The sequence below is a fragment of the Orcinus orca genome, chromosome 14 (assembly GCF_937001465.1).
Source record: "Orcinus orca chromosome 14, mOrcOrc1.1, whole genome shotgun sequence".
In the NCBI taxonomy this organism is placed as follows: Eukaryota; Metazoa; Chordata; class Mammalia; order Artiodactyla; family Delphinidae; genus Orcinus; species Orcinus orca.
The window spans coordinates 37211664-37272611 of NC_064572.1; the positions used below are offsets into that span (position 1 = coordinate 37211664).

The window sequence follows — 60948 nt, forward strand, 5'->3', positions numbered from 1 at the left end:
GATAAGCACACCACTTCCCTTTAAAGCTACTTCTCCAAAGTTGCACGTGGACACCTCCACTTCCTTCCTGTTGGCTGGAACTGAGTCACGTGACCACACGCAGCCATGAGGGAGTCCTAGAAACTTGCTTTTATTCAGGCAAGCCATGTGGCCAGCTAGAACTGGAAAGTCTATAATAAAGGAAATGGGGGAGAATGGCTATTAGGGTCATCTAGCATTCTCTGGCAAAGCCTCCTATGATTCCACATCCCTTTCTAGACCTCTCCCTGTTCTGTGTTCCCTGTTGGACAAGCTGTCCAAACACTATAGCTCTACCATGGTCTGGCTGCCACCCCACTACTCCTGGAACACTGTCCTTATCATGTGCACCAATGACATTCATGTGGCCAGAGTCAAAGGATCTTTCCCCTTCTTCATCTTATCTGAGCTGGAAGTAGCATCTAGCACAGCTGACCACTCTTTTCTGGAAACACTGCTTTGTCAGTCTCCGGGACATAGCACTCTCCCGGTTCTCCTTTCGCCTCCCCAGCCTCTTTTTCAGTCTTCTTTCCTGCTCTGGCTCCTCTGTCTGACTCCTCTGGGTCCCTCTTGAACCCTCTCCTCTTCTGCATCTACCTCCTCAACCTAGGTGACTCCCTCAGATCCCAAGGTGTTTACCATCATTAAAATGATGCCTCCCAAAGCCCCACTCCCAGCTCAGGCCTCTCTTCCGAGCACCTAGTGACTGGACAATTGAACTGGATCTCTGACGGGCATCTCAACTCAACATGACTAAAACAGAATTCTTTTTTTAAAATTAATTAATTAATTTTTGGCTGTGTTGGGTCTTCATTGCTGTGCATGGGCTTCTTATTGCAGTGGCTTCTATTGTTGTGGAGCATGGGCTCTAGGTGCGTGGGCTTCAGTAGTTGTGGCACGTGGGCTCAGTAGTTGTGGCTCACGGGCTCTAGAGTGCAGGCTCAGGAGTTGCGGCACACGGGCTTAGTTGCTCCGAGGCATGTGGGATCTTCCCGGACCAGGGATTGAAACCCTGTCCCCTGCACTGCTGGCGGATTCTTAACCACTGCACCATCAGGCAAGCCCCTCAAACAGAATTCTTGATGTGTCTCCCTGAACTGTAGTCCCTTTCCTCCAGGCTACTCCACCCAATAAATGAGGCACTCAATAAATGACCCACTTACTCCAGCCAGAAACTTCAAAGTTATCTTTGGTTTCTCTATTCCCTGCCCCTACATCCATCCTATCAGTGTCCATGTGCAAAACAGCATCTTTCAACTACTCACCTTAGTGTGGCCACCAATTTGGTCCAAACCACCATTATTTTTGGCCGGGGCTGCCATAACAGTCTAATTATCTCCTTGCTTTTATTTGTGCCTGCCACCCACCCAATTTATTTTCACACAGCAGAAAATCAGAACACAGTCTTCTGCATAAAACCCCTCAATGTTTTTTTTTACTTTTTTTTTTTTTTTTTGCAGTACGCGGGCTTCTCACTGCCGTGGCCCCTCCCGTTGCGGAGCACAGGCTCCGGACGCACAGGCCCAGCAGCCATGGCTCACGGGCCCATCCGCTCCGCGGCATGTGGGACCCTCCCAGACTGGGGCACGAACCCGCGTCCCCTGCATCGGCAGGCGGACCCTCAACCACTGTGCCACCAGGGAAGCCCACCCTCGATGGTTTAATAAAAAGTCTCCATTCCTAAACACAGTCTTGCATGGCCTGGTCCCTGCCCACTTCCCCACTTCATCCTTGTTCTTTTTCCCAGGCTTGCTGAACTCCAGCCACAAGGTTTTGTTTTCAGCTCCTTCACACATTCACAGCTTACCTTTCTCAGGGCCTCAGCACAAACTGTTCTTGACTTGGAATGTCTCTGCTTGGCTTTTCCCAAAGCTATCTCCTCATTTTCTTGACTTCAATTTCACCATCACCTCCTCAAAGACATTTTCCCTGCTGGCTCCACCTAAAGTACAAACAGCTCTTGTTCTCTATCCCAGTCCTTTGTTTTTGTCCCAGCATTTATTTCAACCTGCAATAATGTGTCCTCCACCGAAAATCGGCCTTATGTAGCAAGAGGCTTCAGCTGTCTTGTTTACTGCTGAATCCTCAGCATCAAAACAGGGCCTGGCCACAGATCAGGCGCTCAGTCAAGCACCCACTATCTGCTAGAGGATGAATGGATAGACAGGTTCTGCAAGGAGGTGTCTGAGCTGCCTGGGGTGTCACAAGCAGACTGCATCCCCCTTAATAAGAAAAAACTGGGAATGGACTGAACAGTTCAAGATCTCCTCCTTACGTTGGACTTAACCTGTTGGTTGCTTTTACTAGAATGTGGTGCAACTAGTCTCTTGACCCAATTTTAACAGATCCGAGTTTCCTGCTGTCCCCAGAACAAATCGCTTAGCCCTCCTCCATCTGAATGAGTTTAAGGCTCATTAAAAAATGAGGCGTGCCTGGGCCTCATTTTTCAGATAGGTGGATTGAGACCCCAGAGGTCAGCCTTTTTAACATCAGAGCCCAGCCAGCGGTGTGAATACCTCTCTAACACAGGCTGTACCTTCAGTACCCCCTCCCCCCGCAAGAATCCTCTCAGCCATCTTGTCAGGATGAAGGTGAGGGACAAATCTCGGCAGGCAGTCGAAAGAGAGCGTGGTATTTTTAGCACGAAGGCTACAAGCAGCCAGTCTTTACCGGCCGGTTTACAAAGAATAAATGTTAATTTACTACCCCCGTCTTGAAGCCCACCCCCAACCCCAGTCTCCGAGGCCCGGCAGGAATGCCTTCCAGCACTTTCAATTCAGCCATTTTTCTAACCCTGCGCTCACCTCTCTACCCGGTCACCCCCGTAGCCCCGAGTTGTGGCACCCACAACTCGCGCTTCTCTCAGGCTGGGTTCCGGTGGGGTCAGTGACAAGGCCGACGTGGCGTCCACGTATTGCTCCGGCCCCCAAACGCCGGGTGCAGGTCCGGCCTCAGCCTGCCCCGCTCACCCAAGGGGCGAGCGCCGACCAGGGCCGCCCCCCGCCTGCGGCCCCGCCCAAAGCGGGACAAAGGGGCGGGCCGGGGACCGGGCGCCGCGGGTTCTGCCCAGGCGCGGGCTGGAAGGCCGGGCGGGGCGAGCGGTGGGGGCGGGGCGTGGAGGGCGGGGCCGCGCCGGGCGGCGCAGGGAAGTGGCGCCCCTTTCTCAGCCGCCGCCGGGCGCCGCGCCCCCGGCCCCGCCCCTCCGCGCCCCGCCCCCGCGCTCGGATGGCCTGAGTCGCGCCCTCCCGCCCAGCGCCGCCGAACTTGCTCTAACTTCCTTGGCCCAGCCCGGCCGCACCGCTGCAGTCGTCGTAGCCGCCACCGCCGCCGCCGCCGCCGCCGCGCCCGGGTGAGTAGAGCGCGGAGTCCCCGCTGGAGCGTCGGGCCCTGCCGCCCTCATTGTCTGAGGCCGATTCCCCTGAGCGCCCTCTGGGGACTAGGACTGCTCCCCATGTCCAGGATAGGTCCCTCCGGTTCCCTCGCCCCTGCCCCGGGGGCGGCCCGGCGGGCGGCGCTGGCTTTGTCTGCCCAGATCGCCCGTGAGGGGCCGGAGGCCTTGGCCCGGACCCCGCTGAGCCGAACTCGGGCGCCGGGCGGAGTGAGAGCCACAGCGGGCGACCCGGCTGGCGCTCGGGGTTCTGCCGCCCTCGCCCTGTCCGTGTCCCCGGACGTGTGCCTGCTGCGACCGGGCGCGAGTGGGAGCACTCGGGGAGGGAGGGGTCGGACCGCCGCGGTTCTGGGCTCTGCCCCTCTCCCCAGCCTCGAGCCTTGGGTTGGGCACTCCTTTCGTTTCCGTCACGGACCCTCGGCTGCCCGGAGCTCGGGCCAGGGGTGGAGGGCGGCGCGGACTGGGGAGGGCGGTCCCCTTCCCCGCCCCGCCTCGAGTGTGCTCTAAGTCGCCCACCCCGGCGGTGTGTACCACTCTGCCCTGCACGGGTTTGGGGCGGGCGGAGTTTGAGTAGGTGGTGATCCAGCTTCTCCGTGCTGGTCGTTTGGGGTTGTGCTTTGGAGCAAAGCCCGACTCCTGATCTAACTGGAGCTTTGGTCGAGTTGGGTCTGTGGCTGCGGAGTTGGCTTGTCCCGGGGCCACTGCTCCTGCGGGGAGGAGTGGTGGTGCCGCCAGTGGGTATGGGGTGTGTGTGTGTGTGTGTGTGTGTGTGTGGACACTGCCGCCAGTGGGTATGGTGTGTGTGTGTGTGTGTGTGTGTGGACACTGCCGCCAGTGGGTATGGTGTGTGTGTGTGTGTGTGTGTGTGTGTGTGTGTGTGTGTGTGTGTGTGGACACTGCCGCCAGTGGGTATGGTGTGTGTGTGTGTGTGTGTGTGTGTGTAGGGACACTTGGGTACCGGGACTGCTGGGACACGAATCCGGGAGGCACGAAGAAGTTGGTCTCAGGCTAGAAGGGGTCGGTGCTGTGAGGAGTCGGGAAATGGTTGGCCCCGGTACTGCCCTGGCGGCTGGCTGCGGCGCTGTGTAGCAGCGCGCTGGGGTCTGGGGGCATCCGGTCATCCTGGGCCGTGAGTTCAGGGCATTGCATTGGAGCCTTTGCAGGTGTGCTCTCTCCCATGGCCTGCTCCGTAGGAGTCCTTCTCTCTTCTGAGATGGGGGTTGCCTTGGGGCTGATAGGAGTGGGTGGAGCTGCTTGCCAAATCCTCAAAAGTAGCCTTCCCCCTTCCCCTTGACCTCAAAGTAGGGTAAGTTAGTGCCTGCAGAGTGCTCAGGTCACCCCTCCCTGTTGGTGAAGGGAAACCTGGGGCCTAGGCCATCAGAGCACCCCAGCACCCCTACATTCCCTCTACATTCAGTCAGCCCTGTGGAAGGCCAAAGCACCCTTGTTTCCAGGGATCCTCCTGGGCCCTGGCACCCTCAGAATGAAGCGCATATTCCTCCATGATGGCCCCATTTGCCCTTTCACCTCCTCTCTCAGCTGTCTCCAAGCTTTGTCTCGTCCTGAGGATCCATAACGTCTGGGGGTCAGGCCTTGGAAGCCCAGGCTACCAGACTGATTTCCCCTCCCCTCTTATTGCATCCCCACATCTCTGAACTCCACTTTTGGACTACCAAACATGGTCTTCAGTTCATTCAACAAAGCATGGTTGAGAGTCTGTGGGGTGCCAGGAGCTGTTGCAAGCATTGTTCCAGGCTCACAGCTGGCTGTCAGCTCTGTGTGGTCTTAGAACCCAGGCTGGACATGTAGTAGATGCTCTGTAGCGTTTATTAATCTGAGCTTGATCCCTGCTTAGCAGCATTATTCAGGCAAACAGGAGTTCAAGGCCACTGGTGCATTTGGAGGTTTGTGGCAGCCTCTAGGAAGAAAGGGGCTGCAGAAGGGTTGGCTGCCCAGGGAAGTTCCCCCCTTTACCAGCTGGGCAGCTGTGCAAATCTCTGAGGACAGGTGAGGGCGCCTCCCTTCCGGTGACTGGGAGTGGGAGGACAAAGCACTCCCACTGTGGGAGAGGAGGGGGCCCTGCCCTGCAGGTCCTGGTGGTAGTGAATTCCCAAGGAGGGGAGGGAGCAGGGAGTTCTGGAAGCTCTGGCTTGTGGAAACATTTCCTGAGGTCTCACTCTAGGTTGCAGTGCGCTCAGGGATTTGACTTGTTACTTGTTTAACTTCAACTGAGATAGAATTCAGTTTGGCAATGCCTGTAAAGTGCCATTGTGCCGGTCCTGGGAAACCTTTGCTGGTTTTAAAATGTGTAGTAATAGTTAAGTTGATTGAGACTTAATGATTGAGACTTACACCACATACTATCCTAGAAGCTTTACTTGTATTCATTCATTTAATACGTGAAACGACACAGTATGGTAGATAATGTTAACGTCCCATTTTACAGATGATGAAACTGTGGCCTAGAGAGGTCACAGAGTAACTTGCTTAAGGTCTGAATGTGAACCGGGTTTCCTCATACCTAATTAGATAATGCCTTCCTCTCAGAAGTGAATAAAGTTGATTAATACACTGAACAAGCCTGGCTCACAGAGGAACTAGTAAGTTCTTCAGTGCAGGTGCCCTTATGTTCCCTCTTCTGAAAGCATCTCAACTATCTGGGCACATAGCAGGTTGACTGGTGATGTAGCTTTTGTCTCCCTAAGGCCAGGGAATGGGAAGACCGGCACGGCCATGCACAGTAAGAGCGAGTCATTGCCTGTATCTGTCTAGATAGATCAGAGTTTGCTGTGGTAACAATCCTCAAATCTCGGAGAATTAAAGCAACAAAGGATTATTTCTTATACCACATCCATCGCATGTCTGTTTTATGTTGTTCTCACCGTGGGACCCATGCTGATTAAGTGAAATGTTCCTGGTCACTTGGACAGACGGACAGAGAACATGATGAATCTCACCCTGGCTCTTAAAGCTTCCACCCGGAAGTGGCATTTCAATGGTCGAAGCAGTCACATGGCCACGTACTTCCCTACAGGGTGGGGAGCAAAAGAGGACTGGGAACATTTGGTGAACAGCACTGATGCCTGCCACCTGCCCACCACTGTGCCGTCTCTGTGACTTCCCAAGGTCTGGGTCTGAGTGTCGTATGTTTCTGTGTCACCATGAACATCGATCATGAATTAGTCAAAGAAATGTCATTTAGGTTAAAGATGAACTGAGGTGCCACATTTGAAGGGCAGAGGTATGGTGAACAAAAATGCTTATTAGGGTAGTTAGAGGTTGTCTGCAGAAGCAGCTTGCTCCTCTGACCCTGGGCAAGTTATTTGAGCCCCTTGGGTCTTCTTTTGCTCATTCATTTATTCATGCATTAGTTTATGAGCCCAAGGACTAGTGATGAGTCCCAGGCCAGGGATTCTTACTAAGCACTTGTTTAGCTCCTAGCCTGGTGCTAGGGGCTGTAAACTGGGTTCCAGGATTCCTGTTTCCTGCTGCTGGGTCCTGGTGGCCTTTAAGGAGGGATGTTATTGCCTATGGGAAGCGAAGCAGGCTCCTGCTCTTTCTCTCTGCCCTGGCACATGAGCCCTTGGACTTCTTGGACTTCCTCATGCTCTATCTGTATGTGGCGAGTAGGGGCAGCCACCTTTCTTGGAAGCAGGAGCATGTAGAAGCACCTCTATAGGCCTTGCCCTTCCCCTTCCACCTGTGAGACTCTGGGGCTGAGCCTGCAGGCCTAGGGGTATGGAAAGGTAAGGTGGTGAGGTTACTAAAGGATGGAGCCACACGAGGACAGGCTTGAATATGGGGCTGGGGTGGTTCTCTGTCTTGTGAAGTGGTTTAGAACCCCTTTGTTAATTGCATTTTTCCACCCGGGCCACGCTTGCAGGGTGTCAAAGAGCTGGCTACCCTGTGGACCTTGCTTTTGTGGTTTGTCACCGGCTTTGTCCCTGGTGACTTCCAGCAGGGTCAAGAAACACTTGTGGAGGTGGTGGGACTTCAGGTTCTTCTGCTCGTGGTTAACGTACTATCCTTAGGCTTGTCTCCTCCTTTTTCAGGGCTTCTGTTTTCTCTCCTACCTGGAGTAGAGAGAGAGGTAATGGTGGTCTACAGCAGTGGTCCCATTCTTGGCTGGTCATCGGAGTCCTCAGGGGACTGTGTAGACCTGTGCTTTGAAAATCTTTGGTCTAAGTGAATGCCAGCATTCCTGATTTGTCTTATCTTCATTATAGCAGTGGGATATTCATAATGTCTCAACATCTGTTTTCTCCCTTAAGGGCATGTTTTTTTTTTTTTTTGGTTCAGACAGGGCAAGTGGCTGTGTTGGACCAGCAAAGGGCCTGGCTAGTAGGAAATGTTTAGTGCCGATGAAACATAACGATGAGTAATGTTGTCCAGCACCTAGAGTGGAGAGTGGTGAGGCCAGCTTTAGAGTTGTATCTACTTTCTAGCTGAGTGACCTAGACAAGTCTTTGACGTTTTTTCTTTCTTTCTTTCTTGGATTTGGTTTTCTTATCTGTGAAGTGAGATGAATCTGCCCTTCCTGTCCCTCGTGGGGTTACTGTGAAGCATACACCCTTCAGGTTTGAGAAGCAGTGTGTGCAGCCCCTGAGTTAGGGTGATACCCTGGTTTGGGACTGCTGCCGTCACGCTGACGGCTCTCAGCAAAGTGCTCACCAGCCAAGGATTCTGGGAAGCCCATTTCCTCCATTCTTGGGCCTGGTGGGGTTGGCCAGGGCTGGGCCTGGCTGGGCGTTGCTGTGGTTTTTCCTCAGGAGGCCGCAGGCTGGTAATCTGAGAGTAAGTGGGCCTGGGCAGGCTCCTGGAGGTCTGTTACGTCTCGCTCGCCCAGTAGCCAGGGAGAAGTTCCTAGAGCCCTGATGTCTATCAGCTGGATAGCTGGAGGGACCAGCTCCTCCCTTCTTGGGCTCTGTCAGCCTGTGCTGCGTGGCTGCGAGCCGTGGCGGGGCCATCGGGATCCTGGGTCAGAGCTACACTTCTGGTGCTGCCTCAGACTCTGCGTATGTCCTGGAATTTGGGAGAGCTGAGGCTGGGCTTTCCTGCATGGGTAAGGTTTGGGGAGGGGTCGGGACGTGGGGCTAGGCAGAGGTTGACCCTGAGGAGAGGTTCGATGAACCCCCTCTCTGTGTTTTCCCTGTTTACCTGTACTAGCTGCTGGGGCCTGTGCCAGTCTATTCTGCAGGGCCCAGGAAGCATTAAAAAAAAAAAAGCGGCTTTGAGGAATTTGTCGTCCTGATACTCTGGAGAGGGGCCCTCACAGCAGCTGGAATTAAATGAGTGTCCCCTGTATCTCTTTCATCCACACCCTGAAGTCTGAGTGGTGAGCCTGGGAGGGTCGAGGGCAGCAGCATATCCCAGGACACACAGTTCCAAGGCAGGGTCTGTGCTGATGCATCAGAAGCCCATCAGGGCACCATGGGATAACCGGGCTTGTTGGAAAGTGGCAGGTGGAAATAAGGGATATGGCCGCCCCAGCTTCAGATTTGGCCTCCCAGGGATGGGCGACTGGGCCCTACACACCCACTGCAGCAGTTCGGGCCATGTGTGACTCTCAGCTTTTGGAGTGTTTTGATCCCCAGTCTGGGGTGCCCACTCAGCTTGCTCAGGTCCCTGCTCTTTCCAGGCTTCTGGCTGCTGCCACCAGCTGCTCCAAGGAAAGGCCCTGGTTGCCCACTGAGTGACCATTGCCACGAAGAGACCCTGTTTCCTCTCCAGATGACCTCCCTAATGTCCGGCCACCCTGCAGCTTGGCTGTCTGGTTTCAGCCCTTCACCCCTGCGCCAGACAGACAGGGTCTGTCCCCCAGGGCTTGGTCGGGGAGGCCAGCCCCAGCCCCAGCGGTTCTCACACTCTGGGTGAGGGGTCCAGGAAGACTTGGAGCTCCATATTGTTTAAAAAAAAATTATTCTGACACTCGTGAAAACAGTAAGGCACGCTTTATTCAGGAGTGTCGTGAGAGATATAAGGACTACAACAGTGGGGAATGGGGTTTTGCAGTAGGGGAGAGAGATTGGGCTCAACCCCAGATGTTACAAGGGAGCAGAGGTGGGTGGGTGGATGGATGGTAAATTTATAGGAGGGTAGGGTAATTCTTTGCTAACTGACCTGACAGTTCTTGCTGAAGGCAGGCTAGAGTGATCAGGTGTCATGTGGCGGGTGCTACACGGGGAGGAGGAGGAATTTGGTCAGATGTGGAAGGTGATCAGCTATGGAGGGTGGGAGATCCTGGCTAAACTGCCTTAGCGGGATTCCTGCTAAAACTGGACTCTACAGGGACAGAGACAGAAGCCCGGGTTTGGGCCTCATGGGGCAGAGGGCTCAGAGGATCCTGACTAGTTTGGTCAAAAGGACACCGTCGGTGTACGAGGCACTAGCCTGAGCTCATCGGCACTCACGCTTGTCGCTCAGGAGTGGTGCCCCGCTTTGTGGACGTCACTCCCTTGCTTCCAGAAACCTAGTCCTTTTCTTTTCAGCACCTACTGGCTCCTTGGCCTCTGGCTCCTTCACTCTTGGCCGCTGGACCGCCCTCTGCATCCAGGAAACAGTATGGACCCGTGGCCTTGTTCCCTGTGCCCCCGCCCCCCGCCCCCAGGCCAGTGCTGGCTGCCCTTGTTGCCAGATCTGTTGGGAGCCAGATAGCAGCCATTTGACTCTGGACAGCCCTCCCTACTTGACCCTCTTTCCTTGGCCTGTGTACCTTGTGTTTCCTGTTCTCTGCATCCTGGGCAAACCAGTCTGACAACTTTATGGATCTCCCTCTCCCACAGGCCTGGGACCCGACTGTCTAATCTGCCTGAGCTGGGCCAAGGGAGGTGCAGTGGGTGATCCCCTCCCTCCCCCGCAATGCCGCTCCAGGGGCCTTCTGGCCTGATCCCCCGCTGCTTCCTTCCGCTGCCCAAGGCCTTCGATCCTCCTGGTTTTCTTTGCCCCCCTTGTCTGTTTGGTCACACCCTGCGCAGTTGACCCTGTTGGGTGTGTCTGCTACTCCTGGGGGGGCTCCTGTCTCGACAGTCAGCTTGTTAGGAACCAGACCCCCTGCTGTTGTGAGAAAAAAGGGTGTGTGCAGAAAATCTGACGGCTGCGGGTTCGGGTCTTCCCCCCTTCCTGAAGGCTGGCTTCCACCCCTGCAGGGGACAGTGGCTCTGTGCAGCCATCCTACCTCCACTGTCATCGTCTCCTGGTGTCCTAGCTGCTTCCTGTGAAATACAAGTAATGATATAAACATGGACAAGGGGGCCTGTCAACAAAAGAGCTGGTGGTAGCCATGGGGTTTTCATTCATTCCCGAGGGAGCAGGGAGGTGCGAGTGGTGTGTGCCCTGGTGGAGGGGTGGGATGGGCAGGCCTGTCGGGGGCCCCTCTGGGCTAGGGAGTCCTGAAGCTCTCTCTGTGGGAAGACAGATGCGGGGAGGTGGGGCAAGTGCCAGCTGGGGGGCTGCAGGATTCGTTGTGTTGAGGGTCAGTGCCTACAGGGCACTGCCCGCTCATGCAGAAAGGCGGTCAGAGAGGGGCCGGCCTTGGGTTGATGGAGGGTTGTAGGATTCTGCACCGGAGGTGCTGAGGGCCCACTGAGGGCCCAGGAACTTGTCTCCAGCAGCTGAGGTCTGAGGGCTCCAAGTGCCTGCGTGATTCTACTTGTTGTGGAGTCTCATTTGTGCTCCTTAATTTGGGGGCTGCTTGTCGAACATTGAACACTCATCAGAAAGCCTCTAATAGGATAGGGGAGCCAAACTTAACATCTTCCCTCTTTCCAGCCGCCTTTCTCTGTGGTCTGGGTGGTCTGCGAGTCATTAGGAGATCTTTGTGGTGGGCTGCGAGGTGGGGCAGGGAACCTCTGCTAGGTAGAGAGAGCGCCATCCAGGAACCACTCCCCGCCCCGCCAAGTGGTCTCACCCAAACGGTCTGGCCAGTCCTGGTTCTAATAGGCATTGTGTCATACCCCTCAGAAGCAGGAGAGAGACTGGGATGGTTATTATATTGTTCCTTAGGGGGAAAATCACTTGGAGGAAATACATCAGTGCTTCTGAGTGCAGAGTATTTATTGACGCGTCAGTTAAAGTAGGCTTTTAAACAACATGTGCGTATTCCCTTAGTAAGGAACAAGTGTGCAAACCCATCTCACAGCTCCATTTTGCAGCTTGCATTTCCTGAAAGGTACAGGAAGTTTAGTGGTTAAGGGGTTGGAGTTTAGAGCTGGGATTTTGGAGAAACTGTTTTTAGCCTGTTCTTGGAGTTGGGCCAGGCCTAGAAATCTGTTGAAATAGCTTTCTTCAGCTGCTAAAATTGGGATGAGTTTGTAACACTAGGACCTTGAGCCTCACTGATGACTGGGGAGGGCCCTGAGAAGGGTCCATGCTGAGGCCTGGGATGCCTGCGGCTCAGTGCCCCCAGAACCTCGGGGTCTTACAGTCTCATCGCGGACCGAGTGGACCTGGCTGCAGATGGTCCTCTGTATGGAATAACTTAGGTTTCCCTTCTGCCTTGGTCAAAATCGGCTCTTGGTCTTCCTAGGAAGGCTTTCTATTTTGGGACTTGGGGAGGAGTTGTGAACAGGGAACTCTCTGAGTTGGTAAGTCTGTCTTTATTCCAGAGGCTGGCACTCTCTTCCCCTTTTTCCCCCTTCTTCTTGTTCTAGGGAGATGCCAGAAACTGCCTGCAGAGAGCTACAAGCCAAATTTTTTGTGCCACGAACTTTAGGGATTTTAAATGTCAATTTAGTTTTAACTTTTTTCTTTAAAAAAGTACATAATGAAAGATACATAAAAATATATAGTGAAAATTAATATTTCTACCCCTGACCCCTTCAGTTCTGCTCCCCTGAGGCCCTGTCACCATCACCAGGTGTTGGGTGTCTAGTGAAGCGTCTCTGGCCTCCTCTTGTTTATCACCATGCCGTACACTACTTAGGGTGTTCTGATTTCTACCCTAAAGTTTATCTTGGGATTGCTCCATTTCAGCACACGCAGTTCAGGCCATTCTTTTTAACGGCGGCATGTTATTCCTCTGTGTGGTCAACCATGATTCACTTTATCAGCCCCCTGTGGATGGACATTGAGGTTGCTTTCAGTGTTTGGTTCCTCCAAGCCAAGCTGCAGGAATGCCTCACATGTACATTCTCAGAGGTCTGTCGTAGAGATGGCTAGACGGGGAATCCAGGCATGGGGTGCTTGACCAGAAAAGAAACACGCTGTTTTGATTCCAAGAGGGAGCATGAACATTTCAGAGTTTTTCTTTTGGAGGGATCTTGTGTTTCTGCAGTCAGAGCCTGTCTGTTTCAGCTCAGGTCAGCCTGCTTCCAGGGCACCTGGTGTTTGCAGCTCTTGGCTGTGCCCTGTGGGCCTGCTGTGCGTCCAAAAGTGTGATGTAAGAGTGTGAGGAGGCAGTCAGAGCCAGATAGGGTCTAGGGAGGTTCTGGGGAGGTGGGGAGTGGGGAGGCTTTTCGTACCTGGGCTTGAGCGGCCCCGGGAGTTTGCAGGAACTGGGCCAGGTGTGAGGTCCGGCATCCTGGCTGAGAAACAAACAAGGAATTGGGAATCAGTTTTTAGAAGAGCAGATTCTCCCTGGGTTTCAGGGGTTGGTGTGAAGCCTCTTGTCCAGGCCCCACTGGACCTTCCGCGGCTCTGGGATCCCCCTTCTCCCGCCTGCCCAGAGGCTCTGCCTTCTTTGTACCGCTTCAGGGCTCTGGGCCTGACTGCCACCCTGTGATTTTAAAAGCCTGTGTACAAGGCACCTGGTGTAAATAATAGATGGGTTTTTCTGTTTTGAGCAGGCGGCTTCCTTGCAGAGCAGAAGCAGGGGGTGAGGGCAGATGAGGTTTTCTTCCTGGGATGGGTTGGGGCAGGGAGAGGACTTACGTTGGAGCCATCTACTGGGATCCTTCTGGGAGTCCTGGGAGTGCTCTGGCTGTTTCCCCATCCTTGTGGCCACCGTGTACCCCAGAAAGGACCATAATCTTCCCCTATCTGGCTCTGGCCACCCCGTGCCTGCAAAGGGCAGGGCAGGAAGCGGGGAGATTTTAGGGCTGGCTGGCAGATAGCCCCCCTAAAAAGAAAGGTGCCCGATATGACCCTGACCTGGTGAGTTTGAGGCCTGCGTCCCTGCCCTGTCTCTCCCACCATTGCCCTTACATGCCGCCCCTGTGAGAAGTCCACAGCTTCCCATGCCCACCGCTCTGTTGTAAGGGGCTTGGAGCTTGGCAGCACAGAAGTTTCTGTTGTGGCCGGGTGGCAGCTAGGGCTGACCTGTGGGGCTGAGGAGGTGGCGCCTGGGAACTGACAGTGGAGCTATTCATGGGCTCTGCCCCGGTTTCCTGCTGCCTCCCATTGTGAATTATTTTGGGGGGAGGGGAGGAGGAGGGGGGTGGCCAGTGGCTCCATTGTTGCTGGTAGCGGGAGCCCATTATGCTAATAGAAGTCCTTTAGTGAACAGATCTTAGCCACTCCAGGGCCCCACTCATGTTCTCTGATGTTGGGTGAGCTGCCTAGCCCAACCCTGCCCTCTCCCAGTGCTCCCCATCCCTGGAAATCTGGAGGGACCCTGCCCTTTGTGGGTACCTCTGTCAAGATTCCCCTTCCCCCCTCAAGCCCCCTAGCTGTGCCTGGAACCCCCCTGGGTGTGAGAGCTCTGAGCAGCTGGGCAAGGAGCAGGGGTGCCCAGTGCCTGTCTTATCAGCCACCTGCCCGCTGCCTCTGGGAGTGGTGTCTGCCTGAGCTCTCCCGGCCCAGCTGCACCCTTGGGTGGGGGCCAGGCGTGTGCCTGGGTAGCTGTCAGTCTTGAGGCCCCCATTTTCCTTTGTACCTCAGCGCTCAGCCCGGTGTCCCCTGTGCCTCGCTGGAGCACTCAGCTGTAGAAAAGCCTGCTTGCTGGCAGGCCGGCCTGCAGTCTCTCCACCCGCCCCCCCCCCCACCCCGCTGCCTGAGCCACGGCCATTTTCCTTTGTTCTGCCATCTCCGGGCTCTTGAATCTCAGGCAGGCGGCGGCAGGCTGGGCAGGCAGCAGGCAGCGGGTGCACAGCACCAGCGGAAGCCCTCACGACATGAATCTTCCCACTGAGCCGATGGTGTGCAGTCTGCCGGCTGTACCGTCACTTCCCCCAGCTGTACCCCCAGCTCCCCGGTGGTGCTGAGATTTCCGTTTGTTTAAAGAGGGTCTTGCATCTTATTGGATCACAGTGATGCTGACTTGTACAGTGGGGACAGAGAGAGGGCTTGCCTGTTTGTGCCACTGAGGGTGTGTGAGAGGGAGAAGGACGGGGGGGAGGGCGAGTTCATGGATGCCTTTGGGAGCACCAGCCTCCTGGTCTTTGGCAGAAAAAGCCACTCCCAAGTGTAAATTTTGATCCCTTTACCTCCTGGTCCTTCTCCATGAAAGAGTCGTGTAGGAAAAGCTCTTAGCATTTAGTGGCAGGGGTAGTTGAGAAAACAGTAGGTTTTTTTTTTTGGTCTCTGTGGTTGTGGGAATTTTTCTCCAGCTGAGGGGAACCATCCATCTCCTGCCCCTTTGCATCTGCATGTCTCTCATCCCCAGTTTTTGGTGGGCAAAAGGAGCTTCCTCCTGGGGGTCTGATTTCACCCAGTGTGAGGTCACAGGCCAAGCTGAGGGTTACTCTCTGGCATCTCTTTCCGGAAGCGTGCCCGCCCCAACTCATACATCTCCAGCTTTCTAAACCGCAGCTGGAATCTGAAATGTAGTCCCCCTGCCTTTGACATAAGAGTTGTTTGGTATGAGAACTCCGGAGCTCTCACTACTTTTTTTCGTGTTTAGCATTTTTTTTTTTTTTTTATCTTTTCAAAACCCATCCGTCTTGAGATCAGCCTGGCTGTCTTATCTGACTCTTATCAGCCAACCTCGCAAATTAGGAAGCAAGTCCCAGCCCTGGACAGGGTTGCCCCTTGGAGTGCCCTTGTTTCAGCAAATGTTGTACAAGACTCAGCAAAAATAGCTAAGTTCGCAGTCATATGCATTGAAACACAGATGCAGCTTTTAGGGTAGTTGGGCCCAAACAAGTGTGGGAAAGGTCGTGACTGAGGCAGCACGCTGCTCCGGAAAAGCGCAGGGAAGTAAGGAGAAGGCTGAGGTTGGGTCCCAGCTGTGCGACTGGCCCTCTGGGTGACCTTGGCGATTCATTTCCATGGGGGTAGGTCTCTGGAAAATGGAAGGGTTGCTCAGATGAACTTTGGACGTTTTTGAGCTGTGACTCTTTGAGTTCTATGAATCTAAGTCCAAAATGCTTGGTCGCTACACTGAGCCCCTCGCACCAACTCAGGGTACCTTTTTGGAGGAAATGTCATCAGATGGGGTTAACGGAGGGCATCTCTTCCCCGGGGCATTTCTTCCTCAGGTTCTTGAGGGGCTGGTGATGGTGAAACCCACCCATCCTGAGCCCAAAAGCACACGGCCAGTCCTCAGGGGCTGAGTGTGGCACCAAGGAGCCCACTGAGAAATAGTCCTGCCTCAGACAATGGCATTGACCCTTTTCTTGGAAATACCACATTCCCTCTTTGGTGAACCTCTGGGGATGGAAAGAAAGCTCTTTATTTCACCTCCCACCAAAGTGAGGCCAGGCTGTTAAAAGTAAAAACAAAACCTATAAGACAGAGATACCATCTGTACTTAAATATCCAACTTGGTCCTGGGGGTGGCGGCTAGATTTACATTTTGTCTTTATTTTGTTAAAAATTCCAGGAGGCAAAAACGGGTTTCTGGCCCTTTATCTGCCTTTCCCCACCCAGCCTCCACCCCCTGGGAGGCCTCCTGTGCCCCATGGCTTTCCTCCCATTGTCTGCTGGGCTGGGATCAGCCTTGTCACTGTTCTGGGCTGTGTGTTTCTGCCCTGCGTCACAGGAGGTCTGTGGTCTTGGAAGATATCCAAGGGGCAGGGAGTCCAGCTTTGATAAACATTTGGTTAGAGTAGCTTCCACAGCTGTGAAATGGGAATAAAAATAACCTGTGAGGATCCAGTGGGATGCACTAAAATACTGAGCAAATTCCACAGTTAAAGCATTCCTCCGAGAGAGCTGATTGCATCCCTGTCAGTGGACTTACGATTAGGTGGGTGGGCTTTCCCCCATGACTTGCCTTAAAGGTCCTTTCCCTCCATCAGTGTTACTGCTTTTCTTTTGGGCCCCTTACACCCCACTGTTCAGAGTACTGCCCACTGGGCAGCACTGGCAACACCTGGGAGCCTGTAGCGCTGCAGACTTGCCTCACAGCAGCTGACGCAGAATCTGCTTTGAACAAGATTCCCAGGTGATTTCATGCGCTTTCAAGTTTGAGAAGCACTGGCTCAGACACCTCGTCCCGCCCTGCACCACCCTGAGACTCTCGCACCTTCCTCTGTCTCTTTTGTGGTTTTGCTGTCTTCACCCTCTTGCCCTCCTTAAAGCTGCCGACTTTAAAGGGCTCTGCCAGCTCCGGCTCCGTGGCTCCCACCCCCTCGGGCGCGCAGTTTGCAGCAGGTAGCCCTGGGCCCTGGCGGTGTCTGGGAGGTGGGTCTGGGGATCGTGGAAGCAGCCTTGGCGGGCAGCTGGCTCCCTGAAGCCTGCTGGCGAGGTCAACTTTGGGGCACTGAGCCGAGGAGGTAATTGGAGCCCTCTTTTGTGAAAGGGGGTGCAGAGCCTCCCTCGGCCATCTGGTGCCACTTGCCCCGCCCCATCCGTCCAGCTGGGCGACAGGAGATCAAAATCAGGTTGTAAATGTTGTTTGCTTTTTGTAGAAACACAAAGCATTCTATATATAAAGATGTTTTGGTAGACGTTGAAGTTCAAATAAAAAGTCCAGAAAAGGGATTGTAAATTAATTTTTTTTAGTGGAAAAATGTTTGAGATGACTCTCCTGATTTCGCTAGGATTGCCTGCCCTCCCCCTGCATTCTGGTTGAGGTGGGTGGAGGGCTCGTGGGTGTGAGCTTGGGCCCCCAGGCCTGGGGATGCCCTGGCTTTCTGGGACTGTTTTAGAGACTAAGCCGGTAATCTTCTATCTCTTTGTGGATTCTTCTCAGCTTTTTTCAGTAGAGTTCCACCATTGATTTGCATTTTTTAAAAAATCTGCTTCTCCCTCCCCCACCCCTCTTATTCCTCTTCTCTTTTACATTTTCAATACACTTTGTTATATTTATTTATTTTTCCCCAGCGGGCTTCACCTTTTGCTTTCGTCCCTCTGTGAGCCTGACCCCAGGCTGTTTGCCTTGCTCGGAGGCCAGGAGCCAGGCTCTGCCCTGGCCTGGTGAGCCCCTGTCTGCCCAGGGCAGGATTAGGGGGTGCTCCCAATGCTGACCTCGGAGTGAAGTGGGTTGGTTGGTTGTCTTACAACACAGTATATTGTAGTGAACTGTGCAATTTTGGATACAAAGATTTTGAATATCTTAGAGCCACAGTATTTTATGCCTTTCAGGCGTGGAGAAATGGAGGAAAAGGAGTAAATGTGTGTAATTCTAAGTTCTCCTATATAGTTTCTTTGTGTTGGGGCAGAGGAGGGTGGGGGTAGGGCAACCCCTGCAAAGAGAACATTTCCCACCTACATTAGACGGGCAGGTCACATCCTCGCACCGGAGCAGCTCCCCTGAGGGCTGCCCAGGACTCAGCTATTGGAGCAGAATTTACTCCTCTCCGAGAGCAGGCCCACTTGTCACTCAGTATGTTTGCTGCTGTTAGGAGTGGCCCCTACCGCAACTGTGTCAGCCCTGCAAGTGCAGCCGCACCGGTGGGGTCTTGGTGCCATCCTCAGGGCCTGGCCCAGAGCTGGGGCCACACTGGGGCTCTGTTGAGACTCTCGGCTGCCACCATGCTGGGTTGTAGCGGTTAAACCCACTGCTGTGGGGAACATTTCCTGACCAGCTTCCCGCCTCCTCCTTCCTTCCTTCCTGGGCCCCATCCTGCCCTCCTGCCCCTGCCTGACTGCATTTAGCAGAGGGAAGCGTGTCCTGAGCCCCCTGCGTCGGGCACGGGTCTCACTCGAGTTCTTGGTGTCCACAGCCCCATTCTAGGTGCCTGGCACGCAGCAGGTGCCGGGACATGTAGAAACAGGTCCTGAGGTGTTCATCTCCCACAACAAAAGCCTTTCCCCCAGGGGCTCGCAGAGTGAGTTAGGGCACTGGTGGATTGCTGTGCCCTTGGCTTCAGTCGCGCCTTGGCCTTGGCTTACGCCCTTCGTAGGGAACCTCAGGGTGGACAGAGGGTCCAGGCCTCTGGGTCCTGAGGTCTGGAGGTCACAGCACATAGGCCTCATGGGTTCTTGTCCATGCTGAGGATGTTGCTGTAAACTGGGTCCAGATTACCACGTCTTGTGTGCACCTGGCTTCTGGGTGTAGACATTTTGTGTGCACTTAGGTTTTCAGAAACAGGCCTGCTGTGATTATCGGGGCACAAGGTGCCGTACAGCATGACGGCAGGGCTCCCCATCCTCACGTGAGCAGGCGGCTTCACCTGCAGCAGCAGAGGGAGGGCAGCTGGGAGGCCAGGACGGTGCCAGGCCTCCTTCCCCACAGCCTTTTGAGAGGCTGGGGGGCAGCAGCTGTGGGTGACCTGGCCCTGCCTCATCTGGGTGGGCAGGCACCACCCTGGTGCTGCCTGAGCAGTTGAGTAAGCTTCCTGATGAATCATCTTCAAGATCTGTGTTTGGGCCCCAGACTTGTTTGTTGCCCAAATGTTTTTTTGTTCGTTTGTTTAATGGAAAATGGCCACAAATTCTACATTTTACTGGAGGTGAGTTATTTGGTAGACTCTGCCTTCATTTGTTTTGTTTGTTTTTTGATCTTTCGTCAAGATAAGACTCAGGTTATACATTTTGTGGTGTGTCCTCAGTGTATCCCTTCAGGAGGGATGGATGTTGGCTTGAGGACCTCATTACTAGTGATGACAGTGGTGGTCACTTGGTTAAGTTGGTATCTGCTGGGTTTCTCCACTGCTGAGCTACTATTATGTTCTTTGTAATTAGTAAGTGTCCTATGGGGAGATACTTTGAGACTAGGTAAACATGCTGCTTTCTCATCAAACTTTGATCAACTGGTTTTAGAACCTGTTTACTGAATGTTTTTGTGTCATCCCCTGCCCCAGTTCACATATTGAAATTCTAGTGCCTGGTTTGATGATGTTAGGATGTGGGGCCTTTGGGAGGTGCTTAGGTCATGGTGGTAGAGCCCTCAAGAATAGGATTAGTGCCCTTACAAGAGACCCCACAGGGCTCCCTTGCTGCTCCATCTTGTGAGGACATGGTGAAAAAGTGCCAGCTTTGAACCAGGATGAGGCCCTTGCCTGACCATGCTGGCACCTTGATCTTGGGCTTCCCAGCCTCCAGAACTGTCAGGAATAAACTTCTGTGCTTTAGAAGCTGCCTGCTCTGTGGTATTTTGTCCAGTCTGGTGTTTTGTTATAACAGCCTGAACAGACTGAAAACCCATTATCAGTTATTTCTGTTGTGGTTGCTGAGTGGCAATGATTTAATTACATTAATTTTACATTTATCATTCTGCTGTAAAGAACTTTCCCTTCTCCTCCACTTGTTTATTTATCCATTTATATATATTAGAATGGACTCATGGATTCTTACTTTATTCAATGAGTTAAAATGTATTAGTATTATTGTTTATTTTGACACTCACATTGTTCCAGACTGGGCCAGCGGGGGTCCCTTCAAACTGACGGCTGTGAAGGACAGCTCTTAAAAATGTGAATTTCCAGGTCTGTCACAGTCCTATTAAACTAGTCTCTATGTGCAGTTTGGAAAAAGCTCCTTGAGGGATTCTCCTGTTCTGTGGACTTTGGGATCAGCTGGACCAGGCCGGTCATTTTCAAGTGTGTAGCTCATGGAGCCTCCCCTTTCCACCAGCCACTTGAAGAGGCCTGCTATGCCCACCTCCATGCTGGGTTTCTGGGTCAGAGTCTCTTTGTACAAAAGCTCTTGTAGCTTGAAAAGTAATAAAAATAGTAAGTTTGAAAATTGCTGCATTAGGTGACCTCCATTCCAGGCCCAGCATTTTTCCCGCTGAGCCCTCACCTCCCCACTTCCCTCCTCTGACCTACATCCCTCACTCCCTCAGCTTCTTCCCTGGTGACAGCACTGAGGTAGACAGATGTCTCCTCACCAGATTAGTGAGGGGCCCCTTGGTGCTCCTCAAACTCAGCAGGTTTGGGGTTGTGGGTTTTTGGTGGTGGAAGCTCATAATGCCGTGTTTGCTAAGAACAGAGTTTCATACAGGAAGCCAATTCATACAGCACTTAGAATCCTAGGCCCGTTGGAGAGCCTGGTGGGGCTCAGAGCTGGTGGCCTACGCTTTCCTGGACCTCCACCTGGAGGCTATCCCAGGTCCGGCAGTCAAGGGCCTGAGGGTCTCTGAACTCTGGGAACCTCCCTTCTCCCACACCTGTGTGGCAGGGCCTGTGCTTGTGACCCTGTGATAAGGGAAGGTGGCCCACCCTAACGCCTGGCTGGCTTTGTAGTGCCTTCCCATAGTGAAGAGTCAAACTTCCAGACCCCTGTGAGTGGCTGCTGCCACCATGTCCAACCTTGCACTGTTTCTGGCAGACTCTGAGTATGGGGAGTTGGGTCCTGAGGGGTATGGGTTAGGGGAGGACTTAGACACTTCTGAGGGTGAGTCAGAGCTGAGTGGGGAGCCCGTGGACCTGACCCCTCCTTCCCCTCTCAGGGTGGCGGTGCCCCAGGGCTGAGGCAGGACGTCCTTCCTGTGTGTGATTCCCATGGGCAGTGAGGCAGCCTACTCTGGCCTGCCTTTGTGACCATCTCTCCTACTGGAACCCATTTCCCTTGAAAGTCACCTGTCTCCTCCTAGACTTCTCCCCTTGGGCCTCCCTATTCCTGCGGCCAGTACTCAGTGGGTACTGAGGACCTGGAAAGTCCAGGGCCTAAGGTGTGCTGTTTGGAGGTGCAGCAGGGTTCCCAGCTCCATTGGGAATATGGCTGCCCTTCCCTGGGATGGGCCTGTGGGCAGGTACAAGTACTGGGAGCCTCGAAGGCCAGGTAGAAAGGTTGAATCTTGGTGAATGGCTGAGTCTGGAGAATGAGGCAGGGGGGAGCCAGCAGGATAACTTGGGTTCTAGCTCGGGATATGGGTGGATGGTGTTGTCCAGGTCAACATAGTTCAGCTGGGTTCTTTGCTTAGGGGTCTTACATGGCCCAAATCAAGGGGTAGGCAGGCTGCATTCAGAAGAGGTTCTGGGGCAGAACCTAGTTCCTTGCTGTTTGTTGTAGAACTGAGGTCCTGTTTCCTTGCTGTCAACCAGGGCTACCCTTAATTCCTGGAGCCTCTCTCTGGTCCTTGCATGTGGCTCCTCTGTCTCAGATCCAGCAACAATGCATTGCACCCTTCTCATGCTTGGAATCTCTCTGACTACTGCCCTCAGCTGGGAGAAAGCTCTGCTTTTAAGGGCTCATGTAATTACACTGGACCCACTCAGTTTCCCTATTTTAAGTAAATTGATTATCTTGATTACATCTGCAAAATCTCATTTGTCCTTTCTTTTATATGGTTATAAATTATACTTCCTGTTTTTTGACTTTGCTCAGTAAAAAGATGGCAATTAAAAAAATGTTGAAGTCATCCTAGAGATCCATGTAAAAATGGTGGATTGAGTGGACACACCTAATTTTATTTTATCCTTAAACCCCATAAAAGTTAAGATAAAGGGAATTTTAAAAAAGCAATCAATCTACGAGGACAGGGAGAATGGGAAAGGAAACAACAGCAAGAAAAAATTTGCAAACCAATAATTAGATGGGTGAGGGGCTCAGTTTGAAATGTAGGAGTTGGTGTCACCATATTATTATTTTAGGGGGGTTTGCGGGGGAGGAGCATCAGAGGTGGCTAAATATAAGAATTGTTTGAAAGCAGTTGATGTGGTTAGAGCCCTTTCCTTTCTCAGTGGTGCTTGGTGACTGCTTCTTCCCTTTAGCTGGACATTGGAGATTCCTTCTGCTGAAGGAGAAACCAAGGGCCTGGGAGACTCCAGGTGTTCTGGGAGGTTCATATGAAGACTACCTCCATTCCCCAGCCTTTTATCCCACTTGGCTTCTAAAACACTGACAGCCAGCCCCTTACCTTTCAGGCAGGAGATTAAAAGACACTTCACTGGGGAACCTGACCGGCCTAAGAGGAAAGAACTAAAGATGCTGATGACATCTTTAGCAGATGGCCCAGCCAGATCTCCCTGCACAGAAACTCACCTGCCCAAGAACTCAGTGCTACTAGTCAGTTCTTAGGCATCTATTCTTAGTCATGAGGATTACCAAAGATTGCTAATATCTGAAGAAAGTACCTAACATGAAAGGAAGCAAAACAAGTAGGGGGGAAAAGGCAACTTGAAATAAATATTCTATTTAGAGAGAATATTTTGAAAAAAATTAGACATTTTCTCAGAGAGATAAGAGAAATATTATATCTATGAAATATGAATAGGATACTATACAAAAGGAACATTTAGAAAACAAAAAAGTATTAAAAGTTTAAAAGAGTAAGAGCAGAGCAAAAATATCAGAATTATTAGAATAATTAGAATTATTATAAAGTTGAAAGAGTCTTCCAGAAAATAGACAAGAAAGATGAAGAGATGGATAATAGAGCAGAAGAGGTAAGAAATTTAAGGAATCAGCCCGGGTTCCCATATCCATTAATATAGGAGCTGCAGAAGGAGAGAACAGAGAAAAATTCAAGTGGGAAAATCATCCAGAAAAAAATTTCCTAGAAAGATATAGGTTTCCATATTGTATGGACTCATCAGATGTTGAGCCAAGTGGATGAAGATAGACCAGTACCCTGAAATGTCAGTGTGCTGGGGAGAAAGGGATGATCCTACAAGTTTACAGAGAGAAAGGAACAGGTTAAATACAAAGATCAGGAATCCGAGTGGTTTCAGCCTTCTCAATACCCTGGATTATAGGTAGGGCGACGCCTTCATTATTCTCAGTAGAATTGACTCCCAACCTAGAATTCTATACACAGCCAAGCTTTTATTCAGAAATGAAGGTAAAATAAAGATGTTTTCAGACATACAGGGTCTGAAAAACTTCCCTTTTGCCCTGAAGATTTCCTCCACAAAGGTGAACAAAGACTGGCTCTCTCGTAGGCTGTATTCCAAATGAGGCAAAAGGGAGTTCTGGGACCCAGTCCAGATTAAAGCCGCTCAGAGGATTCCAGGAGAGGTTTCTTTTGGAAGAAGAACTAGAAGTAGGACATCTTATGTGAGTGAACTTATTGAGAGGAGATTTGGACAACTGGCATTGAATTGGGGGTTGACTATTAATAAATTCATAGAAAATTAAACAAACAGAAAAATAAGAATTATTAACTCCAGAGAACAAAAAGTTGTCTAGGAAAAGTAATCATGGTAAGACAAACATATCATATACAGAAATTTCTAAGAGATATTTGGGAAGTTAACGTCAAGACCAGCTAGAAGTTGAGGGAGTCCCTGGAAAGGGCAAGGCCTGGCCTTGCGACCTGGGATCTGCTGTTTTTCTCAACACAGCTTTTACAGTCGCTGATTCGTAGATTATGTGCAGGGACAATTTTGAAAAAAATTAAAGCAACAGCAAATCTAGAACACATGGCCTGTGATAAGGAGAAGTCCTGTTTCACAAAACTCAGGGGTGCATGTAACTATGTGTGCCCTGGATTGATTGTTAAATGTGCTTCTTACTGTGGGCCATCGTAAAAAATTTGAAAGCCATTGACTTCTCATTGCCAGTTCCCTTTGCACACTTCTGAATTGTCCAAGTATTTTACAGTTGAGCGTGTGCTACTTTTTAAATTAAATAAAGTGGTGAGAGGAAGAGGGAAGAGGATGGAATCTTACAAGTTAATATTATCCCAAAGTAGACGAGCCCTGTTTACTTTGCCTACAGAGGTCATCACACTTGGGGGGCCAGCATCCTCCACCAGCAGTGGCCTCTGTTTATTTTTTTAAATTTTATTTATTTTATTTTTTTATAAATGTATTTATTTATTTATTTTTGGCTGCGTTGGGTCTTTGTTGCTGCATGCCAGCTTTCTCTAGTTGCGGCGAGTGGGGGCTGCTCATCGTTGCGGTGCACAGGCTTCTCATTGCGGTGGCTTCTCTTGTTGCGGAGCACAGGCTCTAGGCACGTGGGCTTCAGTAGTTGTGGCACGCAGGCTCAGTAGTTGTGGCACGCAGGCTCAGTAGTTGTGGTGCACGGGCTTAGTTGCTCCACGGCATGTGGGATCTTCCCGGACCAGGGCTCGAACCTGTGTCCCCTGCATTGGCAGGCGGATTCTTAACCCCTGCACCACCAGGGAAGACCCTCAGTTTATATTTTTAATACAAAGGTGGTAATGGTAAGTGCGATGATGAAAACCTTTTTAGAAAATCACTTGTATGTCTACCAACCCATGAAACCATTTTCACGCTTTTAGTTTCCACTTTGACCTTTGACCGCATGCTTACAAATTGTTTCATAATTGCAAACCAGCATGTTTAGATTTCATACTTAACTCATATTGTTTTTCTTCTTTTGGTTTCTTTCCTTGAGGCAAATTCTGAGTCATGAGTTTACTGGATTAAGGGTCTGACTTTTTTTTTTTTTGAATTTGAATGTCTGTAACTGTATTGCTTACCAAAGAGTTAGTAACAGTTTACTCCCATGCCAGCAAGGTATGCATGCACTAGCCTCACCGTGGCTTGCCAGCAATAGTGGTGGTGATTTTGTTAAACTAAAAAGTGTAAAACACTATCTGCGGGTTGTCTTTAAGTTTCATTTCCAGTGACTATGAATATTTTTCCATTTATGAATTGTATTGTCCTTCCATTTCAGTATAACGCCCGTATCCTTTGTCTATTTGTCTAAAACTAGGATCTTTTGTTAAGTATGAATTTTTTGTTTTCTTTTTTTTGACATAGAAAATAAACTCATGTTCACCAAAGGGGAAAGGGGGTGGGGGACGGATAAATTAGGAGTTCGGGATTAGCAGATACAAACTAGTACATATAAAATAGACAAACAACAAGGTCCTACTGTATAGCACAGGGAACTATATTCAATATCCTGCAATAAACCATAATGGAAAATATCCTGCAATAAACCATAATGGAAAATTACCTTGCTGTACAGCAGAAACTAACACAACTTTGTAAATCGACTAAAGTATGAATTTTTATATGTTGCAGATAGTATTTACCCTTTGTCATAATAGCTGCAGCTGCAGGTAGCTTATCATTTGTGTTTCCTTTTTAATTTTAATGTTACTTTTAATTGTATGGGAATTTAAAAACTTACCTGTTTTATATTGATATTTTTGTACTTTTGATTGTGTTTTCCTGTTGGCTCAGAAGTGAAGGAGATTGGTGCGTGTGTGTGTGTGTGCGTGTGTGTGTGTGTACATGTAGCCTTTAATATTTAGATTGGTTTTAGTGTGTTATTCAGTTCCTCTCTGATCGCAAACGAGCTATCTCAACACTTAAAATAATTCTGACTTTCCCCCTTGTTTTAAGAAGTTGATGTTTTGACAAACACATGCCTCCTATTTGCCACATAAATGCTTTATTCTGTTTTGATAACTTTTGGAGTTGAGACAGTTTGTGGACTTGGAATTAAATTTTTCTGATAATTGTTTTCTATGCAAAAAACACAAAATAGCTTTTGGAGATTCTTCTCAATTGTGGTGGTAATTAGTATTTGTGAGAAGTTTATTCATCTTCTGTTAGGAGGCAAAGTTCTTAGTCTGTGTATGTATTTTAGGGTAAATGGTCTTGGTGTTAATTGGTTAGCTGGTAGAGAGCTGAGTTCTGCCTTCCTCTGACGTGACTAGGGTTACCAAAGAAGGTGAGAAGTCAGGGACCACAGTCACTCTGGAGTCACTTTGGCTAACTCTTGGGTCAGATCTGGTTTTGGTTTCAGTGCCGCTGTCCTCATCGCCTTCTGTTCTTTGGTCCTTGGTAAATTTCGGGTAACACCTCAGGCTGGTGTCTGCGGAGCACTCAACAGTCTTTTCTCCTTCACTGAGGTTCTGAAGCTGCCAAGCCAGACCTCAGATGCTCATTGGCTTCATTCCCCCCCAAACCCAAGGCCCTGCGTTGGAGGATGTGGCTTAGGCTAGGGTCCAAACAGGTCTAACTGTTACCTCCTTCCATTTAAATTCTGGGACTTGCCTGTGTGGAGACCTGGATCTTCTGGCTGAAGTTCAGGACCTGCTTCTCCACCTCCTGGTCCCAGAACAGAGCGAGCAGGTCAGGAGTGAGAGGCAGCCTTTCCTCCCTGCTCCTTAGGTGAAGTATGGGCTGGGGTCACTCTCCTCACCTCCTGGTTCGTTGAGTGCCTTCTCTTCCCATGGGGAGGAGGAATAAACAAGTGGGTGAAGAAAGACTAAACGGTTTCCTGTCAACAGTTTCCTCTTCTGTGGGTTGGAATGGGGAAATAAGTGTCATTGAGACACCCTGCTCCAAGACCTCATAAGGTTATTTTGGTCCAACACAAATGGCACAGTCCTCATGCGAGTGCTCTGGCGGGGGAGGGGGGTGGCAGGCATGTAAGGGGACATATCTGAGTGTGACACACCATCTGATGGATGATTAGGGTGTTTCTTTCTGATCATTCCCTGGCATGGACCTGGCTGGTATAGTTTCAAGTGTTTAAGTTACCAGGGAGTGAGGGCTTGGGGTTTACGTCATGGTTGTTGAGATTCTCCGGGTGTGGGTTCGGACCCTGACATCTGTGAAAGCAGAGTTATTTCCTGGTTGTGAGTCTTTGTTGGGGTGAGACCCTGGGAGCCCAGTGGAGGAGAGGGGAGCAGATGGTGAGAAAAGCAGCCCGCTGCAGAGAATCCACATTCCAGAGCACAGGCTCCCTGCAGCCTGTGTGCCAAGGAGATCCCTGTGGCCTTTCCACGTTCTCCCTGCTTACCTGGCTGGAGCTGAAGGAGACCAGGGATCTCCACATGGAGAGTCCCTGTGTCACCTCAGGGTCATCGTTTTTCAGAGGCCCTGGGCAAGCGGGTAGGGGTGAGGTCTGCAGTGCTGTGGAAAGCATACAGGCCAGTGCTAATTAGCTGGCTTCTTTGTGGAGCCAAGACCGAGGAGAAAGAAGGGAACCTGGCTTTGTTTACTGCTTCAGAGCTCTGGGGAGAGCTCTTTACTATGCTTAGGTTAAATGATGTCCAAGGAGCGCCCTCTTGGATTCCCGAACATTCGGGTACCATGCCTGAGCAGCCCTCCCCAGTCTCTGGGGCCCAGTTCCATGGAGGGCACGGCCATCCACTTTCTGGCTTCTTTAGGATGCACAGATGGGGAGGTGCATTTGGCCTTCCAAGGAGCAGGATTGTCTTGTCCATACAAAGAACGGGGTTTCTACCACTTAAACATTTTTCTGCCTCATAGGTCATTTCCAGCCAAGCTGGCTGTTCTCTGTCTTAAACTTACTTGAGTTTTAGATTAAAAAAAATTTTCCTGTGTGGATTAATTCACTCATCTGCAGCTAGGAAGACAAACCAGTGCTTTGGGGTTTTGTAATCTGCAAAACACAAGTGGGTGAATTTTGGTTACTTTTAGTTAATTCCTTACCAGGAGCCATCACTACTGCATTTCCAGTCTCTGTGCTGCAAATACAGCTGACAAGGTCCTTCCACCTTTGCAAGATCCCCAGAGGGACTACAGCCTTCTGTGCCCAAGCTGATACCTCGTCCATTAGGCATGGCAGGAATCACCTGGGGAATTTGTCAAAACTGGAGATTCTTGGCCCCAACCCAGACCTGCTTATCAGAATCTCCAGAAATCTGTGTTTGGAGTAAGTCATTTTGATGCTGCCGGCTGATCTCCTGTGACATTAGGAATCAGTCGTTAAGGCCCCATTTTAGTTGAGGATGCTGAGGCCCTGAGAGGCAGACGCTTGCCCAGGTCAGGTCATGTCGCTGAAGGAAGGAATCTCTGCCTGAGAGCTCCTTTTCCTCTCCCTGCAGCCACCCTGTGTGGCCCAGGCTGTGTTCAGGCCTCCTGTGTGTCCTTGTGTCCAATATTGTCCCTCATTACCTGGGGCTGTGTTCACACGCATTCTCGGAGGGCAGTTTTGTAGAATTGCTGCTCTGCTGGTGGGATGGGGAAGTGGGCATGGGGCTGCTGGGTCACTGCCCCTCCCTGGCTGGGTTTGAGGCCAGGCAGGCCTGCACTCCCAGCTGGGCCTTGACCACGCTCCCATTGCTCCTGGAGGGAGGGGAGCCAGTGGATGGTGGTGTCCAGGCTCTGCCTGTTGGTTCTGCTCTGTGGGAAGGATGGTGGAGCAGTCAGAGCACCCGTTTCCAGAAGGATGTGGTTTTCATGTCCCTGCTTGGCAACACTTTCTCAGAACGCTACAGACCAGTGGCCAGGCCACCGAGGCCACCTTACAGGAAGGGATTTTGCCGTTGCGGGTGGTTTGTCTCCCCACTGCCAGAGTAGCCTTGTTCGTTTTTGCCTTAGGCTCTGGGTTACATCTTGTTCCTCTCCTCACCCTGGGGAGTGGGGCGAATGGGGGGGGGAGCATTCCCCGTGAGCCTTAGATCCCACCCTGGGGGTCAGCTTGAGGCAGGCACCTGCCTCCTTCCCCACCATTCAGCCACTGTTTGACAGCAGGGGATAATGGAGGAGTTAAGGGTTCACCTAGGTTGCCATTGGGGTTCAAAAAGGAACATAGTAAAGGTGGGCCAGGCCCTCGGAATTCACTCCCATTTGAGGGCACCCTCGTTTGTGCAGGTTTTGGCGGATGGACACAGATAAAAAAGAGTGGCCCCTCCTTCACCCTGTGCAGTTCAGTGTTCTATAATCCAAGCTTTACTGCGGCCCCAAGAGGCCAAAACAGTGGTCCTGGTAGGTGGGAGGTTAGGCAGAGGAAGGGGCAATGGGGTGAGGGCTGGCTGCTGTGGGCTCACAGGATCTCCCTGCCCGGGCCAGGGTGCTCTGCCTTCCTTACCCTTTGAGGGTGAGCTTGGGAGGTTGTCTCAGAAAATGTTAGATGAACAAATATGGCTTTTCCTGACTGGTCACTGTTAGGTCACGTCCAGACCTGCCCTTTCATCTCTTCTTCCTAAACGCGGCTCTCAGTGGTCAAGCCCTCATTTCTTCCTTTGGTTCCCTTGACTCTTGGCTGCTCTGCCCCAGGTAGCCGTGGGTAGAAAGAATGTGGACTGTGGGGAACCCCCAACCCCCCACCCCCCCTGCCTTGGTTTAGATCCTGGGCCCTGTTGTTTTTGTCTTGCTGTTGGGCAAGTCACATGACCTTTCTGAACTCCTGTTTCCCCATCAGGAAGTGGGGAAATCAACCCAATGGAGAGGTGATGAGATAATGTTTGGGAAGGTTCCCAGCAGAAGTCCTAGTATTTAGAACGCACTTTTTAAAAATCACCGTTCTCCATTCTTTCAAAAATTCTCCTCTTATTCTTTTGGCAGTTTATGGAAAGTTGACTTCACCTGATTTTTGTCTAACCTGTAGCTGCCATTGATAGTAAACCCACGTCTGGACTAGTAAAAGAGCACAGGGGACAATTTGGGGATTTCTGGAGCCTGAGTCTGTATCTTGCCTTTGCTCTTTCCTTGGGGAGCAGGTTTTGGGGAGATGTTTCCAAACTGAACCAGCTGTCTCATCACTCCTCCTCTCTCCACAGATCCTGCTTCTCAGAAGATGCACTATTATAGATACTCCAACGCCGAGGTCAGCTGCTGGTACAAGTACCTCCTTTTCAGCTACAACATCGTCTTCTGGGTGAGTGGATGAGAGCAGCCATGTTCCCTGGCGTAGTCCTTAATTAGTAAATCATGCTTCTTCATGTTCTTTTGATTTGTAGAGCCCTGTGAGGCTCTGGGTGAGGTGGCTGACAGTCAGGGTCCTGCCCTCATGAAACCAGTGACAAGTATTGGGTTGACCAAAAAGTTTGTTCAAAAAACTGGAAAATCCAGTTCTGTTCAAAACGGAAAAACCAGAACAAACTTTTTGGCCAACCCAATAAATTATAAAGTAGACCGTCAGGTGCTGTGATGGGGAAGGCCAAGGTGATTGAAGACTAGATTAAGGGGCCCTACCCCAGCCGTGGGGGTTTAGGAAGATGGGGCTCTGACCCAGATGCGTGTCAGTTTCCCTCCATCCACACCCCAGGAATGCCCCAATGAGGCATCAGCTGCCGGGTCCTTTGTGCACATTGGACTGTGGGCCAGGCCTTGTCCTGGGCTCTGGGAGGTAAGGGTGGACAAGGGGAGTAAAACCCTGTCCTTGTGGTGCTGGTGTTCAATCAGAAGGGGTGTTAGCCTACTGAGCCTCAGAGCAGGGAGGGGGAAGCCGCTTGGCCAGGGTGGTTGGGAAGCACATTCTAAGGAGAGGTGGCTTGTAGGCTGAGACCTGAGTACTAGTGAAGACACAGCTATATGGGGTCTTGGGAAGAAAGCTGCAGGTAGGGAGAGCAGCATGTGCAGAGGTCCTGAGGCAGCAATGAACTTGGCACGTGCAAGAAGCAACAAGAAGGGCATGTGGCTGGAGCTGAGCGAGTACAGGGCACAGGGGACACAGGTGAGGACGCGGGCATGAAGAAGCCAGGCCACGCAGGACTGTATGGTTCCCGGTAAGTAGCTGGAATCCTACTTCTGTCAGTAACTCTTGGTAGGTTATAAGTTGGATGGTATCATCTGATTTTGGAGTGATTCTGCAGAGTGAAGGCATGGATGGCGGTCCCATGTTCTGAGATGGGCATTTGGGGCAGAAGGGTTTGAATGGTCTCTTAGCCAGCCACATGGACATGTCAGTGCCCCGTACCAGTGGCCATCCTGGAGATGAAAGTCTTGGCCACCATCAGAGGAAGGGGTGACCAGATCATCGAAGGAGAGTGTATTGACTGAGGAGAGGAGGGGTCTGAATATTGAGGTGGGGATGCTAGAGGTGGGGTTGAGGAGGAAAGTCCTCTCCAAAGTTGGCTGTGAGTGAGTGAGTGGCCTGAGGTAAAAGGAAGACCAGGAGATTTTGTGTCGTGGAAGCCTTGAGAGGAACCCCTTCATGTAGAGAGGAGTAGGATGAGGACAGAAAATTGACATTGGCTTTGACAAGGTGGAGGGTATGACCTTGACCATAACTGCTGGGGATGGAAACCCACCTGGAGTTGGTCCAGGAGCCCATGGGACATGAGAAAGTGGAGACCAGTGACTCATGACAGTTCTTTCAAGGACTCTTGCCTTAAAGAGGAGCAATGGGTACTGGCTGGAACTGGTCAAGGGGTTAAGGGAGATATCAGAGCATGTCAGTGGCATTGGTCCAGGGGGAGGCAGACATTGATTCTGTGCAGGAGAGCACGGTGACATGACCGTGCACAGAGGGTTTTAAAACCTCATTTAATACAAGCGTCGAGTCTGCAGCTAGTGTCTGGATGGGGCCTGATGGAGAAGGAGGGACAGGATAAGTGGTCATGATGCCACATTTGCCTCTACTGAGGATTTTGGCATTTCCTATTTGGACTGGAACTTTTGACATCGAGGCCGACTTACCAGGATCTCTCAGCCTTTCACCCTTGTTTTTCCAGCATCACTCCCTGATGATTTATCTCAAAGTTTGGGGGGTTTTCTGTCCTGGAGAAGTAGGGTGGGATTCAGTGGCTTGGCCATTCACCGCAGGACTTTTCTGGTGCCCAGACAACCTTTCACCAGCAGCCTCATTATTGCCCCTGAGGTAGGGCAGTGCTGGTCATTTGAGGTGGTTCCTGTGGGCCCCTCCTAATGGGAGGACTGTGGTTGCCCCTTCCCTAAGATGTGTGGCTTCTCAGACCTGCATTGCTCCCTGTCTGGAGGAGAGCCTTCTGGCCTCACCTGGAGTCCCCAGCCCCCAGCCAGGTGCACAGTTGAGGGCCACCTGGCTTAGGCAGGTGGTTTGACACTTTAGACACTTTGTCCACCCTCCTGTTGTACCCCTTGCCCGGTGGCCCGTTGTGCTTGCTTGGCCTTACATCCCGACCTCGGACTCTCATCCTGATTTTTGCATCTGGGGTGAAACTCTCCTGCTGCTGCTGTGGCCCAGGGCCCTGGTAATCTCTGTTTCTTCAGAGCGTCTCCGGGATAGATTCTTTGCTCTTGGGAAGCTTTACTAACTTGCCCAATATAATACATTTGCAGCACCAGATTCACATAGCAGAGTTCATGAATCCAGAATTGTAGCAAGTCTGCTTGGTGATTCAAGGGGGCTACAGCGTTATCGGAGTTTTGCAGAATTGGCAGTGTCTGTGGTCGAGAGTTAATCATTTTTCAGTTAGTGTGCACTGGGGCAGAACAGGACAGGACAAACGGGAACAGTCAGGAAAACGAGGCATGAGAGCTCTGTTGGGAAAATGAGAGGGGGAGGCTGCCCGGCCCCTCCCTGCTGGGTTCTAGGCGGAGATTTGCTGTCTTCATCTGCACAGGAGCTGGGAATGTGGAATGAGGCTTGGGAATTGGGGCGCAGAGCCCTTAGGGAAGTGCATGGTGCAGCGGGGGTTCCTGGGTGCCAGTCTGGACTCTCAACCTGAGCTGATTTCTTTGTGAAATACTGCTGTCACCTGCCTGCTGCCTGCCTCACAACGTTGTTGAAAATGAGTAAGATGATGTGCCAAGCCCTTACCTCTTCACAGACGTTTTCTTCTTTAAATGGAGAAAATACAAAAGTAGAGGAATATAATGAACCCCCCACCCCGGCTGCCATGTTCCCATCAGCTAGCTTCAGAAGTTACCAGCTCAGCCTATCATGTTTAATTTATATCTTCCCCCACCTTGGATTATTTTGAAGCAAAGCACAGATGGATCATTTTGCAGGAGTTTTTGTTTGGTTTCGATGAATTAACAGTGAGAAAGCGGAGCAGAAGGATGACAGCCTTGACGGTGGACTTGGGCTCCTTAGGCAGGTTTGAATATGCAGAAGCAACCTGTTGAATTCTTTGACCAATTCTAGGTGCTGGAACAAGCAGAGGTTTTATTTAACAGTTTGCTCCATCCAGAATTATTTTCACAGTAACGTTCTTTATAGCAAACACCTGTAGCACTCTAACCGTTTTTTTGTGTTTTTTCTTTTTAAGCTGTCTCCTTCCAACTTCAAGGCCGAGATTTTTCCAAGGGACCATTAATACTTGCTTGAGGCGAGACATGTGGATGCCCGCAGTGTTTGTGTGTGTTCTGAACTGCATGTTTTACTGGGTGTACATGGAGCTGGGCTTCATGGGGATCTTATCACAGAGATGTCAGGAAAATGCTGCCACCACAGCATTTTGAGGGCACTAGCACTTTTTACCCTTTCTCGGTTTTTTAAAATTATTATTACTAGTTTAAAATTTATTTTATTGTATTTATTTTTGGCTGTGTTGGCTCTTCGTTGCTGTGCGCGGGCTTTCTCTAGTTGCGGCGAGCGGGGGCTACTCTTCGTTGCGGTGTGCAGGCTTCTCATTGCGGTGGCTTCTCTCTTTTCTTTTTATAAATTTATTTCTTTATTTATTTTTGGCTGCGTTGGGTCCTCATTGCTGCGCTGGACTTTCTCTACTTGCCACGAGCAGGGGCTACTCTTTGTTGTGGTGCGCGAGCTTCTGATTGTGGTGGCTTCTCTTATTGTGGAGCACGGGCTCTAGGTGCGCAGGCTTCAGTATTTGTGGCTCGTGGGCTCTAGAGCGCAGGTTCAGTAGTTGTGGCACACGGGCTTTAGTTGCTCTGTGGCATGTGGGATCTTCCCGGACCAAGGCTCAAACCCATGTCCCCTGCATTGGCAGGTGGATTCTTAACCACTGCGCCACCAGGGAAGCCTGGTTTTTTAAAATTACAATCATTCCTTGGATGTGTTAGACCTGTTTCTAGGGCAAAATCTCACTTTGACACAGGAAGATGCAAATCAAAACCACAATGAGATATCACTCTCACCCATTAGAATGGGTATTATTAAAAACCAGAAAAATAACAAATGTTGGTGAGGAAGTAGAGAAACTGGAATCCTTGTGCACTGTTGGTGAGAACGTATAATGGTGCAGATGCTATGAAAAAAAGTATGGCGGTTCCTCAAAAAGTAAAAAATAGAATTACCATATGATGCAGCAGCTCTCCTCTGGGCATATACCTAGAAGAATTGAAAGCAGGATCTTGAATAGATATTTGTGCACCCTTGTTCGTAGCAGCGTTATTCATAATAGCTGAGAGCTAGAAGCAACCCCTGTGTCTACCAAAGGATGAATGGATAAACAAAAAGTGGTCTATACAGGCCATGGAATATTATTCAGCCTTAAAAATGAAGGAAATTCCTACGCATACTACAACATGGGTGAATCTTGAGGACATTATGCTGAATGAAATAAACCAAACACAAAAGGACAAATACTCTATGATTCCACTTATATGAGGTACATAGAGTAGTCTGCTTCAGAGACCCAAAGTAGAATGGTGGGTACTAGGGGCTGGGGGGAGGGGAAAATGGGAAGTTACTGCTTAATGGGGACAGAGTGTCAGTTCTGCAAGATGGAAAGAGTTCTGTGGACGGTGGTGATGGTTTCACAATACTGTGAATGTACTTAATGCCACTGAGCCGTACACTTAAAAATGGTTAAGGTGGTAAGTTTTATATTATGTGTACTCTACTATGATTAAAATTCTTAAAAATATCTCACTTTGACTTGCAGAGGAAAGGAAGCTGGGAGGGGCTTACAGCCTTTGTCTTTGTTCATCCTCACCCCACCTGATTCCACAGAGAATTTGAGCTTCCGTGGTTTTGCTGAATGAATCCTCTCGAGGGATGATTCCGATGATGCCTGCAGCTCCCACCACAGACACTGAGTTTAATCTGCAAAGATTCTGATAAAGCCCTTGCCTGGATTTATTTCAGAGGTGGATTAAAAGTGAAAAACGGAGACTGCTTGTAGGCACAGACGACAGAGAGCCCCCCACTCTGCTGTGGACCTTCTCAGTGACAAGGGCAGGTCTGAGCCACAGCTTCCCTGCTTGTAAAATGCGGGAATTCATTGCTGACCCTAATGTGCAGCCTGTTTCTGGGTGACAAACATGGACATTTGTGCTCTGTGACCCGCATGGCTTGAGGCCCCTGCCTTCGAAGTAACAGATGCCTCCCACGAGTAGGGTGAGCATGTAATTTGTGCTCCAAGTTGGGAAACTTTTAAGAATGAAAGAGAGATTATTAAGAATTTTGCTGGAACAACAGATGTGCCCCAGGACTGCCCCAGGCAAACCAGGACAGTCCCTAACCCTAACCCTTCCCGAGAGAGGCAAAGCCAGTCTGATGTGGAAGGACCTAACGGCAGCTCCCTGCCCTTGCTCCCGTTTGTGGCATTTTTGTGGGTGGATGGTCTTAACTCTCTTTGTCTGGCCCCACAATGGGCTGTTGACTCTGGATCATTCTAACCGTTAGAGAATTGCCCTTACTTGAGCTGAACTCTGTCCATGTGATATCAGACCCCAAGGCCTGATCCCTAGGTCTGAGCGCAGATGGTTTCTCTGTTTCCATTTCTTGGTAATTCAATGCAGTCAGAAAGGGAAAGTCTAATGTTTTAATAACATGTGTAGACTATTTCACTTCCACTGCTGAGAGGTGGTAACTTTTTTCCCTTCCAGTTTTATTTACTAAACTTCTGTAACTGCATGGAAATTCTAGAAGACTACACAAGGCATCCCAACTTGACTGTGTTCCCTCCTTCAGGCTCAATTTTCCTGTCTGCAGTCGCACATAGTTTCACATCTTGGTGAGAGTATCCACGTGATCTTGAAGTGTGCGTTTTCGTATCAGCATCACCTAGTGTAGAACATTCCAGGTTGCCGCACAGTCTTCCTGATTGTATTTTTGGAAATTCCTATATTGGACATTTAGGTTGTTTCCAATTTTTCTACTATCCTAGATAAGGAGCGGTGATTAGCTTTTGTAACACAGATTCTTCCCTTTGGGGAAAGGGGAGAAATTATTTGCTGGGATAGATTCCCAGGAGTGAGAGTAAATGAGTCAGAGGTGTGTCCATCGTTTTGACCGTCCTGACATTTATATAGTCATATTCTCCAGAAGGGCTGCCCCAATTCATAGGAAATAGACCGCCTTATCTTTTGGCTCATAGGGGTGTGTGTTTGTATATTTTTCCACGTTTTGTCTTGCCAAGACAGAGGGTGAGGATTGCTTAATTAGAGATTCCGCTAGAACTAGGAGTTGCTGATCCGTTTAGGGCCTCAGCTCCTGATCTCACTGGCTCAGGCGCATCTGCGGCTGGGACCACCAGGAGGGATTTGCGAGGATGGGCAGTATGGTGCGCTGTGATTATTCCCCAGGACGTATGATTATTACACACTCACAGGGTGGCGTCAGGTCTAAGTAACTGGTGGTGTGTATAACTCTGCTTCCTTGGCCAGTAAATAGTCAGCGTGGCCCAGTCTGCTGGGGTGATTTGTCATCTATGGGGGAGTACCCTATTCCCATCTTGTTTGTACCTTTTTTTTTTTTTTTCCCTAGAAATGCTTTAAAAAAAATCACTTCTAGGGACTTCCCTGGTGGTCCAGTGGTTAAGAATCCGCTATCCAGTGCAGGGAACGGGGGTTCAATCCCTGGTCAGGGAACTAAGATCCCACATGCCGTAGGGCAACTAAGCCCACACACCGCCACTACTGAGCCCGTGCGCTCTGGAGCTGGCACACCACAACTAGGGAGAAGCCCGCGCGCTGCAACGAAAAGACCCCACGTGACACAACTAAGACCCGACGCAGCCAAATAAATTTAAAAAAAAAATCACTTCTATTGAAGTGTAGATTAAATAGAATAGGCCTCTCGCCTTCTGAGATGGCCCACACTCTGTCTGTGGAGTGTATTTCTCCCAAGGCCATTCTCGCCTTTTGAGACGGACTGCATTCTGACTATGGAATATGTATCTCTCTAAATAAATCCACTTCTAATATACATACTGATACATACATACATAGAAAGAAGGAAGGGAGGGAGGGAGGGAGGAAGGAAGGAAAGAAAGAAGGAAGGAGAAAGGAAGGAAGGATGAACCTGTACCCATTTCAAGTGTTCAGTGCACTGAGCTGGCAGCTGTATCCTCCCTCCCCTCTCATCATGATCGCCACGATGAAGATGTGAAACGTTTCCATCCCTCTAGAAACTGTCCTTATGCCCTTCTGTAGTCACTCCCTCCCCACCCTTCCTCTGGCAACCACTGATTTGCCTCCTGTCACTTACATAAATTAGATTTCACTCTCCGATCTGACTTCCTTTAGTTTAGGTGATGTTTCTCTGTTGTTTTTCTGCTTTTATTTTATTAATTTCTTTAAAAGTTTTTCAAAAATCATATTTTTATATTTAAAAATTGTGGTAAAACATACATAACAAAACTTAGAATTATAACCATTTTTAAGTGCCCAGTTCAGTGGCATTAAGTGCATTCACAGTGTTGTGCAACCGTCACCACCATCCATCTCCAGTTTATTGCACTGATTTCTGCTCTTTTTATTATTTTCTCTCTTCTACTTATTTTGGGATTATTTTGTTCTTTGTCTGGCTTCTTAAGGCAGAAGATTAGGTCATTGCTTTTAGATCTTTCTTCTTTTCTATAGTTTAAGTACGGGCATACCTCATTTTATTGTGCTTCCCAGACACTGCATTTTTAGCAAATTGAAGGTTTGTGGCAAGCCTGCATTGAGTAAGTCTATTGACACCATTTTTCCAGCAGCATTGGCTCACTTTGTGTCTCTGTCACATTTTGGCAATCCTTAGACTGTTTGAAACTTTTTCATTATTATTGTATTTGTTATGGTGATCTGTGATTAGTGACCTTTGATGTTACTGTTGTAAAAAGATCTATGACTCACTGAAGGCTCAGATGATGGTTAGCATTTTTTAGCAGTAAAGTATTTTTAAATTAAGGTATGTACATTGTTTTCTTAGACATAATGCTGTTGCACACTTAATAGACTACAGTATAGCGTAAGCATAATCTTCCTATGCACTGGGAAGCCAAACAATTAGTGTGACTTGCTTTATTGCGGTGGTCTGGAACCAAACCCAAGTACATCCAAGGTATGCCTGTATTTGATGCCCTGCGTTTTCTGCATCCTACACATTTTGATATGTTTTCATTTCATTTGGTTAAATGTCTTGTATATGCATACTGTTTATATAATGTGTCTTTTCTTTCCCTCTCTGGCTTACTTCAGGATTTTCTCTTTGTCACTGGATTTCAGCAATTTTATCATGATATGTGCTGGTGTGTTTTCTCTGTGCTCTGTTTGAAGTTCATTGCGTTTTATGGATTTGTGGGTTTGTATTTTTCATCAAATATGTGATTACTCCCATCATTATTTCTTCAAACGTACACCCTCCCTCCCTTGGACTCCTTGTTGTCCCACAGGTCACTGAGGTGCTGCTCAGTTGTTGTTTTTTTTAACCCCCTTCTACCATTTAGTTTAGAAGGTTCCTATTGCTTTTTCTTTAAGTTCACTCATCTTCTATAGTGCCTGATTGGCGATTAAACCCATTTAGTGATTCTTCATTTCTAATGTTGTATTTTCTATTTCTAATAGTTCTATTTGGATCTTTTTTATATTTTCTATTTGTCTCTTCATTATGTTTATTTTCCTTTAAATGTTTGAGCATATTTACAGTATCTGTTTTAAAGTCTTTGCTGATTCTATCTTCTATCTCATTTCTGTGTCTTATAGTTACTGAATTTCTTTCCTTGTTATAGGTCACGTTTTTATTTTCCCTCTTGCCTATCTAGTAACTTTTGATTGGATGCTAGATCTAATTTTTCTGCTGAAGTATTCTTCCTGTCTTGGTCAGCTTGGGCTGCCATAACAACACATCACAGGCTCTTTGGTTTAAACAAGAGAAATTTATTTTCTCCCATTTCTGGAGGCTGGAAGTTTGAAATCAGTTTGCCAGCATGGTCAGGTTCTGGTGTGGGCTCTCTTCCTGGCCTGCACATGGCTGCCTTCCTGCTGTTTTCTCATGTGGCAGAGAGAGAGAACCCAAGCTCTGGTCTTTCTTCCTCTAATCATGGAGGCTCTACCCTCATGACCTCATGTAACCCTACTTACCTCCCCGCCTCCAAATACCATCACACTGGAGGTTAGGGCTTCAAGATATGAATTTTGGAGGGACATCTTTTGAGTCTGACATCTTTTGTTAAATCTTGTATGTGAGATTCATTCATGCTGTGGTACGTAATTGTAGATCGTTGATTCTCATTGTTGTGGAATATCCCATTGTGGGAATATATCATTTGGGTTATTTGCAGTTTTAGGCTATTAAGACCTGTTGAAGTAATATAAAAACCTACCAGGGTTGGGGACCCGGATTATAGGGATGTCCTGGGGTTCGTGTGGCTGAGCTGAAGGAAATCCTGTCTAGGTCCAGATGGTTTCAGTGTGATAGTTTAGTGCAGGACTTGGCAGACTACGGCTCGCAGGCCAAACCTGGCTGTCTGCCTGTTTTTGCACGTACAGCTTTACTGGAACACACTCCTGTCCGTTCGTTTACGTACTATCTGTGGCTGCTTTCCTGCTATAACAGCAGAGTGGAGTAGTTGAAACAGAGACCTTCTGGCAGGCAAAGCTGAAAACACTATCTGGCTTACAGAACTGTCAACCCCTAGCTTAGTATCTTGTTCTCTACTCACTGTTAATCACTGAACTGTGCCAGCGATGGCAGGGGCTGGGGTGGGGTGAGGCTGGGGTGGGGGTTCCTTCTCTCCATTGCCTGGGGCGCTGCCTGTAACCTCCCTTGGAGAACTCTGCCTCCCTGCCTTCCTTTCTTCAAAGGCTCATACAGTCAGATTCCTGGGCCGGGTGTGGTGGGCGTGAGCTCCATAACAGGGAGCACGGAGATTATGTGGAAGCTGCCCCAGAGCCCTGTGGGTAGTCCTCCCCACCTCCTCCTCGGGCCCCTCGCAGGAGTTCACTGGCTCTGCGGGAAGGGCACATGTGCTTCTGGTTTTCAGAACCACCCTTCCGGCAGGAGGAAGAGCTGGTGTGTGATAGCTGTGTGACCCTGAGCAAGGCACCATCCTGCCCTGGGCCCATTTCCCTCCGGGAAAAGAAGCTGGGCTTTAGCGTCCCTTCCAGCTCCCAGAACTTCCAAACTCCCACAAAGAACTGGCTTGGTTTAAGCTTTTTTTTCATGTGGGACTGTTTTGAAAGAGGCGATCCTTTTATGCTCTGTTTAGGGTCCAGAGTGATCGCAGTCTGGAGGGGCAAGGCCTCCTGATCCCGACAGATGTCCTGGGACTCCCCCTCAGTGCACTGGCTCTCAGGGCCAGGTTGGGTCTAGGGTCTGTGCCCTCTGGTGTCCTTTCAAGTGACCACGAGCATCTCTGGTGTTCCCTGGACTCCCCAGACCTGGACTCTGGATTTCCAGTTCTGGAGAGTGAGTGCCAAGGACTGTTGGGTTTCCACCTGGCATGATTTATGGTGGCAGAGCTTAGGCAGTGGGAGGTGCAGAGGCCCTTGGAGATCATTGGTCTCTACCTATTCAGTTTTGCAGGTTGGCAAACTGAAGTCCAAGAGAGAGGGATGGCTTGCTCAGAGCCACAGGGTGAGTTAGGAACAGAGCTGAGACAGTTCTATCTCCTTCCACTCCCTGCCCTGTTTTCTTTCCATCATCCTTTCCCCACCTCACTTGAAAAGCCTCCAGAAGGCATCTGTTTCCTTAAACTCTGCTTTACTCTTGTCTCCAGAAGCCCAATGAAACAGATGCCTCTGGAAAGGAGGACCTTGTCTCAGGACAAAGCTGCAAGTCGTTGGGGGATGGTGCGCAGAGTGCTTTCAATCCAGCAAATGCTTGTGGCATCTTGAGGGTCCCCGCGGCCTCTGTTCTGCCTCCATGTCAGGGCAGGGCTCGCTCAGTGCTCCAGGGTAAGCGCATTACTCGGGATACTTCTTTGAATTCTTACAACCCTCCTATGACCCAGGAAGGGTCATCCCCATTTTGCAAAGAAAAACAGGCTCAGAGAAATTTCTGGACTCGCACATGTCCTGTCACTTGTTGCAGGGTGGAGCCGGAACCAGGACTGGCTGACCCATGCTATTTTTTCAGCACTGCCCTGGACTCCCTCGGGTCTCGGTGCTTACTCTTGGGTTTCCTTCTTGTTTTTTTCTGAGGCTCCCTCTGGTGGCCCAGGGGCAGGGGTTCTGTGAATGTCACCCTTCCTCAGCCAGGGGAGTCTGCAAGAATCAGGGGCCGGCAGGGCACGGCCTGAAAGCGTTTCGCGGCTGCTGGCGGTTTGTCTCGAGCTTGTGGAGGAAAGTTCTCTGGAGCCGCAAGAATTGCCTAAGTGCGTTCACGCACTGAAGTGAAATCTTACAGGAGACCAAGCCCACTACATCGTGGGTGATGAGGGGCTGCTTTTGACCTCCTTGGCGTTGGAATCCTCCTCCAGTCCAGCAGGGCCTGGCTACACGTCTACACTTCCGCTGTGTCTGGGACCTGCTGGGTAAAGGCTTGCCCACTTGGTGAGTGGACTCCGTGTGGCTTCCGGAACAAGGCAGGGCTGGACCAGCCCAGAATGCCCCCCAGGAGACCTCTCACCTTCTTTCACAGGGGCCTTTGCCTAAGGTGGAGAGGTCACTACTGAATCTTCACAGTGACCCCCAAAGAGGGCCTGACTGGACGCAGAGTGATCCTCCCCACCTGATGATGTGGGACGTTGGCTTTAGGGTTGCACAGCTTAGAAGGCCCTCCTGCGGACTGCCACGCCGCCGGGCACTGTGACTGCCCCGTGTGGTGGAGGGCACAGGCTGGTGCCCGCTCTTCCTGTCTTGGGTGGCTGCCCTGAGGGCAATGAGATGACATGATGTCGGGACAGAGACATGCAGGTTTGTTTCTTGACTTTGCCACCAGCTAGCTGTCTGACTTTGGGCAAATAACCAAATCGTTTTACATCGGAACTTTCCCATTTGAAAAAATGGGGGTAATAGTACCAGTGTTATGGGGTGTGGAGGGCCTCTTTAGGTGTATTGTGTTTAATGCAGCACCTGGCACCCAGGAAGGGGTGGTGCCCTGGTGACCACCGCAGGGTATGCACCTGATGGTCCAAGGCTGGCCTCCCTTTGGGCTTGGTGGGAGTTGGGCTCCATTCTTTGGTAAGGAATTTAATCAGGTCATAGAAGAGAGACAAAGGAGGTTACTCTGAGGCTGGAAGGCACCTTAACTGTCACTCCCAGGTGGTTGGCAGCCAGGAGGACAGCCCAGCTCCATAGACCATCTGTCCCAGGGAGGTCCAGGGAAGGGTCTCCACGGGGAGCCAGGCAAAGCTGGCCAGAGTCCTGGATCATTCAGGGGGCTGTCGTGAGCTCCCAGACAGGTCACTTCCCCAGTTCGGTTCTCCCTCAGTCTCCTTGTCTCTAAAACAACTGTTGGTCCCTGAAGGTCCTGCCTTGGACCACTGTTCACTGAACCCATGATCTGACATGGGTCCCTGCCCCCCCAGTTCCTGTCTTTCTGGTGCAAAGTTAACTTTAGTTCTTCCTGTAAAACAGAATGGAAAAAAACACAAGCTCTCATTCTTAGAGCCCCGTTGTTGTGAGAGAAGGAGAACTGGGTTGCGGTGGTAGGGTGCTGGTGTCTCAAGCTGACTGTATTTGGCGAAGGGTTTCCGAGGGGCAGACCTTCCTCACTGTCTCTCCTGGCACCGGGTGGTGGGTGGGTTGTCGTGGAAAGTGGTTAGGCAACCCTGAACAGAATAGAAAACATCGCTGCCCTCAGAGGGCTTAAGTGGGGGGGAGGCACAGTAGACAGACAGACAGCTCATGTGGTCTAGGATATGTGCCATGAAGAAGATCTAGCAGGGAAGGAGATCAGGAGTGATGGATGGGGAGCGTCCACGTAGCATGGCAAAGGGAGATGTGTTTGAGGAGGAGAAATTTGAAGAGACCTGAATGGAATGAGGGAGGAAGCCAGGAAGGGATATGGAGGAGGAACATTCTAGGCTGAGGGATCTAGTCAAGGCTCTGAGGCAGGGATGAGTTTCGTGAGTTCAAGAAACAGTAACAATACCAGGGTGGCCCAGAGAAGGGGATTGGGACCGGGGAGCCGGGTCGGAGATGGTGTTGGAGACGCACGCCACAGCATGGCTGCCCATGTTCTCGTGGTCTACGGCAAGGAGTTTGAATTTTATTCTAAGTGTGAAAGGAAGTCATCGGAGCATTTTGAGGAGGGGAGTGATCTAGACATATTTTTAAAGGATTGTTCTAGTTGCTTGGGGACCTGTGGGGAGACGGTGGGGAGGCCCCTGCAGGGATGAAGCATGGACAGGTGGGAGCAGAGAGGGTATGCTATGTATTTTGAAGGTAGGACTAACAGAGGGGTCCTGATAGGTTGAATGTGGAGTTGGAGGGAGAGAGCTGTCAAGCCTGAGGTCTAGGTTTTCTGTCTTAAATGAGTAGATGGTCAGTGGTGCCATTTGGTGAGAAGGGGAGAGGTGGGGAGGAGCTGCTCCGGGGTTGGGAGACCACAGCTCCATTTGGGGGCACGTGAAGATTGAAATGTTACTAGTCATATTCATTGGACAAGTCAAGTAGACATTGGGGTGTTTGACTCGGGAGCAGCTATGGCTGGAGGTTAGGATTTGTGAGTCAGCCGTGTTAGTTATGAGATCATCTAGAGGGATCAGGGCAGGGCAGGGGTCCAGGACTGAGCAGTGAGGTTCTCCAGCGTTTAGAGGGCTCTGAAAGACGAGGACAAACCCACAAAGGAGACCGAGAGGAAACAACAGGGAGGGTGGAAGACAATTGTGTGTGTACACTTGGTGTCCCCAAAGCTGAGTGCCTCAGTGACAGAGAGAATGACCAGCTGTGTTGGGTGAGATCAGGTAAGCTGAGGCAAAAGACGTGACCCCCCCCCCGCTTGGCAAGAGGGAAGTGAGTCATTGGAGACCTTGAGGAATGGTGGGGAGAGAGGCCTACGGGGATTCGGCAGATGGCGACTGGTCACCTTCAGGCTTGCTTACCGTGCAGTGTCAGACACTCGGGAAGGGAAGGGAACTGGTCGTGTACCCCATCAAGGAAAACGAAGCCCTCTTCATCAACTCATTAATCCAATGGGAGGATGGAAAAGTGGGAAATCCGCACAATGTGGTGGAAAGGACCACGTGTCGGCTCCGTAGAGCCTAAGTTCTGGCAGCAGAGGGGTCTTTGCCCACGTGGCGCAGTGCTGTCTCCAGTGCTTGAGATGGTGCCTGGCACTTACTCAATGCCTGTTGAATGAATGAGTGAGTGAGTAAGTGAATGAACTAAACAGAGACTTGGGATCTGGGCCTTCTCACTTACTGCTTGGGATTGTTACTGAACTGAACTTGGGTTCGCTCACCCAACTTGCAGCAAAGCCAATCCTTTTGCTACCAGGTTGTGATGAAGGGAAGTACAAGGTTTATCGCAGAGTGCCCAGCAAGGAGAACGGGCAGCTTGTGCTCAAAAGACCCAAACTCCCCGATGGCTTTCAGTCAAGGGTTTTTAAAGGAAATGTTAGGGGTGGGAGTCACAGGGTATATGATTAACTTGTGGACTTTCTTCTGCTTGGTTAGTGGTGATGTAACAGGGAGATGGTTGGGGAATCTGAATCATCTGCCTTCCGGTTCCAGTCAGTCTGGGATCCACATACCTCTTCAGGTCAGCGGGTAATCACCATCCTCTACAGGGTTGGGGGGTGGTGGTCTTAGTTTCTGCAGAACAGCTCAAAGATAGTGTCATATTGTTATCTAAATCCCTTCTGGAGGAACCAGGAGTCCTGTGACTCTGTTGTTCTAATCAGTAGCTGCTTGAGTCTGCTCTTTGGAATGGGGGGAGAAGGGGAGGGGAGACCAACAAGAAGCAGTGGGCACAGAGGGGCTCATTGTACCCAAGAAGGCCCCGCAGGGTCCTGCTCGGTTTCAGTCACCCCTTTTCTTTGATATTCCTCAATCTCGAGGGAAACAGGGGCGGGACGAGAAAGGGAATAAAGTTGTGGATAGAGAGATTAATCATCAACTTGTCAGGGAACTCTGTTTCAGAGGGACTCGGTTTCAGAGTTTTGGTCCTGGCCCTCTCGGCTCTCATGCTGTTTTGTTAGGTGGGGGAATCAGGTCTTGGCAGGACTCCATCACTTGGGGTCCACAGACTGCTGTGGGAACCAGCAGTAAGGAGTCTGAGAACCCTCTGAAATTCCCTCCAAAACATTGGGCATGTGCACATTTTCAGAAAGTGGCCTGTGACCCAGAGGAGGTTGGGAACTCCGGGGCTTTCTCTGAAGGCCCTTCTTCCGAGTCCAGCCTGCTAGGGCTTGCAGTGAAGTAGACAGGAGTATCCTAGAGCTGGAGAATACACTTGGGAAAGTTGCAGCCACAGAGAACCTTGCCCTGTTGTTTACCGAGAGGTCCTGATAAATGGCAGCAAAATGCCAGCAGAGTATAAAGCAGTTAAGCAGAAAGATACGGGGCTGCTTAGTTTGTAGAGGCCACGTGGTGTTTGTTTTCTATGAAACAATCCTCCGGGGTGTAGGAATCTGTGGAGTGTATTTGGGGGTCCCTTTTTGTTATGGTGCACGTGAGGCACCTTAGCCCCGGTGGGTTCCTGTGGGTAGGAGGTCAGGTTTGGGGGGCACTGCTTTTCTGGGGTGAGCACTTGGCCTGCTGCAGGCTTCTTTTAATTCGGTAACATAACCAGGCACTTCCTGAGCGCAGGCATGCCCTGCAGTGCCGAGTGTAGGCACCACAGTGAGGAGCCTGAGCCTTGCCAGCAGATGGCCTGGGCGGCTGCTTGTCTGTGCTTGGAGTCTGTCTCCGGGGCTGGAGGCCCGAGGCGGGCGGCACAGGGGGTGCTCTGTCCTAGGCAGGGCTTCGCCTGCACTGGGAGCCCACGAAGGCTCCTGGGGCAGCCATCATGAGGGGTGATGTCTTCTTACACACCAGAGAGTGCATTGAAATGAGTAGGGGGCTTGTGGAATGGGGAAGAAATGGGGCGTGGCCTGACGTCTCTAACTCCATAGTCTCTCCTGGACAGAGTCTGCTCCGAGATCTTTGTCTCTGCTCTCCAGAGCATGGGGACCTCTGGGGTTGAAGGAATTGGTCCCAATGGTCTGGGAAGATAGGTGTGGGTTATCTGAAGAGCCTCACCGTCCTGTTGTGCTGGTGTAGAGTCCCTGTCATCTGCAGGGGCCAAGGGGGCCGCCTTGCCCTGGTTCTGCCCAGCCTGGACACGAGCCAGGAACACGCCCTGACTAGCAGTGTGGTCCCTCCTATGAGAAGCATGTTCGTGGAGCTGGTTTCTGACCTACCTTTCTCTCTCTCTCTTCCCGCTGTGCCTGCTCAGTTGGCTGGAGTTGTCTTCCTGGGTGTCGGACTATGGGCGTGGAGCGAAAAGGTAGGTGTGACTGTCACTAGGACCCTGAGCATCAGTCCGCCAGGTTTGTTTGTCCCTTCCTCCAAACTCCTCCCTGACGAGGTTCGTAGTCATTAATCTTTACAGAGCCGGCTCTTGGAAGTTACTGAACTTATGATGAAAACTCCTGGGGTCCTGCTGCTGGCCCTGTTTCCCCGTGGTAGGGTCGCTGCTAGAGGTCAAGGTTGGGCTGGTTGGGATTTTGAGCCCTGTGAGTGTGGGGAGCCCTCTCTCCTGTTCCCAGAAGCCCTGAGTCACCCTGGGGCATGTCTACAGCTGTGTCCAGGGCAGGCCTGGGGCTACCTTCTGGAATGGGTCCTGTCTGTGCCTCTGGGAGCCAGCAGGACCCTGAACACAGTTGTGTTGATTCCTGAAGCTCTTGTTCTCGTCCACGGGAAGGACCCCTGAGTCAGGGAGCAGGGCTCTGGGACATGCCCCCTGGGCGCCCTGTAGGCACCTTTGAATCTCCTTGCCCAGCCTGTAGAGGAGAGGGGAGGAGAAAAGACCCGGCTCTTACTGTCCGGAAGGACAAGGGGCAGTTGGAACTCCAAGGATGGGACTAGACTGGGTGTGGGCAGGGTGGAGCTTTGGTGCCACATTTTGCTCTGCAGGTAGGTGGGCGCTGGGGAAGTAGAGAGACCAGGCTGGAAACAGTGGGAGCTAAAGCTTCCTCTCGAGTCTCAGGCCCAGGGCCCTCTGTTCCTTCAGTGGAATCTCTTTCTGCTTTCAGGAGGAGGAGACAGGAGCGCTTAGGTCTGTGGGCTTTCTTGCCATGGCCTTAGGAACTGGATACGGTCTGCCTTTGGGTTTGGGCCCCTTTAAGAGCTTGTAGTGCAATGTCACTTTGCCCTAGTGACCAAGAAGCTGGTGCAAGCCATGACTCGTAGTGCCACCGTGTGACCGCCTCCGGAACAGCAGCATCTCAGCCAACGGAGCCCTGACCCTAGGCCTGGCTACCCTGGCTCCCTGATTCTAGCTGGGTGCCTGGTCCGGCTGCTCTTTTCTCCATCCTCCTTTGAATCCTGTAGAACTGTTCTGTCCATTTCAGTTGCCATTAGCCAGATATGACTAATTATATCTAAATTAATTAAAATGAAATACAAATTAAAATTCAGTTCTTTAGTTCCACCAGGCCACATTTCAAGTGCTCAGAAGCACATGTGACCAGTGGCTACCATTGTGAACAGTGCAGATATAGAACATCTGCATCATCACTGAAAGTTGGTGGGTGGCGCTGCCTTCGCCTGTCCTTGGCGGGTGTGCTGTTCACAAGCGTGTTCACGTTGAAGCTGTTTTCATCTCAGGATAGTGGGGTGCTCCATGAATTGAGTGCCAAGTCAACCACCAGATGGCCAGAGGCCAGGGCCCTGGGGTGCCTTGACCACGGACCAGAGGGCCCCTCAGGGCCTCTTCCACCCCAGGCCTGGCGTCAGTACCCTGCAGGCTACAAAAGAAGTGTGGGGTCTGCCTGGGAGGCGGTCACAGCCTAGATGGAGACCAGGAACGGGAGAGTGGCTGGGGGCTGACGTAGGCAAAGATCTACTGGGCAGAGGGGCCTCTGAGGGGGCAGGTGGGGAGGGGCCGTGCCATGCCGTGGCTTTTAATGACAAGATTGAGCCTTGGAAGGCGGGTCCCTGTCCTCATTTAGGTCCGGACACAGCCCCCCAGGGCACCCTCGACTCTCTTTGAAGCTGATGTTACCCTGCTTTCTCTGCCTCTTTCAGGGGGTGCTGTCCGACCTCACCAAAGTGACCCGGATGCATGGCATTGACCCTGTGGTTCTGGTGCTGATGGTGGGCGTGGTGATGTTCACGCTGGGTTTCGCTGGCTGTGTGGGGGCCCTGCGGGAGAACATCTGCCTGCTCAACTTTGTGAGTGGCCCTAGACACATGGGTGGGAGGAGATGGGGAGGTAGGGGTGTGGGCTCTGCCGGGCAGGCCTAGCCCTTATCTGGGGGGTGGGTAGCAGCTCTTATGAGCCTCCCCCAGGATCTGGCAGTGGGGGGAGGAGGCAGCCCTTGGTGCCCTGCTGCCTAACGAAAGGTAAGATTTCAGGGAACAGTCAGATGAACCAGATCCTCATCTCTGGAGAGGTTGGGCCCCTCTGGATTTTATCTCCTAGTGGGCAGAGTCGGCTGCTCCCTGGCCTGCTCTCCTCCCCTTCCCTTGCCTTTCATCTCCCTTAGGAAGTTCCAGTTGTTTGTTTGCTACTCACCTTTGCCCTTCCTGGCTAAGATCAAAAGATGTCAGTAATGTTAGGAAATCTTTTCCCTCCTCCAGGGTGTGTGAAACTGTTGGCTGTGCAATGCAGAATCCTTAATTTCCTGGCAGAACTTCGAGTTACTAAGAGTTTAGTTTTGTACTTAGGTACACATTCATTTTGAAATGCATTCAGCTAAAATTAAATAGCACCTGGTGGGGAAAACACATAATTGTGTTTTGCACTATAGTTTTTGTTGAATTTATTAGATCAAGCCTTTTTTTCTGGGCTTCATTTAGAAAGCAAAACACGTGGGCTTTTTCTCATTTTTTTTTTCTCTTAAAGATTATGTTTGGTTACCTTGCTTCTCTATGAATGGAGATTTCATTCTGGAGGGCCTTATGTGTGTATATGTTTGTACATGTGCATGTCTTATTTTGAGATATTGTTGGTTGTTGCATAGCTGCTTAGTGTGCTGTATGGCCAGTGATAACGGCTGTGATAACTTGAGCTCTACAGGCTGGAGCCCCACCTTGATGGGAGGGGGTGTGTACCTGTGACTGCAGTGGCCTTTACAGAATTCCACCACTATTGTGGCCAGGGACAGCTGTGCTTCTGCAGAGGTTTTTATGCAGTTGACTATCATATACACACATACAGAGTAGGTACTGATAACGTCAGCAACTCCAGAGTTGTAAAGAGCCCTGCCAGGGAACTCAGATGTCCTGTATCTAAAGTATGTAACCTGAGTGAACCTCAGCTTCCTTATCCCTAAAGTAGGAGTAACAAGTTTCTAGCAACTGGGATGGTTGTGTGTGCGAGGAGAGTGGTCAGATAGCGTGTCTGGAGCACAGTCTCTGCCCTGAAGGAGCTGATACCTGGTGGGGTAGGATAGCCATTCATTCCCGTGATGGAGTTTCCTTGGAGTGGGGGCTACTTCACAGGAGGTGGTTGGTACATTGTCTTGGAGCTTTCTCATACTTTCACTCATCTGACTCTTACCAACAATGCAGCAGTGTGAGTAGGGATGAGTTGCCCAGAGTACCCAGCTAATAACGTGGGATTCCCCAGACTCCAACGTGGGTCTCTTGGGTGCCGAGCTCGTGCTGTTCGCAGCAGGCAGAGGTTCTGGGTCGGACAAGGATGCGCGTCTGGCTGGGAGGCCAGAGGTGTAGTGACTTCTGCTCCTGTGCTTGTCCCCCTGCAGTTCTGCAGTGCCATTGTGCTCATCTTTTTCCTGGAGCTGGCCGTGGCCGTGCTGGCCTTCCTGTTCCAGGACTGGGTGAGGGACCGGTTCCGGGAGTTCTTCGAGAGCAACATCAGATCCTACCGGGATGACATTGACCTGCAGAACCTCATCGACTCCCTTCAGAAAGCTGTAAGCACCACCTTCTCCCTGATAGAGCTTGGCTTTTCTGGCTTCAGTCTGTGTGCATGGCTCGGGGGCCAGGCTGGTGGGGAACACTGGGCCTTCCCTTTTCAGCTCTGCCCACAGCCGGGAGGCCAGGGGAGGTGCTCGCCCCCCGACTCTGGTCAGGTTAGCTTTGTCTGCTTGTGGTTGCTGGCGGGCCAGGCTTGCTCTCAGGGTGCCCTCCCCCATTTGCTTTGGGCAGGCAGTCCAGCTGCACCCACGGCCACCCTACCCTCTACCCCCGCAGGGCCCGGGTCTCTCCAGCCCTGGCCACGCAGGCAGCTGCAGTCTCCTAGGTGCTGTGTGTGCTGAGGGGTAGAGCTGGGCGCGTGACTCCCCAACTGAGGCTATTCTTGTCCCCTTCCTCCTCGGGACCTTTTCCCCTTCCTGTTCGGGAGGGCAGAGCTGCCTGGAGGAAGGTTCTTCAGATGGAGAGGAATATGACCTCCCTGGACTCTGTTCCTGGGGGTTTGTCTAAGCAGTCCCAGGCCGTGGCCTTTTCTCTGTCAGGCCTTCCTCCCCCTTGTGTGTGGCTGTACCTGGAGGCTGGGACCACTGCTATCCCCCATCCCTGCCACCCCTCCCGCCCCCCCGGCCCCAGGAGAAACCAGCTCCCCACCATGCCAGCCTGTGCAAGGCTGTTGTTCGATCTGTGCTCTGCCAGAAAACCTAGCTTCTTCAGGAACTTTTTATGTGGAACCCTTTTGTTCTGAGGAGAAAATAGAAGAGCATTAAAAATAACCATGAGCTGTTCTCCTTATTAACCAGAACTTGTTTACCCCTTATTTCATGTATTGTAGGATCCTACAAAACCCATTTATGTGATCAGAGATCCTTCCTGTGTCGTTAGATCCTTCCTCTGTTGTTAGATCTCTTCCGTGTTCGTCTGCGAAAGTCCCCATCCCACCCTCTGCTGACATCACTGCCTCCTGTGCCTTTTCCTTTTCTGTTCAAGGCTGCCATTCTCTCTTCACTTCCACATAACCTTGGGCTTGCTGGTGTCAAGGATGCCAGGGTGGTTCCTCTCTGCACTGGCCTCAACGACATTGTAGTTTTCTCCACTGCCTTCCTCTCCTTTTAAAAAAATACCTTTCCTTAGAGATTCAGTAAATGATGGAGCTTCCTCATGGTAGAATATCAGGTAGTCGTTAGAGCACCTGGAACCACGGAGGACAGGGCAGGGGAGGCGGGATTTTTACCTTAGAACCAAAAGTGAAGCCAAAATCCTGGTTGTGGGCCTGTGATTACGGCCATAACCGTGACAGCTGTAAGGGCAAGTGTGAAAACGACATCTGCTCTCGGATTGGGACGCCACTGACGTCACAGTGCCGCTTTCACTGTGTTTGGTTTTACGATTTTTTAGACAAATGGGGTTTTTCTTTGCTGCTTCACCAGATAGTGTGGGGTTCTGGGAAGGGAGGGTGGAGACCCCGGGTCAGGGGCAGAGCTTTGATTGCGTTACCTTTCACCCCAGTCATAACTCTCCTTGGGAGTAGACTTCAGCAGCTGTTTCCTGTAAAGAGGCACGAAAGGTGACTGGGGTCAGCTTGGACCTTTCCTGGGGAGGAAAGAGGTGTTCTCTCGGCGGGCAGTAGAGGACCACATCAGAAGGAGAGCGAGAAGCCCGCTCTCCCGGGTTGAGGGTCAGTTGGGGAGGAAGGGAAAGTTCCAGGGTGAGGAGGGAGTGGAGCTGACTCCAAGGGCACTGCCGAGCCGGCCTGGTGTGTTGGGCCCAGACAGGACCTGGACACAGTTTCCTTCTTAAGGGTCCACTCGGGTCACCTCGCTCACATCTCAGTGATGGGAGGTCCGTGGGGCGGGCTTCGATTTCTCTGTGTGATACACAGAGGTGCACTGAACCCCATGTCCCTAAGACAGACACCCTATGTGGGGCAACGACAGCCCTGGCTCAGAGCCCCGACAGTTCTCGGCTTTATGATTGCAGAACCAGTGCTGTGGGGCATATGGCCCTGAAGACTGGGACCTCAACGTCTACTTCAACTGCAGTGGCGCCAGCTACAGCCGCGAGAAGTGTGGGGTGCCCTTCTCCTGCTGTGTCCCCGACCCCGCGGTGAGTCTGCCCGAGCATGGACGGTCCCTCTGGAGCGGAGCAGTTCCTGCCTCCCTGAGCCCTCCCTGAGGGCTCTGGCTTCTTCTCTTCTGCGGATGGATTGAGTGCCCGGCTCCCCCTCCACTCGCCTCAGGGCTCTTGCAGCTCTGAAATCCTATACCTATAAATTCCATAAGTGTTTTTGCATGGCCCACCCTGGCTCTGGTGTGCTGGGTGAAGCAGGCAAAAAACAGTGGTCCCCCTCCCGTGAGGGGCTCTCACTCAGGGCCGCCTGGACAAGATGCTGTGAATATAATGAGGCCTGGTCTCCTTTCTCTGGAGAAAACAAACACTCAGTCCTCCGAAGCCCTGGGCGGTGGCATACATCGCCATCCGGGGGTGGTGCAGAATTCTTTCACTGTTCTTTCTTCTTCACCTGTCTTCATCCCCAGGCCACAGACCACATCCTTGGGTTCCAGAAACTGAGCTCTTCGGTGCCCCCCGCCCCATTTTTTTGGCCACGCTGCACGGCTTATGGGATCTTAGTTCCCTGACCAGGGATTGAACCCGGCGCTACAGCAGTGAAAGCGCTGAGTCCTAACCAATGGACTGTCAGGGAATTCCCTTGGGTGTCCTTGAAGGAGCACTGAGTGTTTGCCCAAACCTAGCCTGAGCAGAAGGGAGCCCCTACGGCCGTCAGTACCATCACACTGCCTGGTGCTGGGCCACGGGGCTCTAGGTGCGTTCCCCAGCCCGGGAGGGGTTCAGGTCTGCAGAGGCTGCATAGCGGTGTCTGACATCTCCACCGTGACTGTGAAATCTTTAGCAAGTGTAGCTTTTCCCTTCTAGCTCAGAGATTGGCAGACTACAACCCCTGCACCAGATCTGGCCTGCTGTCTGTTTTTGGATGACTTGTGAGCCATGAATGGTTTCAGCCATTTTAAGTGGTTGAAAATAAATCAAAAGGAGGATAATATTTTGTGCCACGTGAAAATCATGAAATTCAAACTTCAGTGTCCATAAATAAAGTTTTATTGAAATACAGCCATACCTGTTCATTTACATATTGTCAATGGCCGCGTTCATGCTACAACAGCAGAGTTGAATAGTAGCTACGTAGGTGGGTTTGAAATATTTACTATCTTGCCCTTCACACAAAAAATTTGCCAACCTTTGTCCTAGCATGGAAGGTTAGTTGGCAGCATGATGGAAAGGCATGAGCTGTAATGGAATTGGTGCAGGTGTTTGCTGGTGTTTGGTTGTGACTTTTCTAGAGCTTTCTACCACCGGCTTCTGGAGCACAAAAATGACTAATCTTTCTGCTTTTCTTACAGCAAAAAGTTGTGAACACACAGTGTGGCTATGATGTCAGGACTCAGGTGAGAGCTCCAATGCATATGACTTTGAATTCTTCAGGTTTATTCTCTAGGGTCCACCTTCCCGATTTAGCACAAGTGCAAATTGGAATGGGAAAGCCAGGGGAGACTAAGCTCAGAGGTGCCACCGAAGCTGGGAACCAGGCAAGCGGGAGCACACGGCCACGCACACGCCTTCCCTGAGCCGCTGGCAAGACGAGATTCATGGGAACAGTAATGGGTGTGATTTCAAGCTCTGTGAACCACAGTCACAAAATCTAGCAGTTGCTACGTTAGTGGAAAGAAGATGGATGAAAGTTTGGGGGAACAAAGGCGACATGTTTAAGAGGCCCTTGGGGTCCCAGGAGGTGTCTGTTATGTAGGGGTTCAGGGTGGAGTTGCAGGAGGCACATGGCTTGGTCCAGCCGCCATTATGGAGGCCATGCTGACAGGAAGGGAGATAGGCTCAGGGCAGGAGCAGGGCTCAGCCCTCTAAGGGCTTCCTCAGGCCGTACGGAGTGTGCGCTTGCACGTGAAGAGGCGAGGACCCACCCCAGTCCTTGCTCTGGTGGCCTCTGGTGATGTGAATGACAGCTGTTCTGAAGGAGAGGGATCTCGGGGAAACTGCAGGCACCCTGCTGTTGGCCGTGGACACTAGGGATGTGACCCTCCAGGCTGGGAAACCTCAACTCCCTCTGCAGTGAGCTCCGCTTCATAGCAGTGGGCCTATGTCAGCATCAGCTTCTTCAGTGACCAATTTCCTCGCCACTTGCATCAGTTGCTAGGGCTGCTGTAAAAAAGTACCCAGGCCCTGCGGCTAAAATAACAGAGATTTAATTTTCTCATAGTTCTGGAGGTTAGAAGTCTGAGGTCAAGGCCTCAGCAGTGTTGGTCCCTTCTGAGGCCCCTCTCCTTGGCTTGGATGGTGCCTCCTCTTCCCTGTGTCCTCACATGGGCTTCCCTCTGTGTCTGTCTGTGTCCTAATCTCTTCTCACGAGGACACCAGTCATATTGGATTAGGGCCAACTCCAATGACCTCATTGTAATTTATTTACCTCTTTAAACAGCCTCTCTCCAAATACAGTCACATTCTGAGGTCTTGGGGGGTTAAGACTTCAACATAGGAATTTTAGGGGGACATAATTCAGCCCCTAACGCTGCTAACGAATGAATGTTCCGTCAGTGTTTCATGGGTGAGGCTGATAGGGGAGGGGGGCCGGGGCTGACTGCTGTGTTCGGGGTGGGTGAGGACACGGTGTCTGCCGAGGCCACATCCCTGTGTGCTGCCTGAGCCTCCGCTAGGGTCGACTTCAGCCTGTTCCTGCTGGCTCTGCTTCTTGGAGCCAGGCTCACCTGGGCTCGGGGGCACACTCGGAGAAGCCGTTGTCCCTTCCCTCTCCTGACTCAAAAGACGCTGAACCCTCTTTGCCCAGTTTCTCTCTTTAAGGCGCATTTTCCTTCCCCAAGCCCTCATCCCCCTCCCCTTTCTCCAGACGTGGGCTGTGGAGGTGTGTTGAACAAGCTGACCTTGAAATGTGTGGAGGCCCTAAGAGAAAGGGGTTAAAGATCACAGCCAGGGAGCCTTTGCTTAGACAGGTTATAAAATGCGAACTGCCCGGGGAGGGGCAGAGACCGAGGCAAATAGACGTGTTTCTCCTGGAGAGTTCTGTCTGTCCGTCTGTCCTCGGCACCAGCCTCCCGGATCCCTCATTCCCCCCCACCCCCGCCGAGCTTTGCTCTGCCCCCGGCGGGAGCCCTCTGGGGATCCAGAGTGGGGACGGCCTGCGTGTCTCGGGCTCAGGCCGCTGTCCTGTTTCCCTGCAGCTGAAGAGCAAATGGGACGAGTCCATCTTCACGAAAGGCTGCATCCAGGCGCTGGAGGGGTGGCTCCCACGGAACATCTACATCGTGGCCGGCGTCTTCATCGCCATCTCACTGCTGCAGGTTTGCCCCCGCTGCCCTTCGTGGCTTCTTCTCCCCTTGTGGCCGCACCTGTTCCCTTGAGCCAGATTTTACACCGGGAAAGATGCTGGTGGCCGAGGGCGCGTGAGGCCCAGGGTGAGTAGGCTGCTGAGTGTCTCCCGGGAGAAGAACTGGTGGGAGAAAGTCAAGAATTCAGTGAATCAGAAAAACCAGGAGTTTTTCCAGGGTTGCCCAGGGCTGGGAGGAGAAGCCGGCAGCCCCCCAGGCAGCCTCGGAGGCAGCGGAGGCTGCTGCTCAGTGGAAAACCCACCATTTAGAAAATGTTCGGCTCTGACCTTGCCTTGAAGAGGGTGACTGGGGTGGACTCGGGGTCACCAGCCATCCATGCACCTTTTTCCTCCTTCACTCAGTGGTTGACTGATCTCAAAGGAAGGCCGAGAGACAGAAGCATCTGGAAAAAGAAAGAAAAAAATTTACTTGCAAAGCAGGCAAGGATCTCTTACTTCAGAAGGCCTGGCCCATCAGCTACCAGCCACAAGAGGGATTGAAAGTGGGGGGTGAGGGGAGCAGAATTCCTCAGGTCACCAAGTTCACATTAGTCTGTTTCTGGTAGGAAAAGATCAGCCTTCCCACGTGATTATCCTGGTCACTGAGGTCGGGGTGTAGCTTCAGACACCAGCATGGCCCAAATCGGGGACAGTCTCGTTTTTATGGTGGAATCCAGGTTTGCAGGAAACATTCGAGATTTGGTATTTGGGGAATCAGAACCAGTCAGGGTGACCCTGTCATTTTCCGTTTCACCCCGGGTACAAAGCGAGTCGCGGCCTGTGATATGGGATGTGCGTGGTCATGTTGCAGGCAGGGCAGAACGTCCGTTTTGCTTCTGTGGTGCCTGCTGTTTGCCCCTTCAAGGCTTTAGGGAAGATCCCACTGTTTTTCACGCAGCAAAGCAGAGCCCGGGCTCATTTGTTTTAACTGTGGGTTGGTCTCGTTTGGCCACGTACCCAGTTGCAGCCTCTGCGGGTGGGCGTGGAGGTGATGGGAAGTGCGGGGTGCCCTGCCCCACCTCCCCCTCGGCCCCGATGCTGACGGCCGCTGCCTCTGCTGGCTTTGTTGTCAGATATTTGGCATTTTCCTGGCGAGGACCCTGATCTCGGACATTGAGGCAGTGAAGGCAGGCCACCACTTCTGAGGAGCCACAGGTGGGCGAGCAGAGCTGAGCCACGCCGTGGAGGCCGAAGCCCTTCACCGCCATCAACTTCACGTCCAGAGGGAGAGAAACGGACGAACCCAGCCCGAGCCAGCACCCCGCCTTCAGCATCCGCGTGACATGATCTCTGTTTCTGCTTGCTGGTGCTGGAGACCCAGGGGCCCCCTCGCACCTGCACAGACTTGTGACCAGCAGCCCCGCTGGGGTCTGCCTGGAATCAGAGGGTATGTCTTTAAGTGGGGGAGGTGACTCTGAGGGACAGACGGCTCTGGTGGCTGCACCCTGGCCTCCTCACCGCTCATGTCATTGGTGCTGGCCTAGGGGGCAGCCACACCTTCTGTGGCCCTCTGAGTGCCAGGGGGGCCCGCAGTGTCTGCACAGGTCGGGGTGTTGGCAGGATCCTCGGCCATGTCAAGTGAAGTAAGCCTGAGCCAGTGCGGGGGCTGGTGCCACGGGAGTGCCTCGTCCGTCGTCCCCCGGCGCCCAGGGCGGGAACTGTCTCCAGCCTCAACAGCATTATGCCCTGAGGGCACGAGGGGGCAGTGGGCATGGCTCTCCTGCGGAGTCAGCTCTCCTTTTCCTGAAGTGTGTAAATAGTTTATTTATAGGGCAAGAATGTTCTCACACCACATCTTCATTTCCTCTGGCATTCTCCTCTCAACAGCCTTACGCGGCGTCTGGGACTGACGCCGTCCCTTTCAGTTCCCTTGAGTGTCCCACGAACCAGCTCCAGCAGCTTCTCCATATCACCCCTAGTAACCCAGCTGCACATACATGCTCCCCCTTCATCTGTGCACCCCCCACATGCATACCCCCACTCCCCTCCCAACTTGGCCTCACTGTCTTCTGGTCTTGGTGCTACTGAAACTATTACCCGGAACTTGAATCGTGATCCTGACCCTCCCCCACTGCAAGGCCGGGGAGCCCCAGCCAGAGATGGCCAGCTGGACCCCTTTGGCCAGGGCTCCTCTCCAGGCCACATGCTGAGGGCCGGCTGGCCGGCCTGGCATTCGCCTCTCCCTGGAAAGAGAAGCCCCGTAGCCAGGCCCCTGGGCCGAGCCACGGACCCCAGCCTGCAGCTGCGTAGAGGCTCAGACGTTTCGTTGCTCACTTTCATGGTGACCTTCCAACCCCTGACGGGGATATCTGTGGTCACCGTGTCCACCTTTCCTGTCAGGGCTATTGGGGGCTTGCTGTTGGAAATGAAGTCTGTCTTATGTACTGAATAACCCCCCAGGCGGAGCTGGGGCGTTCGTGCATCTTTGGCTGGTCTACACCCTAACGCCTCTCTGGCTCTCGTACCCGTTCTGTCCTCGTCGTTCAGGGATGGAGTGCCACCTTCACATACTTGCCGAAGTGTACATGCTAAAATGGTATATACTGGTGGGTGTTTGTTGACGATGTTGGTTTTGTTTTGTTTTTTTACAATTTTCTCTGTAGACTAGGGGAAGAATGCTTGTGTTTTTAGGAAGTGTGATGCTTTTCTTTGACTGCCAAACTCTTTTATGGAATATATCTTTATATTAATGCTGTTGTTGTGATTGTTTTTGTTTTGGGTCATATCAAGATGGCATTAAGCATCTCAGTGGTGAACTCGGCTGCCGAGGGAAACGGTGGGATCGGGTGTGGGTAGGCATGACGGGAAGGTAGGTGGTTGGCACAATCTGAAATAAATTTCATCGGGTGATTTTTTTTTTAGATTCTGTGTGCCACTTTCAGTGATTCTTTGTGTGGAGGTTACACCTGGAACAAGCTGGCTTGTGGCTTAGTTATGCCCAGCTGGAAGCATAAGGTAGAACTTTGACTCCACAGGCCCGGAGGAAATGTTATTTTAGGTTATAACTGTACAGCCCCAGGCAGTAAGGTCCAGGCAAAAGAGCTTGGGGACACTGGGTTGGAATCTGGGCACTGCCACTGCATGAGCTGTGTGTTTTAGACCTGCTGGCCCATCTGTGGAGGAGGTTAGTGGCAGTGCCAGGTACCTCTGACCCAGGCTGCCCTGGGGGAGTCGGTGGCCCCAGGCCCTCACCGCTGGTGTGTGGGCACCAACAGCTCCTGCTGTCCCATCTATTCACGTGGACCTGGTGGCTGGACCCCTTGCAAGTGTCTTCACAGGTCACAGCCCAGTTCAGGGTGAAGTCTAGCTGTGACTTTTTCAGAGTTTGGGTTTGTTTTCCAATTAGTTTACGAACTTGCTGGCCACTTTCAGCCATCTCATCTCACTCTGAGTTGGATGAGAATAGAAAAGAAGTGCAGGATAAGGGATGCTCACGTGGCATCTCCAGCACACTGGGCTCCCTCCATGGAGCCGCAGTGCAGCCCTCCCAGTCCCTCCCTGCCCAGCCTACCCTGAGTCTCCAGCCACTCCCTGTCCTCTCAGACTGGGATAGAGGCCAGCCTGTGCCTCTGCACTTCCCCTCCTGGCCCCCCATACACTCTCGCTTTGAAGTTTCAGGGCTTTGCTCATCCTTCCTGTGACCCTCCTGCCCACCTCCTCGTGGGGCTTCTGCACTGTTATCTTTCCCACCTGCTGTCCTCGCCCCATCCCACGTATCCCCATCCCAGAAAGCTTGCCTTGGCCCTCTTGCCCTCTTACCGGCCCACGCCCCACCACTGCTTTCCTTCCCAGGCGGCTGCTCGTCCGGGCTCTGTCCCCCTCCCACCACCACCCAGTACTCTCCTCACTTGACTGAAAGCCACACACCCCAGTCACCGGCCTCCATGCCTCTCTTGGCCTCTGCAGCACCTGGCACTCTGGACCACCCCATCCTCAAAGTCCTCTGCTGCCGCCAGGGCTCTCAGGTCTCTCCCGCCCATCCTTGTCCCACCTTCAGCTGTACCTGCCAGGGCTCACCTGTCTCCTGGGGCTCCCGTGCCCCCAAGGCAGGGCTGTGAGCCGGGCAGGAAAGCCATCTGTGCTGGTGCATGAGACCGTGCTGGTCTTCTCCACATGAATAACAATAAAAATTAATGGATCCAGAACTTCCTGGAACGTAGGAAGTACACAGAGTACCTAACACTTAAAAACTGATTGTCTGGCTTTCCTGGTGGCGCAGTGGTTGAGTGTCCGCCTGCCAATGCGGGAGACATGGGTTCGTGCCCTGGTCCGGGAAGATCCCACATGCTGCGGAGCGGCTGGGCCCGTGAGCCATGGCCGCTGAGCCTGCGCGTCTGGAGCCTGTGCTCCGCAACGGGAGAGGCCACAACAGTGAGACGCCCGCGTACCGCAAAAAAAAAAAACAGATTGTCACCAGAAGAGCTCGGGGAAGCCATTTTTATGCTAAAAACATGAGGTAAGTTGCTGATCAAGGATTTGGAAGAGCTGGGTTGAAACTCTGGGAGCCTCTTGCCCCTGAACCTGCACCTGCAACTAAAATAGGAGGTTGGGTGCCTGCCAGCTCCTGATTCTGAACCTCTGCTTGGCGCCTGCTGAGCAAAACCAGCACCAAGGGCACGACTGAGAAGCATCGGTGTCCTGAGGATGAGCCAGTTACTGGGCTCTGAGGCACGTCGACAAGCAGCTGGAGGAAGGGTGTGGATCCCTGTCTGTATACCTGGATTTGGGGGCCTGGTTTGGTTTGGGGGGACCTTTGGGGGAGCATGATGGCATCCCCAAGGAGCTCACCCCACCCTGTGCTGGAGGCCCCGGCTCTGAGCAGCAGCGCGCTCGCTTCCTTGCATGGCCAGAGCTGCCGTCCACCCAGCAAGCCTGCTGGGCGGTGAGGGATCGGGCATAGCTTTCTCTTCAGGGGATACTACTTGGGGGCTGCCGCTGGGGCAGTAATGGGCGTGCCTGTGAGTGTAGGCTACTGCCATCTTAGGGACCCCAGGGGAGAGCTCCCCAGAAGAGGAGGCAGGGTGAGAGGCCCGCAGAGGACGGAGGGACTCAGTCTTGGCAGTAGAGACCACCTGATCGCTTCTCGGCCAGCAAGCTCAGAGTGTGGACTGCAGAGGCACAGAGAAAGGGGAGGGGCTGTTGCCGTGGTCCCAGCACCCAGGGCATCCTCCTCCTCAGGTGTCAGGAGCTCAGCCCTGTCACCTTGTGGTCCAGGGCCCTCAGCTGTCCCCGGTGAGTGGGGTG

At 51.6% G+C, this 60948-nt stretch overlaps 1 protein-coding gene and 1 long non-coding RNA gene across 8 annotated transcripts in view; one reads left to right on the forward strand and one right to left on the reverse strand.

Annotated features, from left to right (window-relative positions):
• Positions 1-3542, reverse strand: part of LOC117202538 (uncharacterized) — a 4815-nt gene extending 1273 nt beyond the window's left edge. Inside the window, exons 1-3 of one of the 2 annotated variants that reach the window (XR_004484957.2) lie at positions 2823-3095; positions 1826-1960; positions 1-170 (exon numbers count right to left, since the gene is read on the reverse strand). The exon at positions 1-170 is cut by the window's left edge and continues 1273 nt beyond it. This is a non-coding gene — a long non-coding RNA (uncharacterized LOC117202538). Of the gene's footprint in view, positions 1961-2822 lie in introns of both variants that reach the window. The other variant, XR_007471508.1, reaches the window with a different exon arrangement.
• A 13315-nt stretch (positions 3543-16857) lies between these two features.
• Positions 16858-58394, forward strand: TSPAN14 (tetraspanin 14). Of its 6 annotated transcripts, none has more exons than XM_033433965.2 (10): positions 16858-16876; positions 30012-30109; positions 46651-46701; positions 48444-48590; positions 50126-50296; positions 52275-52400; positions 53714-53758; positions 55559-55678; positions 56068-56145; positions 56778-58394. In XM_033433965.2, the coding sequence occupies exons 2-10, from the start codon at positions 30029-30031 to the stop codon at positions 56847-56849; spliced, it is 891 nt and encodes a 296-aa protein (XP_033289856.1). In that variant the 5' UTR covers positions 16858-16876; positions 30012-30028; the 3' UTR covers positions 56850-58394. The 6 variants fall into 6 exon arrangements, with proteins under 6 accessions (XP_033289856.1, XP_033289855.1, XP_033289859.1 ...); XM_033433964.2 differs by lacking the exon at positions 16858-16876 and adding an exon at positions 19101-19119; XM_033433968.2 differs by lacking the exon at positions 16858-16876 and adding an exon at positions 41046-41223 and having other exon boundaries at positions 30006-30109.
• The last annotated feature ends 2554 nt before the right edge of the window (positions 58395-60948 follow it).

Coding starts and splice junctions, on each gene's coding strand:
- TSPAN14 (XM_033433965.2), top strand. CDS start 30,029: ATGCACTATTATAGATACTCCAACGCCGAGGTCAGCTGCTGGTACAAG. Junction 46,702..48,443: donor TATGGGCGTGGAGCGAAAAG/GTAGGTGTGACT, acceptor TGCCTCTTTCAG/GGGGTGCTGTCCGACCTCAC. Junction 52,401..53,713: donor GCTGTGTCCCCGACCCCGCG/GTGAGTCTGCCC, acceptor CTTTTCTTACAG/CAAAAAGTTGTGAACACACA.